The sequence below is a fragment of the Nicotiana tabacum genome, chromosome 24 (genome assembly GCF_000715075.1).
Source record: "Nicotiana tabacum cultivar K326 chromosome 24, ASM71507v2, whole genome shotgun sequence".
Classification (NCBI taxonomy): Eukaryota; Viridiplantae; Streptophyta; class Magnoliopsida; order Solanales; family Solanaceae; genus Nicotiana; species Nicotiana tabacum.
The window spans coordinates 112,245,336-112,317,037 of NC_134103.1; the positions used below are offsets into that span (position 1 = coordinate 112,245,336).

General features: G+C 38.9%; 5 protein-coding genes across 5 annotated transcripts; 2 read left to right on the forward strand and 3 right to left on the reverse strand.

The window, feature by feature from the left end:
- Positions 1–2,208: 2,208 nt before the first annotated feature.
- Positions 2,209–2,943, reverse strand: LOC107786852 (uncharacterized). Its single transcript, XM_016608350.2, has one exon. It carries the CDS (start codon positions 2,941–2,943, stop codon positions 2,209–2,211), a length of 735 nt encoding a protein of 244 aa, XP_016463836.2.
- A 4,081-nt stretch (positions 2,944–7,024) lies between these two features.
- LOC107786853 (apyrase 2-like) lies at positions 7,025–14,321 on the reverse strand. The gene is made up of 9 exons (XM_016608351.2): positions 13,692–14,321; positions 12,229–12,357; positions 12,079–12,135; positions 11,865–11,957; positions 8,662–8,867; positions 8,335–8,426; positions 7,825–8,042; positions 7,506–7,695; positions 7,025–7,413 (listed from the first exon to the last, which is right to left on the reverse strand). The coding sequence occupies exons 1-9, from the start codon at positions 14,007–14,009 to the stop codon at positions 7,298–7,300; spliced, it is 1,419 nt and encodes a 472-aa protein (XP_016463837.1). The 5' UTR covers positions 14,010–14,321; the 3' UTR covers positions 7,025–7,297.
- Positions 14,322–28,643: 14,322 nt separating this feature from the next.
- Positions 28,644–33,099, forward strand: LOC107786854 (protein TIC 55, chloroplastic-like). Its single transcript, XM_016608352.2, has 3 exons — positions 28,644–29,243; positions 31,577–31,679; positions 31,768–33,099. Exons 1-3 carry the CDS (start codon positions 28,795–28,797, stop codon positions 32,899–32,901), a joined length of 1,686 nt encoding a protein of 561 aa, XP_016463838.1. The 5' UTR covers positions 28,644–28,794; the 3' UTR covers positions 32,902–33,099.
- An 18,543-nt stretch (positions 33,100–51,642) lies between these two features.
- LOC107786855 (peroxidase 18) lies at positions 51,643–56,645 on the forward strand. The gene is made up of 4 exons (XM_016608354.2): positions 51,643–52,028; positions 52,791–52,970; positions 53,632–53,797; positions 56,098–56,645. Exons 1-4 carry the CDS (start codon positions 51,819–51,821, stop codon positions 56,508–56,510), a joined length of 969 nt encoding a protein of 322 aa, XP_016463840.1. The 5' UTR covers positions 51,643–51,818; the 3' UTR covers positions 56,511–56,645.
- A 13,191-nt stretch (positions 56,646–69,836) lies between these two features.
- LOC142178413 (uncharacterized) lies at positions 69,837–70,667 on the reverse strand. The gene is made up of 2 exons (XM_075247753.1): positions 70,295–70,667; positions 69,837–70,189 (listed from the first exon to the last, which is right to left on the reverse strand). Exons 1-2 carry the CDS (start codon positions 70,665–70,667, stop codon positions 69,837–69,839), a joined length of 726 nt encoding a protein of 241 aa, XP_075103854.1.
- Between the last annotated feature and the right edge of the window lie 1,035 nt (positions 70,668–71,702).

The following is a 71,702-nucleotide window of genomic DNA, read 5'->3' on the forward strand; positions in this document are numbered from 1 at the left end:
CCCCAAAATTACTAGTATTTTTCTATATATAGTAGTATATTATTTATATAATTATCTTTTATTATTGATAAATTTATTTCTTTATTGTCATATTAATTTTTAATAACTCGATTTCTTCCTCTAATTAATATAACTAAAATAGTTTTCTATCTATTTTATTTTATTTTTTTACTTAATTATATTTCTTTATTCATTAGTTGGTCACGTAACTATATCTAATAATCTAACTTATTATTTATTTTTCTTACATAAATTATACTCTCTCCGTCCCAATTTGTATGAAAGTATTTGACTAGACATGGATTTTATGAAATAAAGGAAGGCTTTTGAAACTTGTAATCTTAAATAAATCATAGAAGTTTTTGGGCTAGAAATCATCTCATTAATGATAAAAAGAAAAATCTAAAGTTGAATTGTTACCAAATATAGAAAGGGACTTACTTAAAAAAAAGGAGTCACTTATGTTTTATAGGTTCTCCCATTTCAGTTGTGATGCAATCAACGTTAAATTCATTTTATTTTCTATATTTTATAAAACTAAGTTCTCATTTTTTTTAATTTCACATCCTCACTTGTCTAATTTTTTTAAAAACGATGTTCATTAAATTTTATATATTTATATATATATATATATATATATATATATATATATATTAAGGCCTCTTATTAAGATTTTGCTTTAGGTCTCCGATGAGGTTGGGCCGCCCCTGGATTGCGGCATGATCCGAATGTACCACCACCTTTGAACCTACAAGTTAAGAACGAAACTTGTCAAAAGCATAAACAATTGCAAGAAGTTCTTTTTTAATTACTATATAGTTTATTTGGGAGGCATTCATTGTTTTGCTAGCATAGTGAATGGGATGGAAAAGCTTGCACACTCTTTGGCTCAACACCGCTCCCACGGTGACATCACTAGCATCACACATCAATTCAAATGCCAACTCCCAATTAGGAGCTTGAATGATAGGAGCGGTTGTTAAACGCCGCTTGAGTTCCTCAAAAGAAACCATACACGCCTCATCAAAGTGAAACTTGGCATCTTTCTCCAACAATTTACATATTGGGTTCACCACTTTTGAGAAGTCCTTGATAAACCTCCGATAGAATCCCGTATGCCCTAGAAAACTTCTTACACCCTTTACGCTATTTGGAGGAAGTAACTTGGCAATAACATCAATCTTTTCCAGATCGACTTCAATACCCTTTTTGGACACATTATGCCCAAGCACAATGCCTTCCTCCACCATAAACTGGTACTTCTCCCAATTCAAAACAAGATTTGTTTCTTCACATCTTCTCAACACCTTGGCCAAGTTAGCCAAACATCCATCAAAAGAGTCTCCCGCAACGGAAAAGTCATCCATGAATACCTCAAGAAAATCCTCTATTATGTCAGTGAAAATAGCCATTATGCAACGTTGGAAGGTCGCCAGAGCATTACACAATCCGAACGGCATTCGAGAGAAAGCGAATGTGCCATAAGGACATGTAAAAATTGTCTTCTCTTGGTCCTCGGGGGCAATTAAAATTTGATTGTACCCTGAGTAACCATCCAAAAAGAAAGCAATAGAAAGACCTTCCCGCTAACCGATCCAACATTTGGTCAATAAAAGAGAGTGGAAAATGATCCTTTCGGGTGACATTGTTCAACTTCCTATAGTCCATGCAAACTCTCCATCCGGTGACGATCCTTGTTGGGATTAGCTCATTCTTATCATTGAGAACCACGGTCATCCCTCTTTTCTTTGGCACACATTGTACCGGACTCACCCAAGTGCTATCCGAGATTGGATACACTACTCCGGTATCTAACCATTTTATGATTTTCTTCTTGACCACTTATTGCATAGGAGGATTGAGCCTTCTTTGGTGTTCCACACATGGCTTGAACCCTTCCTCCAAGTTGATCTTGTGCATATAAAAGGACGGACTTATCCCCCAGATATCCGCAATGGTCCAACCTAATGCCAACTTGTGCTTTTTGAGAACATCAAGCAATAAAGAAACCTACATACTAGACAAAGAGGATGAGATAATAACAGACAAAGATTCATTAGGGCCTAAAAATTCATACCTCAAATGTGAAGGCAAAGGCTTCAACTCAAGCTTTGGTGGCTCAATGATAGACGGTTTAGTGGGAGGAGTAACCCGATTCTCCAAATAAAGGGATAACTTTGCGGGCTTGTAAGAGTAGGAACCAAGTCCCTACAAAGCCATCACGGCTTCAATGTAACCATCCATTGCCTCATTCTCCGAATTGAGTAGAACCGCATGCAAAGATTCATCCATACAAATTTCTTGCGTATCCATATCTACCACTTCATCGACCACATCAATCACGGATATCACTCCATAGTCATGTGGATACTTCATTGATTTTTGGATGTGGAATACCACTTCTTCATCATTCAACCGGAATTTGAGCTCTCCAGCTTTAACATCACATATGGCCCTCCCGGTAGCCAAGAAAGGCCTGCCAAGAATGATCGGGATTTCTACATCCACTTCACAATCAAGAATCACAAAATCCGCGGGGAAGTAGAATCTATCCACTTTGACAAAAATATCATCAATCACACCAAGTGGTCTCTTCAAAGTACGATCTGTCGTTAATAATTTCATTGATGTAGGCCTTGGGTCGCCCAAGCCCAACTTCTTGAAAATGGTATAAGGCATCAAGTTGATACTTGCCCCCAAATCACACAAAACTTTTGCGAAGCTTGTCAACCCAATAGCACAAGGAATAGTGAAAGCCCCGGGATCTTCTATCTTATTAACCCCTGTTTGTGAGATGATTGCACTACATTGGTGAGTGACCTTAATGGTCTCAAAATTAACATTCTTCTTCTTAGTGACCAAGTCCTTCATGAATTTAGCATAACCGGGCATCTTTTCAAGAGCTTCCACAAAAGGTACACTGATGGTGATTTGATTCAACATATCATAGAACTTTTGCAATTGGCCTTCTTGTTGTTGCTTTGAAAATATTTGTGGAAACGGAGGAGGCGGTCTCAGTAATTGCTTGTACAATCTAGGTGCCTCCTTGCTTGCCTCATTGATTGGTTCTTTCTCCTTTGAAGGGACTTCATTTTCATTTTGAGAGGTGCTTGGTGCACCTCTTCAACAACAATTGGACTTACTATTGGCAACGCACACTTGGGAACTTCAATCACCTCGGGCCTCTCATTGACCATGAGAGGTCCATCTTGCTTAGGAACTTCATCAACTTTAGGAGGATCCTTAACCTTGGGAAGAGCCACCTTAGGAAGTTTGGGACTCTTGACCTTAGGAAAAGCATATTTGAGAGGCAACTCCTCTTCGTCATCATCATCCTGAACTACAATGGATCTCTTCTTTATAATTTTGCTCCGCATTGTGAAAATGGCAAACACTCGCTTTATACCCTCATCTCTCTTTGGATTTGGAATTGTGTCACTAGGAAATGATCCTTGTGGTCTCACATTCAATTGAGAAGATATTTGACCCAATTGAGTCTCAATTTGCTTGATTGAAGTGGTATGAGAAGCTACCACTTGATTCATTTCTCGCCTCTCTTTGTCGGATTGCTCTTGATTCTTGAGCATCCTTTCCATAATCCCTAAAAGTTGGTTATCAGTTGAAGAGTCACCTTGGTTGTTGTATGGAAGATGTTGGTAGGATCTTTGTTGATATTGTAGGGAAGATCCACCACCTCGATTACCTTGATTACTGCCACTCCAACCTTGATTTCCTTGATTGTTATTGCCCCAATTGCCTTGGTTATTACTCGACCTCCATTGTCCTTGGCTAGTTCCTTGAAAGTTACCTCGTTGGTTTTGATAGTTACTCACAAATTGAACTTCCTTATTTTGCTTTTGATAAGAATCATCTTGAGTGTAGCGTCCATTATCTTATGAGTACATCTCCTCTTGAGGTTGACATTGATTACCCTTCATATTTTGCTTAGAACCCAAGACATGAACACCCTCCACGACATGTACTTGCCGCAATGCTTGAGTTTGTTGAAGTTGTGCTTTTGCAAGTTGATTCATAGTGGTGGTCAACTCGGCAATGGATTGACCATGATCGTGCAACTCCTTGTTGAGGTGAATCATATTCGGATCTCCTTGAGGCACATTCTCTCGGGATTGCCAAGCGGATGATGTCTCTGCCATCTCATCAAGTATGGCACAAGCCTCCGGGTAAGGCGTGGTCATAAAGTTTTCACCGGCAAGTTGGTTCACTACACATTGATTGGTTGTGTTAATCCCACGGTAGAAGGTTTGTTGCAACATGTTCTCGGTCATATCGTTGTTAGGACATTCCTTCACCATGGTTCTATAGCGTTCCCAAAATTCGTGTAGTGGCTCATTCAGTTCTTGCTTGAATGCCAAGATTTCATCCCTCAATGTAGTCATGTGCCCGGGTGAGAAGAATTTGGCAATAAATTTCTCCGCCAACTCATCCCAAGTATGGATGGTAAGCGCTCCAACCAATCCAAGGCTTTTTCTCTTAGGGAGAAAGGAAATAACCTTAATTTCAAAGCGTCCTCGAACACATTTGTTTGCTTACTTCCCCAACAAGCATCTACGAATCCCTTTAAGTGCTTGTATGCATTTTGATAATGTGCTCCGGTGAAGTAGCCTCTTTGCTCAAGCAAGGTGAGCATGACATTTGTAATTTGAAATTTTCCCGCCCTAATACGAGGGGGCAATTGTACTTGCATAGCCATCATTTAGTGCGGCATGTTGTTGAGCCGGTTAGCTATGTGGAGGTAGTGGTAGTGGATGCGGCGGAGGTTAGTGTTGGTTTTGACCTCGACCACTCCTGTTCCCTTGAACCGGAGCCGCTTCTTCATCTACCATATCTTCATCAATGGCCCCAAGAGGCAAATCACCAAGGTCATTGTTGTTCTCCATTGGTAACCTACAACAAGCACACACGAATCAAAGTATCACGAAGAAAAGATAAGAACTCAAGAAAACACACAATAACAAAGTAACACAAGAACACACTTCTTTGGAGACCCATTGGTGACGTCCATCCTACTCTCTATATAAAAGTAGCATGGTCGTTAGCAATAATAAACCCAACAAAGAATGGGCTCAAATCCCACAAGGAGTAGGTATGTGTTAGAGTGTCCAAATGCGTGCAAACTTGATGATTCTTAATGTAATCTTCAAACAAAGAGTGGTTGTTCAATTATGTCTACAATTACTACTAAAGTTTAACTAAGGAATTCTATCAAACACGTAGAGTGCAAATAAGATGTAGTTATAGCAAAATAAGAGAAAGGCGCTAGGATTGCTTCCCCCTCTTGTAGGCTATGCTTTGGGTATACAAATCGTCAATTCTAGTTAATTAAGCATGTGTTATGACCTCAATTTCTATTCTACCAACTTAATGTCTTCCAACACTTGAGTCGTTTCTACCCCGAGTTGCTCTTCCAAGATAACTAAGGCTCAATGATAAGCAATTGATTAGCCCAAGTAGAAATCACACTATTCCTTGCTATATTTCGTTAATCAAATAATTAACCCACTTAATTTCTTGCTAATTACTTTATACCTAAGCTAAGTTCTACTCTTCCAAGCTAGAACAAGCAAAATAGGCATGGATTTAGTGTTTGCAACCACAAAATCAATCAATAAATCATCAAGTAATTGGATAACATAAAGCTTAATCAAATTTTGAATTTATATTAATAACCCAAAAATATAACCACACTTAGGGTTCACAATCCTAACTTAATAAACTTAGCTAGACATATTAAGAAGGGAGAATACAAAAAGAGATGAAAAACTAAACATATAGCTAAAGAGGAAAGAAAGATTGCGTAGAACAATGGTGAAGTCACCCAAATTCCTCAAGAAAAAATCCCCAACAGCTGCTACACAAGTCTCCTTGCCAAAGAGATACTCTAGAATGACTTAAAATAGCTATTTATACTAAGCCCCACGACTGGACAAAATTACCTTTCAGTCAATTGTGTAGGCTGGATGCATGTGCGTAGGCTAATTGCGTAGTCTACGCAAGTTTGAACGCTTCAGCTTTTTTCCTCTGCGTAGGATATCTACGTAGCCTATGCAGGTTTGCGTAGGAAAAAACAGAATGTCTTCAAATCTTTACTTCTCAGGTCTTCCTTTGCGTAGCCTACGCAAGGCTGCGCAGGGTCTTCAGCTCAAACTTTAACTTTTCTTCCATTTTTCACTTGGACTTGGTCTTTTCTTGATATTTTTGATTATTTTCCATTCTTTAAGCGTACTCAAACCTTCATTACCTGAAATCGAGCCATTCAAAACATAATTAGTTAATTTTTTCCAATAAATGGGACATAAAATCTTATAAAAACACAAGAGACATTGGCTAAAAAGCCAACTTATCATTAGAGTAGGTAGTCTAGAGTGTTCATAACAGTAGTATTGGCACGCAGTCTCGCTTTCTGTTGGTAGTATGTTTTTATGACTAACCGTTGTTTGCTTTCATTGTTGATCACCTTACTATCTTATTATTTTTATTTAGCTTTTATATGGCTTTATGGTACTGTCCCCTCGTGTCTATATTTTTATTAATGTGGTGCTTGTGCTTTCCTAAGCCGAGGGCCTATTGGAAATAACCTCTCTATCCTAACAAGGTAGGGGTAAGGTCTACGCACACACTACCCTCCTCAGACCCCAATGTGGGATAATACTGGGTATGTTGTTGTTGTTGCTATAAACCACCCAGCAAGCCTAGCATACAATCTCTCAAAGCTTAATAGTTGATCACTATGGAAACATTGCCCTCTCAAAATATGTCTTCTCCTTGAGGAATGAAGAACAGGTCCAACCCTTGTAGAATTCGGTAGTGTCCACTGTCCATAGTATTTAGCTGAGAGTTTGAGGAGTGATTGGTAAGAGTAAGCTACCATTAAGGTTGAATCTTTAGGTACAACCCAATCTCCTAGCCGAAACTGTCTATACGTCCTATTCTTGATATCCAGAGCTGTGAGTTAGTGCTGTTAAATTTTGCTCTGTAATCTGTGAGTTTGATGTAATGTAAATTGCATGGGAATAAAAAAATGATCTCATTTATGTAGTGCATAATTCTGATAGTACATGATTACAAACAGATTTATCACTATTCGTAATTCCCTCCAATAAAAGGGAAAGATAAAGAATCTCAACCTGCCTGGACTTTAGCACCCAAGTGGCAATCCTTTTGTTCCAGAACATTAGCCTAATAGGTATATCGACAGCTGCAGGTCAAAAATATAGTTGAAAATCATAAGCTATTTTAAAGCCAAAATTGCATGAATGGATCTTGCATTTCCCAGTTAAGTCAATGATGATGCAACTTCAATGGCACTGCCTAATGGCCACGCTGCTTCAACAAGGGATTTCTTGTATTGAACCTTTTTCACCAATGTGATTTCTTGCTGAGGATCAAGTCCTGCTCAGTAAAGAATAGGAGTAAATCACTCAAAATGCACCGAAATGAAAGTAATGTCTACTTGCTGAAATATGAACCTAATTCTTACTCACCGAATCCATCTACAAGTAGAGTGTACTGATAGACAAGATCCATGCACAAGTATGGCAAGTTATCAGGATCCACACGAGGAAATGCAGATTTGGCACCCTCAAGTCCAGTTTCACAAGCACGCTTAGCTGCACTTTCGTAATCAACTGGGTGAACTTTTGCCACAGCTAAACTTGGATTAATCATACCAGCCTATGCCCACAACATATAAAATTTGTGCCACATTAGAGGAAGGAAAAATTTCCCTCTCAGAACAACATATTAGAGTACATCTCTAACTCATTAAATTTCCATAAGCAGCTTAACTCGAGTGATTCATACCTCAGCAGCCCTGTCAAAGAAAAATGAAGCAACAAACATATTCTTTTGGCCATCTCCCCCTCCACCATTCCACACCCCACCAAAGGTGCATTTCATGTGGGTACATGTTGGTTCATTAACTTTCAGAGCCTTCAGAGAAACCTCCCTACAACTACTCAAGCTTGAACCTTGAGACATGGCCGATGCTGGGTAAACTGCTCCTCCATACTTGTATGACCCTTGAAAGAAAACATTGTTCATCTTCAATTGTATACTTGCTAATACAGGAAAATAAATACATATTTTTCAAATTACAGTAAGACAATGTAAATTAAGGATTCAGTGCTCCTACTTTCTGCACCTTATTAGTGAATAAGGTCAGATATGAAATTCAGGTAAGGGAAGGAGCTTTTTCTCTAGTTAACCTCCTTTTTTACTTCTTAGAGAGAGAAATGATGCTTCCAGAAAGCACTGCATCAGAGAAAAAAAAGTATAGAATGATCATTGCACCAGGAGAAAATTAGTATATACCATGATAGCCTCCCAAGATGCAAGGATTTCCAGATTCATCGGTCGCCTTCAAGATCTCAGCTCGAGCTGCTAGTAAGCCGTAGTGCAAATAGCTGTAAACAATATACATATATCACATTAAGCTCGTACAGGATAAAGATGACAAAACACAAGATAAGCCCACTCCAAATAACAAGTGAAATATGTTCTTGCCCGCAAGTTGGATCAGAGATTCATCCTGATTAAAAAGTTGGATCAAAGATTCAAGAAATTATTTGGAGAGCGCAAATGTGTATCCTGACATTCTCTAAAATCATCACATAATTATGCATAGAGGATGAGATGGACCTGTGAACGTAAAGGTAGTATTTTGTCCCCTTTAAATACATTTCCTGGACGTATGAATCCTCTCCATCTGATATCTTTGGAGCCTTTTGGGCATCTGACTCAGAGATGGCATACGCCATTTGTACAGATCCACCTCCAAGATCAACCACTCCAACTGTATCAGAGTATTTCTTGCCCAATTTGCCTAACAAATAATTGATGGTTACCTGCATTGATAGCAGAAACTAAAAATCAGCTAGTTATACAATTGGTTGACCCATATATCAGACTGTATCAAGAGGTGACAGAAATTATATACTCCATATGGTTAGGTTAGAGATCAAGAAAGAGTAATAAAAGTATATATTTTTATTTGAATATGCAAATAATCCTATATAGTAAAACATTTTTTGTTAAAAAGAAGCCTCCACAACCTTTTCTAATAAATTCTCCAAATTGGGAAAATTAGATTTAGGCATCCAAAGACAACTTGATTTTCAGATTTCAGAAAGTAAATTTTTTTAAAAATATTTCTAAACAAAGGACTCCAAATTTCCGATGCCTCTCCATTGTTCCAAAAGATAAAATCTGAAGGGGAGGTGTTAATTAATTCTGTATCTGTAATGCAGGATTACTACAACAATAACTAAGACTCAATCCCAAACAAGTTGAGATCAACTATATGAATCTTTACTGTCCATGTTGCTCCGTTCAAGCTCATCCCAGACCAAAATTGTACAAAATAAAAATAAATATAGAAGTACTAGAAGTCCTTGTATCTTCTATTGACATCTAAATCTCCGATAGGACCCAAAAGGAAAACATCGGAACTAAAGTAAACATGCTAACATGACTAAAGTATTCCCAAATAATTGGTAGATCGTTTTCTTCCATTGTGCCTATTTTTGCCAACTCTGCAGGGATTCCAAGAGACTGTAGGCGTTTCGAGATAACTTCCTTTCATGTGACTTTAGGTCTCCCTCATCCCCTTTAAACATCCTCACTCACCATGGTTTCATACTTATGAACTGGTGCATCTCATGCAGGATTACTATTATCATCAACATGGCCTAACACAGTGTCCAATTGCAAAAGATTGAATAGGACAATGTATTCGATTTGCTTATTCTATCTTTATTTCAATCACCACCGGTATAAAATAGGATAAACTTAAAAAGCTCTCTACATTATCTCGACCATTTAGGATGGGACTAAACATGCAATTGTCAGTTTTATATAAAACTCTCCTTAATTTGTCACTCAAATAGGAAAAGATTCCCACCTTTCAGAACAGATGATTATTCCACCTGTAATCCTATCTTGCAGTATTAGGAACGCAAAGGTTTTAACGCTTGAACTTGAGGAAGAGGCTAGAGGAGGGTAGCTTATGTTAGCTAAGTTTTTCACGAGTAAGAAGTCGAGGAAAATGTGAACCACTTGCCCGTTCATTGTCATGTAGCACACCGATTATGTGGAGCATTATTTGGAGTATGTTTGGTATTCAGTGGATTGTCAGCTTTTGCCAAGGTTTTGTCATGACATGGGCATTTACAACAACAACAACCCAGTATAATCCCACTAGTGGGGTCTGGGGAGGGTAGTGTGTACATAGACCTTACCCCTACCCTACCCTAGGGTAGAGAGGTTGTTTCCGATAGACCCTCGGCTCCCTCCCTCCAAGAACTCCCCACCTTACTCTTGGGGTGACTCGAACTCACAACCTCTTGGTTGGAAGTAAAGGGTGCTCACCACTAGAGCAACCCACTCTTGTCATGATATGGGCATTTGCAAGGAGAAAAAGAAGTTGGAGCATAGGAAATGGCCCCTTTGGTTCTTGAATCGACAAATTAGAAAGAAGGAATCAAGAAAGAATGAAGGGGTTGAAAATTCTATTTTACATATTAGAGAGTTACTTATGTTTCTTGTAAATATTTGGAGCACCTAGAAGATTCCGGAAAGTGTAGATTACTGAGCGCTTTTTACAGAAAATCGCATTTTTGTCTAGATCCTCTACTTCAGTATATAGCTTGTAAACTAGGTTGATAGAAAATAGCCAAAAAGCTTGTAGTCTACCGTAGTACTTCTACCAGAAATCAAAGGTGGGGAAATGAATGCCACGAGAAGAAAGCATTCAGATGGAGAAAGAAACTTTTAGTAGTATTATGTCAATAAATTGCTTCACTCATCAAATAAATAAATAAACAAAAAAATTCCTTCTTCTCTGGTTCAACAGTTCCACCTTGACATGCTATTCATTAAACTTCTTTTTGATAGGTTGCAATTCATAAAATTCTTCAAAGGCAACTTGAAGATGTTGATTAGTAATTGTTTATATACATAAAGACCCTAGCTCTTCCTTTTGTCAAAAAAGAAAAAGAAATTCTATTTTTTATTATCCTCTTTTTGAACCTGAGCTAAAAATCACTCTTTACCAATGCTAATAATGCTAAATCTTAGGACCCGTTTGGCCATAGATTTTGCCAAAATAAATTTGGGTTTTATTTGGCAAACACATGTTTGGCCATAGATTTTGCCTATATTTTGGCAAAATCCCAAATATAGCTGGTTTTTGGCCAAAATATCACTATTATATTTTTTAAAAATTACCCCAAACTTTTGTATTTTATAAAAGAGCCCACCATTTATTATTTTGTAATAATGTTGCTTCGTCTTCTCGGTCACCTGATAGTGTATCATGTAGTTCATTATAAAAATGATAATTTTGTATCAAATTTATTTATGATCAGGACTATGGTTTGTGATAATATAATGAATGTTATTGATAATGGTATTGTTGGGTATTTGTGATAGTTTTTAGAACTTGTGGGTATAAGTCATGTTTCATGTTTTTCCAAAATAAATTTGGGAAATATATTTTGAAAACTGATGTCCAAACACATTTTCATCTTCAAACCAAGCTTCACCCAAATCAGATTTTTCAGAACAAATTTGGAATCTATGGCCAAACGCTAGCTTAGAAAAAAGATCCACTAACCTTGACTTAACTAATCAACATTACATCAGAAGTAACTATACCCAATAAATAGCAGAAAAATGAATTCAAGACCAGAGATCAGAACAACTCCTTTTTTTCATTCTCAAAATCTTTTCTGCTTTTCTCTAATCTATAAAGAGCTCAAATTTATATTAAGCAAGCAACTCCACTTGAATAATAGTTTTATATACAGAGAAGCTCATAACAGCTTGAAGTTCACATAACATACCCACTGGTAAGCACCTTCTTGATTTCCATCAAGAACAGTGACTGCATCCGCCTTTGCTTTGAAACTACTTTTGCTCTTCAGAAAATCCCTCACCTTCAAAACACATTTACATTTATTATAAGTACAGACAAGCTTAAAGTAGAAAAAGCCACTTAAAATTTGAACATAAGACATGCCCAAATAGATGAAGGTCTAGGATATGAATCAATCTTACTGCTTGAAGAATCCTGTCAGATGCATCACCTTCCAACTGCCTCAAACCTGCAGTTGCCTAGATAGACTGCATATCAATACTGAGCATACAAGGCAGCTAAAATTTTTGAAATTGAATTATATGAAATATTTTAATAAAAAGTACACTAACCCCAACTCTCACTGGCGTATTACTGCGCAAATTTCGTGGAACTACATTCTCTGCTTCCTTTAGAAGTGATAGAAGAGACTCCGCAGCAGCCTCAGGATCACTAGCATATGAACTCAAACCTGGTTTTTTCTGTGGTACCAAAGCCAATTATAGATGAATATCCGCTGCGAATTGAAAGCATTTACACAAACTATAGGAGTTCATATGTAACAAACTAGAAAGAGGGAACAGATAGGTTGTTCGTAGAGAATTACGGACTTCACCGAGATGCATTTCCATCAATCGATCAACTGCATTTGAATCCAGAACGTAATCAATAGAGGCAGAATCAAGATTTAACGCAAGTGGATTCGGAATTCCACCGTCGATCACGGACTCTATGATGCTTTTAAGACCTCTCTAATCAGCTTTGCATTTTTTCGTTCATAAAGAATGAATCCCCCGATAAAGAAAAATTATCCCCTCCCTTTTATTGAACCATGGAGAACCCCAAGTAGTTAGACAAATTTAGTTGTCACATTCCACCAGCCATGTTGATTTACCAAACTAGGTTAGCTATTCATATAGTTTGTTCAGCACAAAATTTTGCTCAGTTTCACAGTAAACTCCAAATTAAACTGACGCAACATCTCCCCTAGCCACTGACCACTGTCACCCTCCATCATTTGAAGCATTATATATGTGTGTATACTTAGTTTAATTGTCAGATGCAGTGGGTTCAGCTTTTCATATACATACATACGTTTTTCTTCCACTTACATTAAAGGTCTGACCCAGACGCAATAGGTGGAGCCAAAGCCATTGTGTCCAAACTATTCTATTGCGATCAACAATATGAATCATCTATAAGCTAGTCATATGGCATATGCTACAGCAAAAAGTTTATCTTGCTTTCTTTATAAACTTTAAATTATACTACTGGGGCATCTCTCATAATACCATTATCCACCCTGTAGCCCAGAGGCAGTAGGTTTGTCAGAGGGTTGATTTTCATATATGATCACTCAACTTTTATTTTATTTCCCCAAAGTCTCTGAACTATTTTTTGTAACATAAAAATCACTCAACTTTGCTCAAGTATCACAGAATGTCACTAAACTATTTTTTGTAACAAAAAAATCATTCGACTTGCCTAAGAATCACAACAAGTCTATAAAAATTTATTTTGCAACCAAAAGGTCATTCAACTTTGCCTAAGTATCATATAGAATGTCTCTTTTGTTTCCTACTAATGACTTGCTGTGATACTAGGCAAAGTTGAGAGATTCTTTGGTTAAAAGGATAGTTAGTATTTTCGTGATACTTAGGTAAAGTTGAGTGATTTTTTCCTACAAGTGAGAGTTGAGTGACCATCTATGAAATCAAGCTCTCTGTTTCCAAACTAGATCCTGCTGGTGTCGACATTATGAATCAACAATAATGCTCGGCGGAAAGATTAGATTACTTCAAAAGAGTAAAATTACCTGCACGAAAAGTTCGAGTTCATTGCCAATGGGAACGAGATCCAAGTTCTCATCGAAGCAGAAAACGTGAACTCTACTACCAGAACTACCAGCATCAAATATAACCGCGTATCTCATAGATCCGAGATTCGGAGAGAATTTCCGATTCAGAGACTCCATAGAATCAGAAGGCGAACGCGTAGGCATTACATAAAGCACGAGAGAAACAAGGAACAGAGGTACGCAGATCACGAGGATCACGCCTTTGTACCTCTGGATCTTATCGGAGAATGATTCTCCACCTCCGTATTGCCTGTTTCGTTTCAATGTCTTCTCCATTTGAAGTGCTGGATCGAGCTGCTGTTGTGCCTCTAATAGCTCGGCTGCCGATGGTGATCGGTATCGGATCTTGCCGTTTCCCGGCGCCGGCGCCTGAGTCTCCTGTACGGCCTCCAGCTCGAATTCTTCTTCTAACTAGTTGTAGTGTCTCTGGATCACACACAATGCGCCGATCCGAGACTACAGGATAAGCAAATGGGCAAATGCACCGGGAAGGAAAGAGAGACGCTTTTTCTATACGGTTTAGGAGTATTATATGTCTGAACTTTACTGAGAGTATAACTGCTAAACCGGGCGGTCTGGCAAAAGTCCTCGCACTTTTTCTATTTTTTCTATTTTCTATTCCCAAACGTGTAAAAATATTTAACTTCATTTTAGAAAGAGAAAAATGGTCAAATTTAAATTAAGTAATTTTACTCTGCATCAAACTTTTAATTAAACATTACTCTATTTTTAGAAGAAAAAAATTATTTTTACACTTGACCACTAGAGGAGTTTCAATAAAAAGATAATGTTAAACTATCGTCAAATGTTGAGGAGTAAATTTTTTTTTTTTTTGAACAGTTTGAATACATGGAGTGCACCAATTTCACACTAAACTTTAGTTAGTGGCAAGAAAAAATACGAGACGGTATATTAACCACAAAGGTATTCAAAAATTTAGTGTTAAAAAAACAAAAAAAAAACATAAAGGTATGAATGGACCAAATTTGGGTTAAAAACATATTATTTCATGAATTTTAAAACATGGATTCTTTAAATTATTAATAATATAAGTTTTACTGTGATGTTTTCTTAATTTTAATTAACTTTTCAAGTTACAAGATAGAACTAATTTCTCAACGATTTAAATTCAATAACCAATTATTTCAATATTTTCTTTTACCAGTGAGTAATACAGTAATTGAACTTATTCGATCAAATAATGTTATATGAAACGAAAAAAGTAGTAATAAGAAAAATATTTCATTTATTTAAGTTGTACCTTAAGTCTACTGAAACTTTTTGTTAAATTTAATTCTACAATCAGAAGCATATGTGGTTACATGGTCATGTGAGAAGTATTACCGAGATATGAGTCCTGAAATGTGATAAAAATGGTTCGTGTGTGTTTATCCGAAAAACGGATAGAGTTGAATTTATACGTAGTTTTAAGGATACGTGGTATAACTTGGTACAAATCAGAAAATTAAGTAGAAATATATCGAATATTAATTGTATAAAGGAATGAAATACAAACCAAATTGAGTAGAGAACGATTTATAAACAGTCAAGATGAATCAATGTCCAAGCTCAAAAAAGGATAATCCCAACTATATATCAATGTAATAATCTTTAAAATGTGAGTGTATCAATATTTTCTTCTCTAGATGTTGAATCTGCCCTCTACAGAAATAATACCCACTCTTCATATAGTGGAAGAATCCTACTTTGGATATAATAAAAAATACATAGTGAGGATCCCATGATAGATTAGTTGATCAGCTTTTTCTTAATTTCCGCCGAGATTCTCTCCCTGGTGCGGCTACAACGGCACTTTGTCTCTTAGCTCGATTTTGATCGGTCTTGTTATCGGTCGATCTTTGGATCTCGAGCTCAATATTGACTCGAGCTCGGTATTAGTTGGTCTCTGACTCTTGAGTTCGATAACGCTACTTCATGTCATAGCTCGATATTGATTCGAGCTTGATATTGACTCGAGCTCGGTATTGAATCGAACTCAGTATCTTAAGCTCGATAACCCGGCTTTACTTCTGATCTCAATGTTACAATGACGACCCTCGGTTCATCACTTTCCAATCTCGACTAATTACACGAAGGGCAAACTCGGATTTGACCGTATATAGATAGTCCCCTCGTTTCTCGAAAAAATGTGGTGAGAACGGATATGATTTTTCAACGACATGACTAGATACACACTGACGTCTGCATCGAGCCCGACCATGACATATGTGATAAATGTCTCGTCGGTTCAGTTACCACGACATTAAATATGCGTCAGGCGATGGTCGGCCACTTCTGGTATTGAACCGTCATCGCCAACTATATAAATAGCTCCACTCTTCACCATTTTCTACTTTTAAATTTCTAATCTCCAAATCTACTAAGTTCTTTTTTTACATCTTCTTAGTTTTTCATTTGCAAATCTGCGATTTTCACTGCTAACCTCTTCTTAGAACACCAAATCTTATCATCTCCCTCTATTTTTAATCTTCAAATCCAAAATGGCGAAAACGTCAAAAATTGTTCCTAAAAAAGAAAGCGCTTCTTCATCACGGCCGGTCGGCGATAGAACATCGGTAGAGCCACGACCTGAGGAGTGCGTTCCCGGGGGGTGCGTTCTCACTTCTGATTTTAAGACTGACAAAGCCTCGCCGATTTCCGGTCGATGTGAGCCAGTATCGAGGTATATGTGCTCGATAAGTGAGGGATACCTTAAACAGGTAAGGAAAGATTGCAACTGGGAGAACAAAGAAGTGATAATCCCGGCTCCCGAAGAAGATATTACTACTCATGTAAAAGGGTATTTAAGTGTTTACACTTACCCTTTCACGTTGGGCTCCTTCGACCCTGTTGTTATCGATTTTTACTGCCAATACCAAATAACCCTAAGCCAAATCCATCCTTCTTTTTGGAGAATCGTTATTCTGAACCACTTCTTCGTGAACAAAGTCGAGGGGATGCCTTTCACCCTTGACCACCTCATCAGGTTGTACAGCCCTCGCCTCTATCGAGGTGGGTTAATAAAACTTCAGCGTCGGGCTACCAAAGTGTTGTTCTTGAGCATAGACGAGGACAAGGACCGAGGCTGGATGGGGGCCGGTTCGTTCGAGTGGGGACTTCTGACCTAACCCCGGCCGAGAAGATGCCATTTCTCGAGCAATGGAACATGAAGCGTAAGTACAATCCCCCAGTTAGTTCGTATTAATTGTTTTGCTCCTTTGCTTTTTCTCATCGATATCCTTTTTCGTGATGTAGCGATCGCTTGGATGCCTGGTGCAATTCCTAACCTCAAGAGCTGGGTTCGAGACCTAGCTTCAACCTTTACGTATGCCGAGCACTCATGGCGCGATCTATCAAATGACCGATGGGAGGCCAAAACTCATGGTAAGCCTATTTTTTGCATCTTTGATGATTTTGTTTGAAGCATTTCTTACTTAATTTCCTTTCATACAAGCCTTGGCAAAGACGCTGTCATGAGGCCCTTATCTAGTGAGGGGGAGACTTTGATCCCGGCACCGAAACCAGCGAAGGACAAAGAGGAAATCAATCTCAACCCCCGAGGATCCCAAACCTAAGAAGAGGGCGGCTCGTAAACCGAGGAAGAATATCATCCTTCTGACCGAAGACTATGTTCGGCGTCTAAGGGATGAAGACGAATGAGAGGAAGAAGACGACTTTGGGCTGGTAGCCCGAGTAGGAATGAGCACCGAGGCCCCAAAAGCCATTGGATCGGTGAAGTCTGCAGAGATTTTGTCTCGAGATGGGGGGTCTCGGGAAGAGATTCGGGCAAAGTCCCCAAGTCATCGAGGATTGAAGATGCCTCCCACCATAATGAGCCACGGTGGGAACGGTTGTAGGGGCTAGTCTCGAAGCCCCTCGAGATAAAAAGAACGCCCCGAGCGATCCACTTGGGGCAATAGAAATTGGAGGCTCCCCGATGCTCCCCTCGTTTTCTGAGGAGATGATTCAAGAGGCTCGGGCCTAGAAGACCCTCTCTATCGAAGGGGTCCACGGAAGGAAGAATCCCTTTCGTGATTACTTTACTGGGGTCGAAGATGCTACCGGCCCGAGTGACTTGGAGGTCTCGAGGAAGGACCCGGGCGAGGCCTTGAGCCTCTTTAATGAAGCGCAACAAGCTCTGAATCGGGTAAGCCTTAAATCTCCATGTTGGTATTACACGTGTGTTCGTTTTTATCTTTGTCTAACTTATTTTCTTCTTTTGCGTAGGCCTCGGCACTTCATCGGGAAGCATTTCCTCGATCTCGAGCTGAGCTGATTCAGTATGAGGCCGACCTTCAAGGGCTCACAGAGGAGAGAAATGCCTTTAAACTTCTATGTGGTCAAAGAGAAGAGGAAATCAAGGACCTCCGAGCCGAGTTGGCCAAGGCTCACCAGGTAATGAAAGTATTTAAAACTCATGGGCTCGATTCGGGAACGGTGGTTAATATTTCAATCTCACAGTTGCAGCAGAAGATCGAGGTGATGGGGCAGCTCCGCGAGGATGTCGATATGATGAAGGCGGAGAGAGACCTTGGGTTGGAATGAAGGCATGGATCGCTTTACCGCAGAAAAAAGACTTCTTTATCCCAATTGTCATCGGCTGAAAGTCAGCTTCGAGGATAGCTCAGCTCGGGAAGGAAAAATAGCGGAGCTCGAATCTCGGTTGGCTTTCGAACTTACGAAGGCCAAATCTGAAGCCGAAAAGGCTAAAGCCGAGGAAGATGTGATCGTGGTCGTCTACCGAGCCGATGCCGAAGCAGCTCAAGTACAAGCGAGAAAAGCATTCGATACCGCTCAAACTGGAGCATATTGGATTGCTAAACTTGCCAAGTGCCAATCTCGGAGGGAAACCCTCGAGGAGATCTACGCTCGAGGTTTCAATCTTGCCGACGAGATAATAAAGGCTAAAGAGTGTGAAACCGAAGCTGCAGTGCTGGCCTCTGATGATGACGACGATGATAATGAGAGAAAAAATGGGTTCGAGAGCGGGGAGGACCTCGATGGAGAAGAAACTGCCCCCGGAGAAAATCAGGAACCTTAGGATTTTTCCTTTTTGATCTTTTGTGTAGGGTCCTGATCGAACCATGTAAATATCTTCATATATATAAAGATCTCTTTCTTTTCGATCTTGCCTTTATTTCATTTTGTGCCTTGTGAAAATTTTGTTTCATTCATGCCTTATGAAAATTTTGTTCATAAGTTCGAGGCTTTAGGTAATTTGATGAGAGACGGACTAGTAGAGTGAGTACTTGCTCGAACTCGGAGTAGGGTGACCTTTAGCGTTTAATTGAGCGAGGACGATTTCTCGAACTCAAAAATAAGATGGCCCTTTAGGCTCTCGAATTAGGTCGATACAACTTTTGTTTGATCGTATAAAATATGTTGTGTCTTAGAGATGAATAAGGGATTTGCTTGATTAGGATTTTCAAGGGTCCATATTATCCACCCTTTGGTTCGAACTCGAAATAAGGTAGCCCTTGGGCTTTGTAGTCGAATGAATATGATTTCTCAAACCCGAATTAATGGCAGCCCTTGGGCTCGATAGATAGTCCCCGAGTGAGAATGGTTGCTCGAACTCAGAATGGTTGCTCGAACTCGAGTTAGGGTAGCCCTTAGGCTTTATAGTCGAGCGAGGATTTGCTCAAACTCGAAATAAGAATACCCCTTAGGCTCAGTGGTCGAGTGAGGACTTGTTCGAACTCGAAATAAGAGTAGCCCTTAGGCTTTGTAGTCGAGTGAGAATGATTTCTTGAACTCGAATTAAGGTAGCCCTTAGGCTTTTCAGTCGAGTGAGAATGATTTCTCAAACTCGAATTAATGGCATCCCTTGGTCTCGATAGATAGTCCCCGAGTGAGAATGGTTGATCGAACTAGAGTTAGGGTAGCACTTAGGCTTTATAGTCGAGTGAGGAGTTTCTCGAAATCAAAATAAGAATAGCCCTTAGGCTCAGTGATCGAGTGAGGACTTACTCGAACTCAAAATAAGAGTAGCCCTTAGGCTTTGTAATCGAGTGAGAATGATTTCTCGAACTCGAAATAAGATAGCCCTTAGGATTTTCAGTCAAGTGAGAAGGATTTCTCGAACTCGAATTAATGGCAGCCCTTGGGCTCTATAGATAGTCCCCGAGTGAGAATGGTTGCTCGAACTCGAGTTAGGATAGCCCTTAGGCTTTATAGTCGAGTGAGGATTTGCTTGAACTCGAAATAAGAATAGCCTTTAGGCTTTAGTGGTTGAGTAAGGACTTGCTCGAACTCGAAATAAGAGTAGCCCTTAGGCTTTGTAGTCGAGTGAGAATGATTTCTCTCGAAATAATATAGCCCTTGGTCTTTGTAGTCGAGTGAGAATAATTTTTTGAACTCGAATTAATGGAAGCCCTTGGCCTCGATGGTCGAGTGAGTGTTTGCTCTTAACTTGAAATAATGTAGCCCTTAGGCTTATGTGGAGCTTGATCTCGTTGATTTTTCAGTTGGCTGTCCCCGATTTATGGGGTAATTTTTCAAACTCCGGTCATGGTCGACCCTTGAGCTTGTTTGCATAATAGATCATATAATAGAAGAATCTTTCTGAGATATGAGATATCGGTAAAGAAGAAATTTCTCTTTACAAGTCATTATACATATGTTCATGTTTTGTGACAGGGCTTGAGCAAACTACCCGGGCATGATTCGTTTTGACCATTTGGCCCTTACAATCTTTCCTATTGAAACCCTGTTGCCATGAAGTAATTTTCTTGTATCAAGCTTAATATATTCGAGGGTAATGCCCTCCCCCCCCCCCCCAATATTCGAGGTTGATTGTAAAGAGGCCTCAGATACTATTGAGTTGTTCTAAGTTAGCACGATCAATGGTTGCCTCATTAAAAACCTTGCAGAAAAACCCATTTGGGAAAAAATCGGTCTAAGGAAAAAAGAGTGCAGCACGTGCTTTCAGACCTAAAGGCTTCAGGTTGAATAATTCATCCCTATTTTTGGTCGAACACCTGCAAGGATTAATTTCAAAATATAAATGAACATGGGAGGGTCGTACCTTAGCATTAATATTGTTTTAGGTGCGAAACGTTCCAATTTCTCGGTAGTTGCTTGCAGTTTATCACGCCTAGCTTGTAGGACCCCTTTCCGACGATTTCGAGGACCAGATATGGTCTTTCCCAGTTCGGACCCAATTTTTCTTCATTTGGATTTCGGGTGTTGAGAGTGACTTTCCTTAGTACCGAGTCCCCGATTTTAAAATATCGAAGATTGGTTCTTCGATTGTAGTATCATTCGATTCGCTATTTTTGGGCGGCCAATCGGACGAGAGCGGCCTCTCGTCTTTCGTCCAATAGTTCTAGGCTCGTGTTCATGGTCTCATTATTCGACTCCTTTATTGCATTATGAAGCCTGATGCTAGGTTCTCCGACCTCAACCGGGATCAAAGCTTCGTTGCCATATACCAACGAGAATGACGTTGCTCCGGTACTTGATTTTGATGTTATGCGATATGCCCATAAGACCTCAGGCAGTATTTCTCTCCATTTTCCTTTGGCGTCGGTCAATCTCTTCTTAAGATTTTGGATGATGGTTTTGTTGGTCGATTCAGCTTGTCCGTTTCCGCTGGGATGGTACGGTATTGATAGGATCCTTTTGATCTTGTAATCCTCGAGAAATTTAGTTACTTTACTGTCGATGAATTATTTTCCATTATCACATACAATCTCGGGTGGCTCCCCAAATCCACGATGTGGTCAAAAATAAAGTCTATCACTTCTTTTTCTCTGAATTTCTCGAAAGCCTATGCTTCAACCCATTTAGAAAAATAATCAATCATAAACAAAATAAACTGAGCTTTACCTAGGGCCGATGGGAGGGGGCCGACGATGTCCATCCCCCATTTCATGAAAGGTCCTGGAGATAGGACCGAATGGAGTAGCTCCCCAGGTTGATGAATCATGGGTGCATGTCTTTGGCATTTGTCGTATTTTCGAATTAACTCCTTCACATCTTTGCTTATATCAGTCCAATAATACCCTGCTTTGATTGCTTTGTGGACCAGCGAATCGGCACCGGAATAGTTTTCACAAGTGCCCTCGTAAATTTCCCGTAGTATGTAATCGGTATTTCCTGGTCCCAGACATATTGCCAATGGTCCATCAAAAGTCCTTCTGAATAGCGTTCCGTCTTCGAATAGGGTGAATCGTGCTGCCTTTGTGCGCAAAGCTCTCAATTCCTTTGGATATGATAGAAGCTTCCCGTTCTTGAAGTACTCTATATATTTGTTTCTCCAATCCCGGGTTAGACTTGTGGAATTTATCTCGGCGTGACCTTCTTCGATCACCGATTTTATGAGTTGTACGACAGTCCCCGAGTTGAGTTCGTCATCTTCGACCGATGAACCTAAGTTCGCAAGAGCGTCAGCCTCCCTGTTCTGTTCCCTGGGTACATGTTGCAAAGTCCATTCTTTAAATTGATGTAGAGTCACCTGTAATTTATCCAAGTACCTTTGCATTCGATTTTCTAGGACTTCAAAAGTCCCGTTAACTTGGTTTACCACGAGAAGGGAATCACACTTAGCTTCTATTATCTCTGCTCCCAAACTTCTAGCTAGTTCGAGACCTGCAATCATGGCCTCATACTCGACCTCATTGTTAGTCAATTTCATAGTTCTGATAGACTATCTAATTATATTACCTGCGTTTGATTTTAGTACAATGCCTAATTTGGACCCCTTCGCGTTCGAGGCACCATCCGTGAAAAGGGTCCAGACCCCCGAAGAGGTTCCCGTCCACTTTAGGGTATGAAGTAGAGACAGGCTCGATAAATACCGCTTTAGTTCTTCCAAAGCGTGTTGGCATTCCGGAGTTCATGCAAAGTTACTTTTCTTCTTAAGTAGTGAGAAAAATCGGTGGCTCCTATCTGAGGATCTCGAAATGAATCGTTCTAAGGTGGCTATTCTCCCCGTTAACCTTTGCACGACCTTTACATTACCTACTATCGTGATGTCCTCGATAGCTTTGATTTTATCGGGGTTTATTTTGATTCCTCGATTGGATACCATGAAACCAAGAAACTTGCCCGAGCCAACCCCGAATTCACATTTTTTGGGGTTGAGTTTCATATTGTACTTCTTTAGCACGCCGAAAGTTTTCTGCAAATGTTTTAAATGGTCCTCTGCTCGCAGAGACTTAACTAACATGTCATCAATATAAACTTCAATTGAATTTCCGATTTGTTTTTCGAACATTCGATTTACTAGGCGTTGATACATTTCACCAGCATTTTTTAGACCGAATGGCATTACGTTATAATAATAGGTGTCGTACTTGGTGACAAACGAGGTCTTTTCTTGATCCTCCGGGTTCATTTGTATCTGGTTGTACCCAGAGTATGCATCGAGAAAACTGAGAGTCTCGTGGCCGGTCATGGCATCGATCATACGATCGATGCTAGGCAAAGGAAAGGAATCCTTAGGGCATGCTTTATTCAAGTCTTTATAATCTATATACATTCTAAGTTTGTTTCCTTTCTTAGGGACCACCACCACATTTTCTAGCCATTTGGGGTATTTAACTTCTCAAATGGATCCTATTTTAAGAAGTTTGGTTACCTCATCCTTGATGAAGGCATGTTTGACCTCGGACTCGGGCCTTCTTTTTTTGCTTTATCGGACAGAATTTTGGATCCAAGCTTAGTCTATGAGTGGCTATCTCTGGTGGGATCCCTGTTATGTCGAGATGGGACCAAGCGAAACAGTTCATGTTAGCTATAAGAATTTGAATAAGCTTTTTCTTGAGCTCGGGATCTAACCCCGTGCCTAGGTATACATTTTGCTCGGGCAGATGTTCGACTAGCGTGATTTGCTCCAGTTCTTCAACTGTTGACTGGGTAGCATCAGTATCATCGGGGACCACAAAGGATTGAGGGATCCCATAGTCATTGTCTTCGTCAGTCTTTTGATTCTCTAGTTGGGTCGAGGCTGACGTTTGTGATTGCTATTTGGTACCCTGTTCCCCATTCGAATCTAATCCCTTTGTCGATGATACTGTAGATATCGGAATCATCTCATCGATGGCAAACATTTCTTTTGCACCCGTTTGCTCTCCGTAGACCGTTTTGACTCCCTCCGATGTTGGGAATTTCAGAACCTGGTGGAGGGTCGAGGGTACAACTCTCATATTTTGGATCCACGACCTTCCAAAAAGAGCGTTATACCTCATGTCATTTTTGATCACGTGGAACTTCGTTTCTTAGATGGTCCAGGCCATGTTTATTGGTAAGATTATCTCCCCCTTAGTAGTTTTGTATGCCATATTGAATCCGTTTAGAACCAGGGTTGTGGGCATGACCTGGTCCTGTAGACCGAGCTGCTCTACGACCTTTGATATAATAATGTTGACCGAACTACCTGGATCAATTAACACACACTTAACTTGAGTTATATTCATAAGTGTAGATATTACCAGTGCATCGTTATGTGGTTGCATGATTCCTTCTACGTCTTCATCACTAAAGGACAAGGTTCCTTTAGGTGTGTAATCCTGAGACCGAGATCGCTTCTCTCTTTCAATCGATATCTTAGTGCGTTTAAGAACCAGCACTAGGGGATATCGATTCCACCGATGATCATGTGGATGATGTGTTGTGGCTCTTCTTATTCGTTTTCTCTTCTGAAATCCCTGTTTTTGAAATGGTTTTGGGCTCAGTCACTTAAATTTCTCGAAGGTGTCCTTTATTGAATAACCGGGATACCTCCTCTCTCAATTGCCTGCAATCTTCCATTCTGTGGCCATGAATGCCATGATATTCGCACATTTGATTGGGATTCCTCTGGGCTGGATCAGTCTGCAGAGATCGAGGCCATTTAGTATCTTTGATGCGTCCGAGAGCCGACACGATGTCGGATGCATCGATGTTGAAGTTATATTCCGATAACCACGGTGCTTCCTAAGGTCCAGTATGCCTGTCAAAACCATTCTTGTTCATCAGCCCTCGAGACCCTTGGCCTCGATCACTTCTTTTATTGCTTTGTACGAGGTTACGTCTTGGTTTGTTACCCCTATAATCTCCACTATACAGTCGGTATCGGTCCTTGCTCAGCTTTTGTTCTCTGTTGATGTCCCTTTTAGTAACAGACCCAGAACCTAATTGGTCGTCTTCGACTCTAATCTTCGATTGATACCAATTATGAACATCGGCCCAAGTAACAACTGGGTACTCGATCAGGTTCTACTTCAATCGTCGTGAAGCTATCGAGCTTTGTTCATTCAGACCTTGAGTGAAAGCTTGAAAAACCCAATCGTCTGTGACTGGTGGTAGGTCCATTCGTTCCATTTGGAAATGAGATACGAATTCTCTCAACATCTCGTTATCCTTTTGTCTTACCTTGAAAAGGTCCGACTTCCTGGTTTCGATCTTTATGGCTCCAGCGTGTGCTTTTACGAAAGAATCTGCAAGCATAGAAAAAGAATCGATAGAGTTAGACGGTAAATTATGGTACCATATCATTGCTCCATTTGACAGGGTTTCACCGAATATTTTCAATAATACAGATTCAATCTCTTCGTCCTCTAGATCGTTCCTTTTAATGGCACATGTGTAAGAGGTGACGTGTTCATTGGGGTCGGTCGTTCCATTATACTTAGGAATTTTGGGCATGCGAAACTTCTTGGGGATTGGTTTCGGAGCTGCGCTCGGGGGGAAAGGATTTTGTATGAATTTTTTTTGGAATCCAAGCCCTTTAATATCGGTGGTGCCCCCGGGATCTGATCAATCCTGGAGTTATACGTTTCCACTTTTTTTGTCATTTGCTTCAATCCTCCTTTTCCCAGACTCTATTCATTTTGTTAGTTCCTCGAGCATCTTAACAATTTCGGGATTAGTCCCCGATACTTGCTTATTTGACCTCACTACAGCTGGCCCCGTTTGTGGGTGACTTCTTGGGGTAGACTGGGCTCGAGCCTGGTCGGTGCCTGGGTTTGGCTCTACAACTGGGCTATTACTACTTGTTGAGCTTGCAACATTTCGAAAATCATACGCAAGCTTATTCCGTTTTCCTCAGCGTTATGGGTATTTCGAGCTGCAGATCGAGTTCCACCATGAACTGGGCTATTGCTATTTTCAGGGTCGGAACATTGGTTTGACTCGATGGCCACATGTGAGTTAACGTCTATTGGTTCTTCAACCCGAGCTCCAACGGGATCGACAAATGGCCTTTTACCCCTGGCGTTAAGTTGTTGTTTTCATCTTGAAGGCCAACTTCGTTGTCGATAGGTAAGGCCATTAATTGAGAATTCGTTGTTTTCAGCCTGAAATCAAAGACACTTCTAAGGGCAAGTGTAAAATAGTGTGTTTCATAGAGATTCGTACCAAATAACTACTATTATCCTTAGCCCCACGGTAGGCGCCAAACTGTTTACCCGAAAAATGGATAGAGTTAAATTTATACGTAGTTCTAAGGATACGTGGTATAACTTGGTACAAATCGGAAAAGTAAGTAGAAATATATCGAATATTGATTGTATAAAGGAATGAAATACAAACCAAATTGAGTAGAGAACGATTTATAAACAGGTAAGATGAATCAATGTCCAAGTTCAAAAAAGGATAATCTCAACTATATATCAATGTAATAATCTTTAGAATGCGAGTGTGTAAATATTTTCTTCTCTAGATGTTGAATATGCCCTCTACAGAAATAATACCCACTCTTCATATAGTGAAAGAACCCTACTTTGGATATAATAAAAATACATAGTGGGGATCCCATGATATATTAGTTGATTAGCTTTTTCTTAATTTCCGCCGAGATTCTCTCCTTGGTGCGGCTACAACGGCTCTTTGTCTCTTAGCTCGATTTTGATCGGTCTTGTTATCGGTCGATCTCTAGATCTCGAGCTCGATATTGACTCGAGCTCGGTATTGGTTGGTCTCTGACTCTTGAGTTCGGTAATGCTACTTCATGTCATAGCTCGATATTGATTCGAGCTTGATATTGACTCGAGCTCGGTATTGAATCGAACTCGGTATCTTGAGCTCGATAACCCGACTTTACTTCTGATCTCGATGTAACAATGGCGACCATCGGTTCATCACGTTCCAATCTCGACTAATTACACGAATGGCAAACTCGGATTTGACCGTATACAATGTGATTAGTTGTGTTGATCCTACAATGATAATCAATGTCAAAGGTAATTGATGAGGTGAATGTGTGGTAAAGTCTAGGGTGGCCTTTTACCACCAAAACAACTATGGCCAGCCACAATAACACCCGGGATTGCTACACAAATAGCCGGTCAGATTCAATGTTTACTTTTTCTAACCGGTATACATACTATTTGGATTAATTATTCATAACAATAACACAACTACCACCCTCATTATCGCCAACTACCTTCACTATTAGCCCCTCATATTCCTAACCACCACCAGTTTCAATTGCATATAAAGGCAGCCCGGTACACTAAGCTCCCGCTATGCGCAGAGTCCGGGAAAAGGGGCAGACCACAAGGGTCTATAGTACGCAGCTTTACCCTGCATTTCTGCCAGATGTTGTTTCCACGGCTTGAACCTGTGACCTCTTGGTCACATGACAATAACTTTACCAGTTAAGCCAAGACTCCCTCTTCCAAATAACCATAAGCAATTATCACAACCAGCCATCACTACCAACCATAACCACCATTGGCCACCAAAATCACAACCATTATAAGCATACCACCACACCACCAGCTCCAATCACTAGGCTTTAAAGTGTCCTTCATTAAACAAATAAATTTTATGACACCGTGTAAATTAAGATCTTCTCTAATACATTGTGATATGATATGTAATTACTATTTTATTTAACATTAATTTTATTATTTTTTTAAATAAAGATAAATTTTGCACTACTTAAAAAGCAAACAATTAAAATTATTCAATGTTCAGATACGTACTAAAGATATATGTATTAAAGCCAGACATCTTCGTCTTAAATGAAGGAGCCAAACTTTCTGCTTAGTAAGATTCTCTCATTTACTAAAATACATTGGTTAATTAATGTACAAGGCATAACCGAGAACATGTGAACATTTTTGTTGTTAACCCACTTTGACCCTTTTTAGCATGATGACTTGACTACTAGAATTATTGACACTTCGCACTCCAGTAAAATCACCATTTTGTATTTGCACCATGTTATTTAGTTTTATCTTTAGAAAATTAAATAAAATATTATAAAGAATGAGAATGGAAATTCCTTGTGGAAATTAAGGGGCCGTTTGGCCATAATTTTTTTTGTTTCACTTTTTTTCAAAAAAAATTACTTTTTTTCGAAATCGGCGTTTGGCCATCAATTTTTCAATTTCAATTTCGGAATTTTTCGAAAATTTGAAAAACTTTAAAAAAATATTTTTCAAATTTTTCACTTCAAATCATTCACAAAAATTCAAAAATAACCCAAAATTGTATTTATGTCCAAATACAACTCTAATTTTCAAATAACATTTTCAGTTAGAATTTTTTTCTCTTTTTTCCGGAATTTTACAATTCTTATGTCCAAACACCCACTAATTGCCTCTTTGGCCAAGCTTCTTCAAGCTAAAAAATATATTTTTGAGTAGAAGCAGAAACAGTTTTGGAGAAACAGAAAAAAGTAGTTTCTTCCGAGAAGCACTTTTGCGAAAAATACGTTTAGAAGCATTTTTTTAAAAGCTCGGCCAAACACTAATTGTTGCTTAGAAGTACTTTTTAAATTAGTTAGCCAAACACAAATTTTTTTTCATAAAAAAATACTTGTAAAAAAAATCGATTTCTCAAAATAAGCTGATTTTTACTGCCAAACCGGCTATATAAGTCACCTTTTGGAAATAGGGGAGACAGAGACATAATTTACTTGCATTTAATTTCTGAAAAATCTTTCTTGTATTTTGTGTGGCTATCATTGGTTCGACTGAAGAAGAAGCAACACTAGTCTTTTACATTTCAAACTACTACTACTACTACTACTACATGTGTCTCTAATGCATCCCACTCCTTTTCTTCTCTGCCACCTACAAATTCTCTCTTCCCCAAACACTCCATTTACATCCAATCACTCATAATTATGGCTTTACAGCAACCATTTCTCTCTGAGTTACTCCACTCAACTTCAAAGAGGTCACTGCCAACTACATTGACCACAAGAAGTACAATTCTTTCTCTACAACAACCTAAAAAACACAATCTTTATCTTCACAATCAGCAGTTCAAGAAACAGGAGAGATTAAGTTGTTATGCAATTGCAGAGAATATTGGAGATGGGATCTCTTCTTCTTCATCTTCAGCTGAAGTTGATGATCAAAGTGTGCTTTTGGAAAATTCAAGCTTAGAGGAATTGAGGGGACAAAGGGAAATTGTTGGTTATGATTGGACAGAAGAGTGGTATCCTCTGTATTTGACCAAGAATGTCCCTGATGATGCACCTTTGGGTCTCACTGTCTTTGATAAACAAGTTGTTTTGTACAGAGATGGCAGTGGTGAACTCAGATGCTTTGAAGATCGATGTCCCCATAGGTAAACATATTTGTATTGAAGTTCCAATTGTATTTACACTGACTTGCAAAGGCCGATTTAGGGTGAGTTTTGTGAGTTTTAACTTTGTTTTAAGCTCGAACTATATATACATAAATATTCAAAATAAATTGGGGTCGGCTAGACTATGTTTTTCCATTTAGATTCGTCTAAGGCCAACATTATACTAATAAAAATGAAAATATCTGATAGGCTAAAAAACTCCTAGAAAGCATAGGAGTATAGGACCTAAATAGATATTTGGTATTGTCTATATAAAGCATAGGCTAAATTTAATTGCACTAACATGACTAAAACATATTCTCAGCTATTTGGTATTGCCTATATAGATATTTTCTTTTTGTTATGTCTTATTTTTCGCTAAATGTGCATGAATTCCAAGAGATTGTAGGTCTTTCGCCACAACTTCCTCACTTGTGGTTTTAGGTATATATCATCCCTTTTAACACCACTAGTTACTGTTTCATACTTATGGGCTATGGACCGGTGCATCTCGAAGTCAACATAGGACATAATCAGGCTCTCTCAAGCAATCTTCTTTCATTTTATCCTCCATGTGTGCGATACAGTAGGAAATTAAGACCACACAACAGAGGTAAATACCTTAACTCCTAAGAGAAATCAACGGGTTTCTTCCTCCTTCACTCTTCACCACCACAAAGTTGTTGGTTCATTCTTGTCTTGGGATAGTGAGCATCTCCGTCAGAACCTCATATTGGAGAATGATGGGTGTGCGAACAAAGTCCCACATTGGTAGCTGAAAAAGTTGGGAGCCTACGTATAAGGTGTATGGATCTCTTAATGGTGTGAAACTTTTTAGGGAAAATCGTGCGGGCTTGGCCCAAAACAGACAATATCACACCATATTAAGAGTATTTTTTGGTGGCACATAGTGAATCTCAAAAATTGGATGAGCCACATGGAACATAGTTCGAGGGGGAGACCCGTGAATTATGTTAATGGGCCACTTGAAACTTAGTTTGAGAGGAAATGGGAGATCCCAAGGTTATATAAACCCCACATCAGCACATTGCAATACTGATATGGGACTCTCAAGTCGCATACCTTGCAATGGACCATAACAAACCACCACGCTCAATATCCATCGTCCCTGATGGCTGTGCGCTAGACCTTTCTAGCCCCGAACGAATACTGCAACACCGACATCACCATCCATGGCATGGTGGGTACACAGGTTTTGCTATTTAGTAGACTTCCTAAGAAGATTTTATTAATCTGCTTGGCTCCTCTCTTCTATAGCATATCGTCAAAAGGTGTTCTCGCCTTCTCAGACATCCAGTGTCTACCACAAAACTGGTTCTTATCAAATTGTTCTGCCTTGTTTTAACCAGTCCACTCCCCTCCGTTGGTTGCATTTCTGCATTATTTTTTCCAGTTGTTGTCTACTTACTACTTAGCTGTGTGCAATTTTCTCTTTCTATATCCGTCATCTGCGAAGATGAATGTAAGAAATACATACACTGAAAATCTTAGAATGCCTATGGTTTTAGATCTTTGAATCAGATGGAGAGAATAAAAGGATGCACGTTTCTCAGATCAGGTAGATATAGCTATTCAGAAAGTCTTCAGATGGATACTAAATTACTAATTTACTTAGAAGAAAGTTATCGCTCATAAATATGAGTTGCAGCAAAAGGAGTGAAAATGAATCGATGCTCTTCCCCTCCTTTTTTGATAGTGCAATAAGAATCCATTTAATGACCAATGAAGTATTGAAGATTGATACGCATCAAATTTGTGGAATGTAGTGTTGAACTTGTGACTGGTACAGTAAAGAAGTATATAAGTCAGTCTTTTATTTTTTAATTCTTCAAAATCTGTATCAAGGGTCGTCTCACGTGTGAAGTTGGTGGAATCATAGGCTTCTCTTTGTAACTTTATCTGTGGATTTCCACAAATCCAACTTTGATAATCCTCTTTCGTTAAGCCATTGACACAGAATTTTATTGTCCACAACGAATACGCTACTGCATCACTGAAGCTGCAGCTATTCTGCCTATTTACATCAACCGATCAACTGTTGCCTTAAAAATATTAAAAAAAAGTTATACAGCCCGAAATTTGTTGACAATGTGGGAAATAATCTCTATATTTGGGCAGAACTCCTGTCTTTCTCCCTCGCCTGGATGTAACTTATGTCTGTCTATTGGTTAAGGATTCAACCAGTGTCTATCTATTAGTCAAGGATTCACCTAAACTGACTTACAGATTGTTGCGAGATCACCTGTTTTGACTTCTATGCTTTTCGAAAAAGTTAACTCTGGAATCCTGACCACAAATTCCTTTTCATTCAGATTAGCCAAACTCTCTGAAGGACAACTGTACGACGGCAAACTGGAATGCTTGTATCATGGTTGGCAGTTTGAAGGAGATGGTAAATGTGTGAAGATACCACAGGTTGGTTTTATGCATCTTCCATTGTGTTTCATGTCGCTAATGTTAAAACTCCATTTTCATTCCCTATCTTTAATTTTGTCCCAACCAGCTACCTGAAAATGCTAGAATTCCTCGATCAGCTTGTGCCAAGAAATATGAAATTAGGGATTCCCAGGGAGTAGTTTGGATATGGATGTCTCAAAGAACACCACCAAATATTAACAAAATCCCCTGGTTTGAAAACTTTGAAAGGGAAGGATTTCGAGACATTTCTACAACTCATGAGCTCCCTTATGACCACTCTATTCTTCTGGAAAACCTCATGGACCCAGCTCATGTCCCGATATCACACGATAGGACAGATTTTACAGCAAAAAGGGAAGATGCTGGTCCACTATTTTTCGAGGTAACAGAAAGGACTAACCGGGGGTTCGCAGGATGGTGGGGCAAGGAAAAAGATCAAGGCAAAGCAAACTATACACCGAACTTCTTACGTTTTGAAGCTCCTTGTGTTCTTCAGAATAACAGAGAAATTGTTGATGAGAATGGGGAGAAGCATTACTTTTCAGGTCTCTTTCTTTGTAGGCCTTCTGGTCAGGGAAAATCCATGCTTATTGTCCGGTTCGGAAACACAAGAAAAAGAACCGGGATACTTAAATTTATCCCAAACTGGTTCTTGCATCAGAATGCAGGCAAGGTCTTTGAGCAAGATATGGGGTTCCTTTCGTCCCAAAACGAAATCTTAATGAAAGAAAAGGTTCCCACCAAAAAATTGTACTTGAATCTAAGGTCGTCGGATACATGGGTAGCTGAGTACAGGAAGTGGATGGACAAAGTTGGGCATGGAATGCCTTATCATTTTGGTCACAGCACCATTTACCTGCCCCAACAACCTGCTGTTGTCGAGCACGCCCCTGCTGGTTTCGTTGCCAATTTTTCGGCTGCTCAGCCAGCTAAGGGAGGAATCGGTGGAATGTATGCTCCGAATCCCGCCAACAGATATTTCAGGCATGTAGTCCATTGCAAGGATTGCAGAAATGTTGTCAAAGCTTTTGAGACTTGGAAAAATGCCCTCTCTGTTGTTGCTCTAGTGTCAACTGCATTGGCAATTCTAGTGTCAGGAAGACAGTGGAAGGCCCTACTTTTGCTTTCGACATCACTATGTTTAGCTGGAATATATGCTTGCTCAACAGCCATTGCAATGAATACAACCAACTTCATAAGGATTCACAGAAGATTGTAAACCTAGAGCTTTGAGTTCCTTTGACTATTCAGTATGTTTTCCTTCCACTTCCCTTTTTGCTGCTGTGATTTTTCTTTTTAGGACTAGAATTTTGTGGACTCTGAAACTCAGTTTCTTCATACTGTTAAAATATGTATATACCTATACTCGAATTGACATTTTTCATGTAGAATAGGACTCGGGTTAATATGCTTCTCATATATATTAGCAAGTAAACTCATCCTTGGTAGACGCTAAGTTGAGCAACATAAAGTTGCACAAAGCATAAACAAACTAGTATTCCATTTATCCATTTCCTATGACAGTTTACAGAGCAAATTAAAGAAAAACTTCCATTGACTATATTTTCTATAACATTTTTAGAAGTTTTATTTTTTTAAATACTGGACACATTTATTTCACTAGACAATTTTTACTATAAAGATTTGGTATTTCAAAGGATAAAGGTTATATTAGAGTATCCCAAAACACCTTTAAATTATACAATTATTTAACCCATACGTACATTAAAAGACATATTTGATTCACATCCTGAGAGTTGTGCATTAATGACACAAGGATGTTAACCATGTTTAGGAAGTAATTACTTGCCGGTATTGGGTGCTTAGGTATACTAATTTATAGTAGTTAAGCGATTTTATTAAATGAAAGTATGTATTAATTAGCCATGATTAAGTGAGATGAGTCTATTTGCAAACACTATCATTCACCTATTGTTTTTGGGGGAGAATAACAAAAATAGGATACTTTTTGTACCACTATTAATTTTTTGATTCAATAACAGAAGTTATGAGAAAAAGAACCCATGTCAGAATTTTAAAATATATTGGGGCATGATTTTCCCGACCGACAGAATTTAAAAGCACGTTGGTATGCATTAAATTCTAAAATGCTGAGTTATTTTTCCAAAACTTTTCTTAGTGCGATCAATATATAAATAAATGGTTTAAAAAAGGTTCATCCAGCTTCATTTTGAGGTATGAGTAAAGCTTAACCGTTAAGAAACGGTTTATCTTCTATACGCCAAGAACACTATTGGATCACCTTTAAGATAATTTATCAAAATTTAGTTATCCATAATAATCAGTAGAACTAATAATTCTACAAAGGGTTAAATTGCAATGTTTGAGTAAAAATATTGTTTGCACAGTGGTAGATACGAGATAAATTAAAAAATAGCTAGTCACGAATGGAAACATTTATTAACTTTGATTATCTAATAAACTTTATATAAAACACACATGTTATTTATATTTTTTGATGGAGATAAGGAGCATGGGTAAGCTGACCTTGATTATGTGTGATAAAATTTTATATAAAAGACATATGCTAATGCATTTATTATCTAAGTTTTTTTTTTCTTCAAAAATGTCAGTTGTCACAACAAACCAAGTATTAGAGAAAACTTTTAAAATGAAAGCCCGATCATAAGAAAAGTAAATTTATCTCTCAATGCGTCCAAACAATATTCAAACAGATAAGTGATAACAAATATTATCGATTGGATACGGTCGTAACTCGTAACATATTGACAATCCAATATTTCCTAAGTTTGATAAATCGAGTCAAATAGTAAATTGCTGAAGGAGCTATTCGGTAACTTTCCAATGCCTTTGACAATAAAAAATGACTTAAGCTCTTTTTTCTGACAAAAAATAATACATAAGTGGCAAAAGTTCCCCATTTATTTTTTCTTTTCTCGATCTATATTGACTAACATACCCATATTGGGGGTAGATGGCTAATAATTTCTTTTTAATTTGTTGAAGTTACATATATGATGTTTTTACTGAAGCCAGAATTTACAGTTGAAAATGTTGCTTAGGTTGGACCGTTGGAAGCAAGCAAGGAAACCTACTTAATTCTAATCTAGTTTGGAGGCAAAAACCCTAAGATATTCAAAGGAAACCTTTCTTTGCCATTAACCCATTGCCGAGTCATATTCTTTTTTTGTTTGTTTGTTTTAGCAATCCCGTTCTTCTTCTTTGTAGTCTGTGATTTTATTCATGAAGAATTTATCCATGGAGGGAGTATCTTCAGAGTTACAGCTTGAAAATGGTAGTTTTCAGTTCTGCAGGCGGAACCAGGATTTCAACCTTACGAGTTTTGAATTTTAGAATGATGAATTCAAGTGCTAATGATTGAGTTGTCGATTTAATAATTGAACATATTTATGTATTTCTTAACACAAAATATACTGTGTGAGCAAAGCTATTGGATTCGGTCAAACCGATAGCTCGGCTTATGCCTCCGCCCTATCCAACTGAAACACAAGTGATGGTGTACCCGCTAGGGTTTTTGGAAAGTTATAGTATAGACTTGAATTACGAAAGGTTCAAGATTATTGGTAATCAATCTCTCTTGAACATAACTGAAAAGGAAAAAATTGGCTAGGGTTTCAAGTGGGAATTGTACAAATTTTTCTAAGAAGGCAGAAAAAAATCATTAAAGGGTACCACACAAGAAGCTTCAAGTCTAAAAACAAGCTCCACATTATGAAAATTTGCCTTGCTAATTCCATTCTTCACCATATTGGGATGAAACATAATTCAGAAGCCGATCTATTGACAAAAGGGAACTCAATGAATAATTGAGAAGATGAAGTAAAAAGTTTTTTTGAGGATGATCATGAACTTGAAAGATTTATCAATGAAGTTTTGAATGCCAAAGCAGAAAGAGTTCTAAAGGAGAATACTATACGTGATCGTAGACGGCATGAGGAATGGTTTATCAGAAAACAATTAGATACTCCCTCCAGTTTTTATGTGTTTAGTTTGATTGACACTAAGTTTAAGAATGTAAAGAGAAAATCTGAATCTTGTGGAAAGCAATTAGACACGTAAATTGAGACGAAGGGAGTAATAAAGTAGCAAAAGTTGGAGGAAAAAGCTTGAGTTTTCCAAGAGCCGAGAGTGAGAGCAATAAGTAAATTGGAATAGATATCTTTTGCTCAAATTGTAGTAATTCTTTAGAAGAGTGAATATGTAAATTATATTTTTGAAGGTATAATAGGAAGCATATTGTACCTGTATCTTGCTTTTGATGCCACTCTTTAATTTGATTTTTGAAATACAAATTGATCAATGATCTTGTGTATACCATTGTTTCTATGTGTTTTTCTAGATGCTTATCATGAATGGAATTTGTGAATATATATGATTGATGACACTTCTTAATTGCATGCATAAATATAGGGGTTGGTACTCTCTTTTATTAATCCGGGGTTTTAGGCCTTCGTGGCCTTTTACAATATTGAATTTAAGAAAATGTCTTTTCTAGATCTCTTACGTTTAAAAGAAAGATCTCTTATGTGTAAAAATAAATCTTTCATGTATAAAAAAAAGAGATGGGGTCATAAAACTAAATACAAGTTTGTAATAAGCCACAAAACCAATTGACCCGTTATTTTGTGTATTTGAAATCTTTATATATATCCTTTGCTTAAATTGTACTCCTCCGTCTCAAATTATTTATCGTGTTTCTCTTTTACACGCACTTTAAAAAAATAATAATTATGAGATATTGTTGACTATTTTACCATTATTTATGTCTTATTAGTATTTGAACAATCATAATATTACCTCATAATTGAAGTGTTTGTAGTCTTCAAGAACAATTACTACTACGGGTAAAATAGAAAGAAATAATTAAATTTGTCTTGAACTTCTAAAATAACAAATAATTTGAAATACTTAAGAAATATGTTACACCCCATACCTAAATAGAGCTTGGTAAGTTTTGCTTCTAGTTGACCAATCTGTCAGCGATGACGTAAGAGGGCAGAAGGTGGCTACACGTTTCAGTGGACTTGCGCCAAATGTCTCACCGGGTGCAGTGACCGGGGCGGGGCAACCCATTTTGCATGTGGAGCGGAGGAATTTCCTATGCACTATGTAGTATAAAGGCAGTAGGGCTCTTTCTCTTTCATTTTAGGAAGCATCACTCACTGTAACTCACCCAAAACGCTCTCAAATCTCCTTTGGAGTTTCTATGTAAACTAGACGGAATCAGAGACGATTCTAGTAGGATTCAATGTGAAGAAGCTTTGGATCTTCATTGTAATACCTGTAGAGGCCGAGTTAATCACCACAAAGGCATAGAAATTCAGGAAAACGTAGCTAGTTCTTCAACAAGGTATGTGCGGCAACTTTCTTTCTTGGCATGATTTGGTGTAAGTCTCTCTCTTTTCCTCTAAAGGATTCCCGTATTGCAAGGACTTGGTTGTTTTGAGTCCTTCCTAATGACGTTGTCCATGTTCTTGCACATTCTTGTCGATAGCATTTCTTTTAAAGTCTAAAATATTTTCAGTTGGTATCCTGAGATCGGTACATATGATGCTTTTTAAATCTAAACTTAATATCTCTTGAAATTGTCTTTGCATTTCACTTATAGGTATATGTATCTATTTTACTTTACCAAGCCGCGTTATAGACTACCGGGTACGACACCTATTGTGCGACCACTGACTAATTGAGTATGAAAAGATACAATGTGAGACACTGTCGAGCCCATGGCCGGGTATGACCGAGCCCTTGTGTGGCCGGGTACAACCGAGATCTCTATGAGTCCGGGTATAAATGAGATAAAATAAGCCTCTATCTAGCCCTCATGTGATCGGGTACGACCGAGACCTCCTAAGGCCGGGTACGATGTAATAAGGAAATAAACTTTACCGAGTCCTCGGTGAGGCCGGGTACGATGTGAAGTAGTATGCCCCATAGAAGGGCTAAATAATATTATGTTGTATTTAATGCATAGTTTCATGAGTGGCTTAACCCTTCATAAAGTTTGCATCGTTATAAGCTTATGGCTTCTACAATTTATGCCCCCAGTGACTTGTCATTGGTATTCAGGTTGAAATCAATTACTCATACTATATTATGCCACTGATTTTACATGATTTCTTAGTTTTACATACTCAGTACATTTTTCGTACTAACGCCCTTCCTTTTTGGGAGTTGTGTTCATGCCCACAAGTACAGATAGATCCGGTGGCACTCCTCCCCAGTAGATGCACATTTCAGCTGTTGGTTATCGCTCTCCACTTTTCTGGAGTAGTTGCTCAAAGTCGATAGGTACTGAAGCATGTGTTCTAATAATTTTGTACGGTGGGGCCCTATCTCGACCAAGTTATATATATGTGTCTTCTTTGGGTACTCTTTGACGCTTGCAGACTAGAGTTTGGTTGTATATCACTGAGTGGGATATAATTTTGTTGGGAACGGTTATAAATATGTATAAAATTTTAATGTTTCTTTTGCAAGTCAGTTGTACACATTTTAAATGTAACGACCCGACCGGTCGTTTCGCTTTCTAGATCCCTGTTCCTCTAAATAAGACTCTCTGTATGTGCTTTTACTATTTTATGACTTACGGGGATAGTTAGTTTGGGATTTGGAAGGGTTCAAGTTGAAATCAGAACACTTGGTTCCTTAAGGTTGGCTAAAAAGGGCTAAGTTTGACTTGAGTCAATATTTTGAGTAAACGACCTCGGAACCGAGATTTAACAGTTCTAATAGGTTCATATGATGATTTTAGACTTGTGCGTATGTTCGGATCGGATTTTGGACGATCCGGGAGCGTTTCGGTGCTTAAGGTTGAAAGTTGGCTTATTGAAGGTTTAAAAGCTCTTTAAATTTGGTTTGGAGTAGGTTTTGGTGTTATCTAGGTCCGTTTGGGATTCCGAGCCTGAAAATAGTTCCGTATGGTGATTTAAGACTTGCACGCAAAATTTGGTATCATTCCGAGTAGTTTAGGTACGAATCGGCGCATTCGGAGCAAGTTGGAAGAACTTAAAGTTCATAAGTTGATTCTATTGATTTTGGGTTGTGATTCTTAGTTTTAATGTTGTTTTCCTCGTTCCGAGAGTGCGAGCGAGTCCGTTTTATGTTTGCAAACTTGTTGGTATATTTAGACAGGGCCTCGGGGAGCCCAGATGCCATTCGGACGATGCGCAGAAGTCCTTTGGCCCTGAGTGATCAGCTGAAGCATCCAGCTTCTGGTGCAATCGCATCTGTGGAGGGCCAGTCGTAGGTGCGAGCTCGCAGAAGTGAGCTAGCAGCCGCAGAAGCGACCCAGCATGGGCAGCCCAGAAATCGCAGATGCTGACAAGGCGACCGCAGAAGCGGCATCTCAGAAGCGAGCCCTCATTCCGCAAATGCGGACCTATGCCAGCCAAGACAGGACCGCATCTGCGATGAACCCCAGGGACCGCAGATGCTAAAGTCCTGGAGGCAGAATGGTCCGTTTAATGCGGGACTTAGGCTATTTTGGCTCATTTTCTTTCATCTCTTGAGCTCTTTTGGAGCTCTTGGAAAGAGGTTTTCACCTAGCACTTTGAGGTAAGTAATTTCTATACAATGTGAGTTAAATACATAGATTATGGGTATATTTTAACATGTAAAATTATGAAAATCATGGGTTTAGATGAAAAATCTAGGTTTTGATAAAAATAGGATTTAACCACGAAAATAGTTATGAAATTGAGTGAAAATTATATATTTGAGTTCGTGAGGTTATGGGTAACAATTTTCTTTGAAAATTTTAGGAATCCGGGCACGTGGGCCCGGGGATGAATTTTAGAAATCCTTCAATTGGGGTTGGGTAATCACTCTAATAGTTAGAATATGAATTTTTGAATATGTATTGGTTAATTTATATGATATTTGACTAGTTTTGGATTGTTCGACACCGAGTTGAGGCTTTAAAACGAATTTGTGACTAGATAGTGAGCCTTGAGATGAGGTAAGTCTCTTGTCTAACCTAGTAAGAGAGAATTTTCCCCATAGATGATTTGAATTAATATTTGCTTCTAATTGTTAGGGCTACGTACGCACGAGGTGACGAGAGTCCGTGCGTAGCTATTATTTATGCTTATGTCCGGGTAGTTTGGGACCCAAATCATGAATTACCTATAATGTTTGCACGCTACTTGTTAATTTAAGTGCCTAAATTATATTTAGAACTTGTTAGAGGATTTGTAAAAGACCGAATTTCACTTACTTGAATCTTTAGCGGATTACTTGACCGTTAATAAAATTTTTATTATATTGTGTATTAGCCTTGTTATAATGTTTAAGTCAAATGCTTATAACGTATCCTCTCTTCTTGTGGAGCGGACCGAATGTCTCGGTAGTAGATAGATGCATCTATAGATCGTACCGCACGTCCCTCGGCAGTGTACAAGTTATTCTGGATCGGACCGTACGATCTCGACATAAATCGTGCTTAATAATACTTGGAGCCTAATCATACTTGATATTATTTTGTGGCTTATGAGGTTACACTTATTAATGATGGAAATTTATTTGGAATTTATTAATTTGTGAAAGAATTATTTGCACCTGCTTGTTAATGAGTTTTTATAATTATTTACATAACTCATGCTTATTTAAAATTTTTGTATTCATATTGTTAGCCCTTAGTAAGTGTCAAAGTCAACCCCTCGTCACTACTTATTCGAGGTTAGATTAGATACTTACTGGGTACGTATTATTTATGTACTCACGCTATACTTCTGTACTAACCATGCAGGATCTAAGGCAGGTGCATTTGGCAGTCCTACCGGCGCGCATCCCAGATATCCCGAGGCCTAGTGGTGAGCTGCTTCCTGAGCCGTTCTGCAGACCCTAGAGTCTCTCTTTTGTATTTATATTCTGTCTACTTTATTTCGAACAGTAGTTAGAGTTTTGTGTATTTTACTAGTTGCTCAAACACTTGTGATACTAGGTCCTGGCATACACACTAGTAGACTTTATGGTTTTGGAGCACTTATATTACTATGATTGCCACTCAGTTGTTTCCGTTTCATTTACTGAATTTTCCACTCTTTAATTCACTATTAAAATGAATTCAATTACTTAAAAACTTATATAAAGAGAAATAACGTGGTTTCAGTCACTGTTGGCTTGTCTAACGGTAACGTTGGGCGCCATCATGACCCATAGTAAAAATTGGGTTGTGACAACATGGTATCAAAGCACTAGGTTCACGTAGGTCTCACAAGTTATGAGCAGGCCTAATAGAGTCTTACGGACCGGTGCAGAGACGTCTGTACTTATCTTCGAGAGGTTATAGGGTGTTAGGAAACTACTCATTCTTCATCTCCTATCATGCAGTTGATGCGGTACTAAGTATCTTTATCTTATTCTCGCACAGATGGTGAGAACGCGCGCAGAGGATGTTCCAAAACATGAAGGAGCTGCTCCCCCTATTGTTAGAGGCCGAGGGAGGGCTCCAGCCCGTGGTAGAGGACGAGGACGTCCCAAGGTTGCTACAGCTATTCTACCAGCGAATCCAGTAGAGGATCTTATCATTGAGGAGCAGGGCGAGGTGCCTGCAGTAGAGTCAGCCCCAGCGAATTTCATGTCCGCGCCAGGTTTCCAGGAGGTCATGGACAATATGCTGCAGTTCATGGATTCTATGACTCAGGCTGGTTTATTTCCGGGAGACCTAGCCACATATCAGGCGGGAAGGGGGAGTACATGCCCCTACCGCTCAGGCTCCAGGGCATGCAGCTGCCGTATATCATACCCCGGGCGCACTACCCATGGGCGGAGCTTAGCCAGTTACAACAGCTATACCTGAGCCCAGACCAGCTGCGGTCGGTGATCTGCAGAAGCTATTGGACAGATGGACTAGGCTTCATCCTCCTGTCTTTGGAGATGAGCGACATGAGGAACCCCATGACTTTATTGATCGGTGCAGGGACAGACTGCACAACATGAGGATATTAGAGTCCCATGAGGTGGATTTTACTACTTTCCAGCTGGAGGGCAGGGCCCATAGGTGGTGGCAGTCATATCTCCTTGACAGACCAGCAGATTCACCTCCCATGACTTGGGACCAGTTCACCCGTATTTTTCTAGATAGGTATATCCCGCCCTCTTAGAGGGAAGAGTTATGGTTTTAGTTTGAGCAGCTCCAGCAGGGTCAGATATCAGTGACCGACTATGGGGCGAGGTTCTCTGAGTTGTCTCGCCATGCACTTATGATCATTCCCACCGATGCAGAGAGAGTGCGGAGGTTTGTTGCAGGTTTGCACACTAGAATTCAGGCCACCATGGCCCGAGAGGTTGAGATGGGGACTTCTTACGAGCTAGTTGTAGAGATAGCTCGGAGGATCGAGGGTGTACGTCAGCGTAGCCAGGAGCAGGCTACGAGGGATAAGCGGTTTCGGTATTTTGGAGAGTTTACAGGTGACCCGGCTGGGGGAAGAGGTCAGTTTATGAGGGTCAGTCTAGCAGGCCTATATACCCATCACCGCCGCCTCCTCGGGGTGCTCCAGTGCGACCTTATTTCAGTGCCATGCCAGATAGTTCTTACCACCCGCCAGCTATTTAGGGATCCTCTAGTGGGTATTCAGGCCATCAGGGTCAGACTTTAGGTCAGCAGTCCACCATACCGAGAGGTTGTTTCGAGTGCGGGGACCTTAGTCATGTGCGGAGGTTCTGCCCCAGGCTTCGGGGCAAAGCAGTGCAGTAGGGTCAGCAGCCTATGATTCCATAACCAGTTGCCCCAGCAGCCGTCCGGCTGCCCAGAGGTGGAGGGCAAGTGGGTAGGGGCCGTCCTAGATGTGGAGGCGAGCCACGAGGCGCTCCAGCCAGATTCTATACCTTCCCATCCAGACCAGATGCAGTAGCCTCAAATGCCATGATTACAGGTACTATTTTTGTCTGCGGTAGGGATGCTTCGGTACTATTTGATCCATGGTCTACATATTCATATGTTTCATCTATGTTTGCTCATTACTTGGGTATTCCTCGTGAGTCCTTGGGTACTCCTGTTTATGTGTCCACACTAGTGGGCGATTCTGTTGTTGTGGATCAGATCTATTGGTCATGTATTGTTACATTTTGTGGTTATGAGATGAGAGTGGATCTTCTGTTTCTTGATATGATCGACTTTGAGGTCATCCTGAGCATGGATTGGTTGTCTCCATATCACGCCATCCTTGATTGTTATGCCAAGACTATTACCTTGGCAATGTAGAGTTACCTAGACTGGAGTGGAGGGGGTCATCTGTTAGTGCATCTAGTCGGGTTATTTCCTTTCTGAAGGCTCGACACATGGTCTAGAAGGGTTGTTTGGCTTATCTAGCTTGTGTTCGGGATACTACTATGAAGACTCCGGCGATTGATTCAGTGCACATAGTCATGGATTTCTCCGATGTGTTTCCTTCAGATCTCCCAGGCATGCCACCAGATCGTGATATTGATTTCTGTATTGATTTGGCTCCAGGTACCCAACTTATATCTATTCCACTGTACCTCATGGCTTCGAAAGAGTTGAAGGAACAACTTGAGGAGTTGCTAGCAAAGGGGTTCATCAGACCGAGTGTGTCGCCTTCGAGTGAACCCGTGTTATTTGTGAAGAAGAAAGATGGGACTATACGGATGTGTGTTGATTACTGCAGTTGAACAAAGTTACCTTTAATAACAAGTACATGTTGCCGCGTATTAATGATTTGTTTGACCAGTTTCAGGGTGCTAGTGTTCTCTAAGATCGACTTGAGATCGGGGTACTATCAGCTGAAGATTTGGGATTCTGATATTCTGAAGACAGCTTTCCGGACTAGATATGGCCATTATAAGTTTCTAGTGATGTCCTTTGGCTTGACTAACACCCTGACAATGTTTATGGATTTGATGAATCGGATGTTCAGTCCTTATATTGATTTGTTTGTCATTGTCTTCATTGATGACATTTTGATCTACTCACATGGCATGGAGGAGCACGAGCATCATTTGAGAGTGATGCTTTAGACCTTGCGGGAACAGAAGCTATATGCTAAGTTCTCAAGTGTGAGTTCGGGTTGGATTCTGTGGCATTCTTAGGGCATGTTGTATTAGGTGAGGGTATTAAGGTAGACCCCAAGAAAATCGAGGCAATTCAGAGTTGGCCTTGTCCTACCACAGTGATTGATATCAGGAGATTCCTGGGGTTATCAGGTTATTATCGTCGGTTTGTGGAGGGCTTCTCATCTATTGCAACACCTTTGACTAGATTGACCCAGAAGGGTGCTCCGTTTCGATGGTCCGATGATTGCGAGATGAGATTTCAGAAGCTCAAGACCGCATTGACATCAGCACCAGTGTTAGTGTTGCCTTCCGATTCAGGGATGTATACAGTGTATTGCGACACTTCACGCATTGTCTTGGATTGTGTATTGATGGAGGAGGGGCGAGTTATTGCATATGCTTCACGTCAGCTAAAGCCCCACAAGAAGAATTACCCTGTACACGATTTGGAGTTGGCTGCGATTGTTCATGCACTTAAGATCTGGAGGCATTATCTTTATGGGGTGTCCTATGAGGTTTACACCGACCATCGCAGATTGGAGCATTTGTTCAAGTAGAGGGATCTCAATTTGAGCAGCGCAGATGGCTTGAGTTACTAAAAGATTATTATATTACCATCCTTTATCATCCCGGCAAGGCGAATATAATTGCAGATACCTTGAGCAGGAAAGCAGAGAGTATGGGTAGTTTGGTATTCATTTCAGCGGAGGAGAGGCCACTAGCTTTGGACATTCAGTCCCTAGCTAACAGACTTGTGAGGTTGGATATTTCAGAGCCCAACAGAGTTCTTGCATGCGTTGTCGCCTAGTCTTCACTATTCGAGCAGATCAAGGTTTGCCAGTTTGATGATCCACACTTGTTGGTTCTCAGAGAGACGGTACTGTAGGGTGGTGCCAAGGAGGTTACTATCGATGAGGATAGTGTTCTACGACTCCAGTATCGTCTATGTGTCCCTAATGTCAATGGATTGAGGGAGAAGATTCTAGAGGAGGCACATAGTTCTCGGTATTCTATTCATCCAGGTGCTACGAAGATGTATTGTGACCTGAGGCAACATTATTGGTGGTGGCATATGAAGGACATAGTGGAATATATAGCGAGGTGCCTAAATTGCCAGCAGGTTAAGTATGAGCATCAAAGGCCAGGTGTCCTACTCCAGGAGATGGTTATACCTGAGTGGAAATGGGAGCGCATTATGATGGACTTCGTAGTTAGGTTGCCACGGACCTTGAGGAATCTTGATGCAGTTTGGGTCATTGTCGACAGGTTGACCAAGTCGGCACACTTCATTCCGGTTGTGACCACGTATTCTTCAAAGAAGTTGGCCCAGATTTACATTCAGGAGATTGCTCGGTTACATGGTGTGTTGTATCCATCATATCAGGTAGAGGCCCTTAGTTTACTTTACATTTCTAGAGCAGTACAGAGTGAGTTGGGGACCCGGGTAGAGCTCAGCACAGCCTTTCATCCGCAGACCGACGGGCAGTTGGAGCGGACAATTTAGATCTTGGAGGATATGCCCAGAGCATGTGTGATTGACCTCGGAGGGCAGTGGGATCGATTCTTTCCTTTGGCTGAGTTTGCTTACAAAAATAGTTATTAGTACAACATTGAGATGGCTCCATTTGAGGCTTTATATGGTCGGCGATGTCGTTCTCTCATCAGATGGTTTGAGCCCGACGAGGCTAAGTTTTATGGTACTGATTTGGTGAAGGATGCCTTGTAAAAGGTAAAGTTGATTCACGAGCGGCTTCGCACAGCACAGTCCAGACAGAAGAGTTATGTGGAGTAGAAGTCACATGATTTATCATTTATAGTGGGCGAGAAGGTTCTCTTGAAAGTCTCGCCGATGAAGGGAATCATGAGGTTCGGGAAAAAGGGCATGTTGAGCCCAAGGTTTACCATTTGAGGTGTTGAGGCGAGTTGGGGAGGTTTCTTATGAGCTTGCTTTGCGTCCCAGCCTATCGTGAGTTCATCCAATTTTCCACGTGTCTATGCTCCGGAGGTATCATGCCGACAAGTCGCATGTGTTAGACTTCAGCACGGTTTAGCTAGATGAGAGCCTAGGTTATGAGGAAGAGCCAGTTGCCATTGTTGATAGGCAGGTTCGCTAGTTGAGGTCCAAGAAGATTTTTGCGGTAAAAGTTCAATGGATGGGCCAATCAGTCGAGGAGGAGACTTGGGAGGACGAGGAGGACATGCGGAGCAGATATTCACACCTATTCAGCACTTCAGGTATGATTCTAGACCCGTTCGAGGACGAACGTTTGTTTAAAAGGTGGAGAATGTAACGACTCGAACGGTCATTTTGCTTTATAGATCCCTGCTCCCCTAAATAAGACTTCTTGTATGTATTTTTACTATTTTATGACTTGCGGTGATGGTTAGTTCGGGATTTAAAAATGTTCGGGTTGAAATCGGAACACTTGGTTCCTTAAGGTTGGCTAAAAAGGGCTAAGTTTGACTTGAGTCAACGTTTTGAGTAAACGACCTCTGAACCAGGATTTGACGGTTCTAATAGGTTCGTATGATGATATTGGACTTGGGCGTATGTTCAGATCGGGTTTTGGATGACCCGGGAGCATTTCGGCGCTTAAGGTTGAAAGTTGGCTTATTGAAGGTTTAAAAGTTCTTTAAATTTGGTTTAGAGTAGGTTTTGGTGTTATCAAATTTTGTTTGGGATTTTGAGCCTAGGAATAGTTCTGTATGATGATTTAAGACTTGCACGCAAAATTTGGTGTCATTCCGAGTAGTTTAGGTACGAATCGACGCATTCAGAATAAGTTAAAAGAACTTGAAGTTCGTAAGTTGATTCTATTGGTTTTGGGTTGTGATTCTTAGTTTTAATGTTGTTTTTTGCATTCCTAAGGTACGAGCAAGTCCGTTTTATGTTTGCAAACTTGTTGGTATATTTGGATGGGGCTTCGGGGGCCCAGGATGCCATTCGGACGATACGCGAAAGTCGTTTGGCCCTGAGTGATCAGCTGAAGTATCCAACTTCTGGTGCAATTGCACCTGTGGAGGGCTAGCCGCAGGTGCGAGCTCGGAGAAGTGAGCCAATAGCCACAGAAATGGCCCAACATGGGCTGCCCAGAAACCGCAGATGCGCGACCGCAGAAGCGTTGAAGGGACTGCAAAAGTGGGGCTTGCGCAGGTTCGGCTCGTCTGCCGCAAGAACGGCATCGCAGAAGCGAGCCCTCATTCCGAAAATGTGGACATAGGCCAGCCAAGAGAGGACCGTATTTGCGATGAACCTTCCACAGATGCGGCCTAGGGACCGCATATGCGAAAGTCCTGGAGGCAGAATGGTCCATTTAATGTAGGACTAGGGCTATTTTGGCTCATTTTCTTTTATCTCTTGGGCGATTTTGGAGCTCTTGGAAAGGGTTTTTACCTAGCACTTTGAGAATAAGTAATTTCTATACAATGTGAGTTAAATACATAGATTATGGATAGATTTTAACATGTAAAATTGTGACAATTATGGGTTTAGATGAAAAATCTAGGTTTTGATAAAAATAGGATTTAACCACGAAAATGGTTATGAAATTGAGTGAAAATTATATATTTGAGTTCGTGAGGTTATGAGTAATAACTTTCTTCGAACATTTCCGGAATCCGGGCACGTGGGCCCTAGGATTAATTTTAGAAATCCTTCAATTGTGGTTGGGTAATCACTCTAATCGTTAGAATATAAACTTTTGAACCTGTATTGATTAATTTATATGACATTTGACTAGTTTTGGATTGTTCGGCACTGAGTTGAGGTTTTAAAACGAAATTGTGACCAAAAAGTGAGTCTTGAGATGAGGTAAGTCTCTTGTCTAATCTTATAAGAGAAAATTTGCCCCATAGGTAATTTAAATTAATATTTGCTTTTAATTGTGGGGGCTACGCACGCACGAGTTGACGAAAGTCCGTGCGTAGATACTATTTATGCTTATGTCCAGGTAATTTAGGACCCAAATCATGAATTACCTATAATATTTGCACCCTACTTGTTAATTTAAGTACCTTAATTATATTAGAACTTGTTAAAGAAATTGTAAAAGACCGAATTTCACTTACTTGAATCTTTAGCGGATTACTTGACCGTTAATAAAAATTTTATTATATTATGTATTAGCTTTGTTATAACATTTAAGTCAAATGCTTATAAAGTATCCTCTCTTCTTGTGGAGCGGGCCGAACGCTTCGGCAGTAGATAAATGCATCTATGGATCGTACCGCAAGTCCCTCGGCAGTGTACACGTTATTCTAGATCGGGCCGTACGACATCAGCATAAAATCGTGCTTAATAATACTTGGAGCTTAATCATACTTGATATTATTTTGTGGCTTATGAGGTTACACTTATTAATGACAGGAGTTTATTTGGAATTTATTAATTTGTGAAAGAATTATTTGCACCTGCTTGTTGATGAGTTATTATAATTATTTACATAACTTATGCTTATTTAGAATTTCTGTATTCATATTGTTAGCCCTTAGTAAGTGTCGAGGTCGACCCCTCGCCACTACTTCTTCGAGGTTAGATTAGATACTTGATGGGTACGTGTTGTTTATGTACTCACGCTACACTTCTACACTAACCATGCTGGATTTGAGGCAGGTGCATCTGGCGGTCCTACCGGCGCGCATCCCAGATATCCCGAGGCCTCGTGGTGAGCTGCTTCCTGAGCCGTTCTGCAGCCCCTAGAGTCTCTCTTTTGTATTTATATTCTGTCTACTTTATTTTGGACAATAGTTAGAGTTTTGTATATTCTACTAATTGCTCATACACTTGTGACACCAGGTCCTGACACCCATATTAGTAGACTTTATGGTTTTGGAGCACTTATATTACTATGATTTCCACTCAATTGTTTCCGTTTCATTTATTTAATTTTCCACTCTTAAATTCCCTATTAAAATGAATTTAATTACTTGAAAACTTATATAAAGAGAAATAACGTGGTTTAAGTCACTGTTGGCTTACCTGGCAGTAACGTTGGACGCCATCACGACCCATAGTAGAAATTGGGTCGTGACATTAAACTTCCAGTATTATTACTTGGAGGCCTTGTTGGCCCAGATTTTATGATTAAGAAAAGATGTAAGAACGGGCGTCGGTTTGCAGGGGCCTTCGGGAGATGTGTGCCGGTCGCACCTTCCAAGGTTGGGGTGTGACAAAATACTCCCTCTATTTTACTTTGTTTATCATAGTTTGACCTGACATAAAATTTAATAAAGAAAGATTGACTTTTGTAAGTCTTAAATATGTTAGTATAATATTTGTGAGACTATAGAACTTTTGAACTTATGATCTCAATGTATTATAGCATTTGTGTGTCTACAATAACTTTTTATTATGTGTCATTCTTTTTATATTGAATTAATAGACAAATAGTGTCACATAAAATGCAACAGGGAGTAAACTTTTGATGGTATAGGAAGCATATCCTGGATCTTGCTTTTGTTAGCCTCTATTTTGACTTTGGAATGCAGATTGATCAATATTTATGACAACTATTACTAGTGTATACCTTCTTTTCTGATTGTTATGAATGGAATTTTGTTATAGATGTGGTTGATGGTACCTTGCAATTGCATGCATAAACGTAACATAAGTATATGATAATTTTTTATAGACCGAGGGGTTAATCTTTATTTTCAAATCGCTGTTTTGTGAATTGAAATCTTAATATTGTAGTTCATATTTATATTTTTTCAATTTGCTATTTTTAATACCTGTTTCTTTTAGGGAAAATGGCCAAATATACCCCTCTATTTTGATATATTATTCATATTTACCATCTGTTATACTATTGAGTCAAATCTACCCTCAACGTTAGCAAAGTTTTCAAATTTGCCCTCTAACCTAACGAAAAGCCCCAAATCCCTTCTATTTACTGTAATTCTTCTCACAAATCAGTCATCTCCTTCGTGTGATCCACCAGAGAAGAAAAACGGTCCATATTATAGAAATAGGAGTGTGGAGTTACAGCATAATTATTCCCCTTGTCTTTGGTTATGCTTAAACCATAAATGAAACGCAGAATTCACAGTTTATGGGTATGTCTCCAATGGAATGAGGATGAGTGAAATACCGTAGATAATTTGAAAGAGATTTATTTGATTCTTCAGGTGGTCAAAATGCATTCGCTTATAAAGTTGTTAGTAATATTTACTATTTTTTATGGAGGCATAACAAGGCCGTAGTTATCCATGTAAATGCATTCCCTTTCGGATTTGGATTTAGTATGTCATTTGATGCAAATTTTGCTTGCGCAAGCACTTCTGCATGAAATTTGTGACATATGATTCTTTAGTATTGTTTGAGAAATCCTAAATTAAATGATCTGTTTAAATTATGTCCTGCTTCAGAATATTCTTTCAAAGGAATATTTACTAGTGTTCTCATGCCCGAAGGTGGCGAGTTTGTTAAGTATTCCTGCTCTAAATAATCAAGTGGAATAAGAAATCAACTTGTCGAGGATATTTTCTTATCTGGTAGAGCACACGCAGGGATAAGTAATTTGTGAGAAAATATTGTAGTAAATAAAAGGAATTTGGGATTTGGGGGCTTTCCGCTAGATTAGAGGGCAAATTTGAAAACTTTGCTAACGGCGATGGTAGATTTGACCCGATAATATAACGGAGGATAAATGTGAACAATATATCAAAGAAGAGGGGTATATTTGGCCCTACTGAAAATAGCAAATTGAAAAAAATATAAATATGAACCACAATATTAAGATTCCAATTCACAAAACAGCGATTTGAAAATAAAGATTAACCCCTCTGGCTAAAGAGTTTCACATGAACCCTTTGCGTTCCTCTAACTCTGCTGCTCTGCCCCTGACAAGAGTACTACTGCTCAATGCCGCTTAAAGTCATCATCCCAAACTTTGGCAGAAAGATAATGTGGATATGAATAGCAGTTAATCAATGATTTGTGTGCAGTGGTCATGTATATATACCAGTAGGTATGGGTTAATTTCTCCCTGCAATTGAGAAATAAAATTGCACATGCACAAGTTGTGCTAGCTGTTACACTCCCACCCCCTCCCCCCACCCCCCACCCCCCCAAAAAAAGAGAAAATAAAAATTCAGGATTAATTAAGATTTATATACAAAATAAATCACCTTAGATAAAACCAATCGTCAGTACGGGCTAAAGCTATATATAGCAAACTATACCATCTATTTGAAATGGCGGTTTTGTTTGACGTTGAAACACAACTTATTAGACATCAAAATTTAGAATTATTCAACTGTTTGCTAACATAAGTTAAGATAGAAATGTGCCAAAAGGTAATAAAGAAATACTATGTTATTACTTGTCACAATATGGGGAACTTTTAAAGGGCTCGACAGTTATACTTTGAAAAGCATGGAGACAATAATAGTAGCTACTAAATGCGAGGAAAAAATTTATGCGCACAAATTGGTCCAGCACCAAAAGTTGTAAATTTTCAATAAAAAAAAAAAAGCAAGGAAAGAGTTTAGAAAGCATAAAAGAAAATACTCAAGGTGGAATTTAAGTGTTAATGAGATGGGTATGAAGAATTAGGGAAAATAACATTGTATAGTCGTTTTCAAAATAATAGTTAAAAAAAAAATATATTTTTGTATATATATATATTTATGTATATTATACATAAAAATTACACAAATTTTATATATTTTTTTGACTACCGATATAAATAGTTTCTGATATGGCTAAAAAGATCAAGAATAGGAGTTTAATTTAGTAGAAAAATATTAGGTGATTCTTCCATCTAACCTTGTAGGACTGAGTTATCCAATACAAGACGAAGTAGCGGGTATTCAATATTGGAATAGTCAAGACACGTACAAGTAATTATCTCGAACCCGCATTGTTAAAAAAAAATATGAAAAAAGGACACCGTTCACTAGCATTTAGAACTCATCTGTTTTCTACCTTGTCAGAAATGAGTAAATCATTGATATCCTGCCATGACCAGACCAAATAAATGTAGCTTTAAATAATTCTTCTTCCTTCTCCATCTTTATTCAAACCGGTCCAACCTCCACTCCTTTTTCTTCTTTTTCTTTTATTCCTTCATTGTGTTAACAGAGAACAAAGAAAGTTTTCTGCAACAACGATAATATATGGAGAAGCACAAAGTTTTCTTTCTTGGTTTCTTTTGTTTAACGCTATTTCCAGCTTATTCATATTCTAGCCTTTCCTTTGAGTTCTATGCACTTTCTTGCCCAACAGCTGAATTCATGGTTAAAAATACAGTGAGATCAGCTTCTTCTATGGACCCAACACTCCCTGGAAAACTTCTTCGTCTCCTTTTCCATGACTGCTTTGTTGAGGTAATTTTGTAATTTGCTACTACTCATTATATTGAGTCAACAGCATAATTACTTTACAAAAAATTGGAACTTTCCTACTTATATCCTCTTGTTTTTTTTTTTTAAACGATATAGTCTAAAAGATCTTATAATTTCAGGTAATTATCCATAATAAAATGCATTTTACGCCTTTGCACTTCATTTCAAAAATCAGTTTTTGTATTAGTACTATCGTGTTTTTCTCATACTGGAAAACGAAAAAAGATGGTAATATTATAGAAGCAATAGCAATTTTTGGATAGATTGTTTAGCATACAGCAATATTAAGTTTTATTTTGCTAAATTATAAAAAGTAAAAATTAGTGTCGGTTATTGACTCATAGAAGTGTAATTCAATGAATCGTCCAACTATTTAAACTTGTGTTGAGGGAGTGAGTTTCTTTTATACCATTAATTAAGTGTAGCGCTACAGTTAAAATATGCAGTTTCTATTCTCATCAACTTTCAATTTGGAATATTGCTCGCACGCCTAACAGAATTAACCAAATTAAACGTGATGAAGACAGTGGCGGAGCCACCTTATAGGAGGGGTGTCAAATGACACCCCTTCGCGAGAAAAATATACTGTGTAGGTAGGTAAAAAAAAATATATGTATATTTACTATGTATTGATTTCCCTTAATCTCCTGGTATGTTTACTTTTATATATTTTGACACCTCTTAACGAAAATTTTGACTCCGCCACTGAATATGAAGATTTAATTCCTGTTTTTATATCATCAGGGTTGTGATGCATCTATACTTTTAGAAGGGAATGGAACAGAGAGAAGTGATCCAGCAAACAAATCACTTGGAGGATTTTCAGTAATAGAATCTGCAAAAAGAGTATTGGAAATCTTTTGCCCAGGAACTGTTTCTTGTGCTGATATTATTGCATTGGCTGCTAGAGATGCTGTTGAATTCGTAAGTTTCAATGTGCACATTTTTCTACATTCTATTCTTTCCCTTTTCGGTTTATTTTACATTTGTTGAGCTTGGAAATGTTGGGTCTTAGCTCATTTTACCTCATTTTTCAATCCTAGACTCCATAAAAGGTGATTTCTTGAGAGATATGGAGTAACCAAAATTGTTGAATAGATATATAGATGGTAAAATGATGCTTTTTATATCTAAATAAAGCAATCTTTTATCTTCTACATTGAGGTAAAATGGAAAAGGAAGTTGAGGACCCAAGAAATAAAATTGTATTATGACTTTTTCTGTCAATTGTTGGACAAAATTTTATTACATATTGGACAGAAACAGATATAATAGAAAACATGAACAATTATAAAAATCCATATAAATGATGTACTTGATGTTACATAGTAATATAGTAGTAATTGTTGTTTTCATAATAACATTATAAATTGCAAATTGAGGCGGAGCTAGCATGTAAGATACGAGCTCACGTGAACTCTGTAGCTTTTGTTCATATTTTGTATATGTATTAAAAATTATACTAAATATTCATAAATATTTGACTCTAAACTTAATTATTATTGTATATTATTATTTGAGGTAGCTGTAAATATCCATAAACTTTAAATCTTAGATCCGTCGTATATACATTGTTCTTGAACAGGCAGGAGGGCCAAATGTTCAAATTCCAACTGGGAGAAGAGATGGGAAACTTAGTTTGGTTTCAAACGTGAGATCAAATATAGTGGACACGAGTTTCTCAATAGATCAAATGATTAATATATTTTCTGCAAAGGGATTGTCTTTGGATGACCTTGTTATTTTATCAGGTACATATATATACTTCTCTCTCTAAATCCTTTATTTCATAGAATCATTTAATATGATTAACTTTTAAGCATGAGAGGCATCTGTTTATACTATATATCAAGTTGGTTTATAATAGTCTCGTAGTATTCAGGGGCGATTCCCAAAAGCAGGTAAAACAACTGCACCATTTTTTGTTACACCTAATATGATGTATATAAGTTTGAAAAAAAGTTATGTGAAGTGAAAATGTTTGATTTCTCTCTTTAACAAATATAGAGAAAGAGGATTTGCAACTGCTAAGATTTCTGCTAAGCAAATTGCATTTGAAATGAATATCGAACTAGAATTTCGTAAGAAATGTGTGGTATATAGGAAGAAACAATTTGATAAGAATGTTGATAATGAAATCTCAAAATTTCTTGAAAAGTCCTTTAGAGTTAATTACTTTTGATACACGTAAACAAGGCTATTTTCATTTCAAAATAGATTTGAACAATTCGAAGCATATAAAATTATTTTTGATTTTCTATTTAGCGGTAAAAAACTAAGATCACTAGATGATGAAAATTTAAAAAAATATTGTCTTAATCTTGAATGTTTCTTAAAGCATAATAATCAATCTGATATTGATGGTTTAGATTTATTTTCTGAATCAAAAGTGTTAAGGAGAATAGTACAATTAGAAGATAATAATTTAATTAATATACTAAATCAATTAAAATGATTTGATTCTTTTCTAAATGCTTATATTGCTTATAGAATAATATTAATAACTCTCGTTACCGCTGCTTCAGCGAAAAGAAGTTTTTTAAAATTAAAAGATGATAAAATCTTACCTTAGATCAACAATGTTTCAAAAGATATTAAATATATTATCAATTGAGAAAGATTTATTAGGAAAATTAATTATAAAATAATTATTAATAATTTTGCATCTTAAAAACTTGTTGGGCCGCCCCTGGCAGTAGTATCGATAACCTCCGCATTATGTACATGCAAGTTTGTCGAACTCCTCCTTCCCTTACTTTTTACTATGTACAAAAAAATATAAAGAAAAATTGCAATATTAGATATGTTAATTTGAGCAATAATAAGAGGCGGCTTCCTATATAATACTACCAAATTAAAAAGATGCCAATAATTTCGAAGTTGTGAAGACTAGTAATAATACGTGGTCAAAGTTTTCAATATTAGGATCCCACAACTTTATGAGTTAATAGTAGTTTATCAAGTAGGGTCACAAGAATTTAAAGCCATTTATTCTTCACACCCGACTAAATATTTATCTTTGCATCCCTTAGGTAGTTCCAGACAATTATTGTTCATTATTTGCTTAATATCATAAGAGATACAAGGATAACAAGTATCCCTTTTTTTTTAAATGTTGTTTAGTTTAATTTTAAAAAAAAAACTTATATTAAGATATAGAGCCTCCTAATACATTTGTGGACGTAAAGTTTAGTTCCATTATTTTTCCCCAAAGGAACGTGTACCTAGAGTTCGTTCTGGATTTACTATGGACGCGTATATGGATGTCTGAATTTAAGGAGAGCTTCTTATTAAGTCTTACATTAATATATTCTACATGTAGGGGAATCAATAGTTTGTAGGGGTTTATTTGTTAAAAAAATCGAAATTTAAGTCTTGTAATTAGTGTATTCTATAAATGAAACGAAAAAAAAGAATTGATACTCATAGAGGGTTAAACATGAGTTTAACTCGTATACAGTGACAAATAATAAAATTTTACAACATTGTATCACATTTACCTGTTGACAAGTCGTCTTATCTTTAAGATTGTAAATCTCATTTATAGAAAGTATATATTTTTTGGATAACCTGATAATGTAAAAATTTATGTACACCGTGTGTGTATATAAGTTAAACTAGGGAAAAAGTTCAAGTTTTTTGTTATACTATCTTTTGCCCTTTATTGCACTTTTAGTCCATTCATATCTTTGCATTTTAGCAAATTATCTTGTATTTGTTATTATCATTAACGAAGCTCTAGGGTGAAACCAGTGGACTCCACGTGTCCAAATTATTCACTAAGAAAAAAAAATTCAAAATTTACCCTCAACTTTTAAATATGATTTAAAATTACCCTCAGGCACTCTATTACAATAAGGGGCATAAACAAGACTTTTCCACCAACGACAAGGGTAATACTAGACTAAAATTTTAACGTACATCAAAGTTGCTCAATGTCGAGCCGTACGTCATCAAATTTGATCATTTTCCCGTTAAACTATGCTCATATGTATATGTGTGAGAGAGAGATGTTGGGAATGTGATACATTGTTGTATGCCAAAATTGTAGGAGCACACACCATAGGATCAGCACATTGCAATGCATTTAGTGATCGTTTTCAAGTGGATTCAAAGGGCAATATCAGTGTCATTGACACATCTTTAGACAGAGAATATGCAGCTGAGCTAACAAAGCAGTGTCCAGCAGGAGCAAATCCCTCAATTACTGTCAAGAATGATCCTCAAACCCCTCAACTTTTTGACAATCAGTATTACAAAGATTTGTCAGCACATAAGGGGCTTTTTCAATCTGATTCTGTTTTGTTTAGTGATGGTAGAACAAGGAAAAGAGTGATGGATTTTGCAGATGATCAGAACAGTTTTTTTCAGAGTTGGAGTCAGTCTTTTGTGAGACTTGCTGGTCTTGGAATTAAGTCTGTGGATGAAGGAGAGATTAGAGCTTCTTGTTCAGTCACTAATTAATTAATGTGTGATATATGAGACAGAATGAAACAGATTATATTGTTGTAATTAGCTTTCTGATTTGATAACCTATAAATGATGGTAAGTGATCTGTTATTGACGTTAAAACTAATAGTAATATTTAAATTCTTCTCACTTTTCTTCGTTTTGTCGAAGGAATCTATCTATATCTATATATCTATATAATCATTAGAAAGTAGAGTTGATATGGCACTTCTCAAAGATGAGGATTACTATTTATCTTTTTTTCTGTTTTTTTTTGGCCTTTTTTCCTATTTTCTCCAATTAATTGTGAAGCAGTAAAATCTGAAGAGGTGTATCACATTTATTACACCCTCTTAACTCTCTCGAAGAGTTACGTTTTTGAAGCTCTCTGAAACGGTACAACCGAAAGAGTTGTGCCTAATTTACTGTACCTCTCTAAAGAATTATGGTGCCTTCCCTTTAAATTTTGGCACACATAATCACATTCTTTTAAGCTGCTTAGCCCTTTATTTTTCTCAAAGTTTTTCGTTTTCCTTTTGCTTCTTTTTTATTCATTACTTCTGTTTCCAACCTCCATACTTTGCTTTATTAGACTATTTGTTTTGCTTGGTGTACTTCTTAAATTCTCCGATCTACTCAAGTTCTTCATTCATTTTCCGTTTTGATAATATTCATGTTTAGCAATAAAATCATGAATGTTCCTTCAAGATTTTGATTTGTATTTTTTTTCGTGTGTGTATTGTATTTGTATTCATGTTTTTTTCGTTTTGATTTGTATTTAACAATACTTAGAGTCATTATCTTGAAGAGATGTTAAGAACAAAGTAGCGGCATGGTTACAAAATATTACAGTAGTAAGTACGTATTTTTCATCTATTAGCTTTCTGATTCTCTTTCTTTCGTATTAATTCGATTTATGATAAGTTTGTGTTATTTTTCGTGGATAGTTTGGTGAAATGTTATTGAGCATAATCTGAGATGCTTGCCTTTTTCTCTCAATTAGTTATTTTTTTTATCTTGCCAGTTATTGTTTATTTATGATGCAATTAGATAGGGTAATGAAAAGTTGTAACTTCTGTCAATTGTTTTTTGCCCAATGTCTACAGAGATGAAACCGTTGTCAATAACTTATTATAATTAATCGGTTAAAATTTCTGACTTCTCATTTTAAAGTGCAACGTATCCACAGAGGTATAAAGAAAGATGGCAACACCACCAGCACTCCGACAAAAGGAGGGTGATACGGTTCAAATCTTAACCAACTGCAGGGGAATTGTTTCTACTACTTCTGTCATTCTTGAAAGCTTAAATTACGTAAGGTTCATCTTATACATATTTATTTTGAGAGCAATAAATAGATATACCGTGGAAACGAGTCTGTCTTCTTTAAAAGAAAATTATAAAGAAACCTATTTCTTCTTTTCGTGACAATGATTAAAATATATACGTCTTGAACTGAGGATGTGGTTGCAATATTATTTCAGTGTGTGTGTTACCAGCAAAGGGATCGAAATCCATAGGCATCTATTATGTTCTTTTGCTTTCTTATTATTTATTACTCCTGAAACTAACATTAATTAATTAATATAAAGGAGGGATAAATAGTGTTGACCCTGGTACCTCTTTTTGGCAAGAAAACCTATTTATCTTTTTTCTCCTTTTTTTTGGTTGCCTTTTCTCTGATTATAAATTAAATGAAAAATATAGTTGCTGAATTTAAGTTATTGTGCTTACTAAATAATACAAATGGAGAAATAAAAGGCAACCTATCGAACTGATAAGGCGCCTGTTCTGTTACATTATCTCAAGCACCCGACTTTTAAATTTGGAACCCAAATAGAAATTTAACATCTTTCTCTCTAAAAGAGTAATGGCAAAATTAAAAATAGTAGACCACTATCTGGAGCACTATTTCAATATGTATAACTTGTGAGTATGGAGAAAAGAAACGACGCATCTTTAAACAGATCTTTTAATTGTTATAACCTCATTAAATATTTGGCTGGGGTTATGGAGAATTGTGTCTTATGGAGGTGGGATACATACTTTATACATAACGATACTGGACTGATACAACAACTTGCCTTTTGCATTTATTCGATTTGCTTTATTTATCATTCTGTTTGTAGTTTCTTTACTTTTTATATTTTTCTTGATCTTTTCTTTTCATTTCATGTTTATTTTATTCAAATAGAAGAAAATTTAGAATTAAAAAGGTTTCACTATCTAATGAGTCAAGTACCTATATAAATATATGTAATATAAAATTAGGTTGAGAGAACCATGCAGACATACAAAATTTTATCTTTTCTATAGTGATTGAACATATAAAAGATTATTTCTAAATTCATTGATGTCTTTTATAACCGCGTCAACCGCGGATAAATATATTAGTATCTATATAAAACAGGGACATTGAAATCTGAGTAGCACCTCTTATAAACAGAATACACATTTTTCTTTTTTCTTAAATATCTGATTTTTACTCCTATTTTTCCTATTTATTTTATATATTAAAAAACTCAAAAGTCACGCCCTCTCTCAAGAGTCACTCCCTTCCATTACGCAATTAATCCCTCTATGTCTCTAAACCCACGTTTCTTTTCTCATTAAATTTCATTACTTCATTTCATCAACTTATTCCCCTGTTTTTATATATGCATGTGTCTTCTTCTATTCTCACAATGGTTCAAACAATGTCAACAAATTAGGTTTGTTTATCTTTTTCCCGTCACTGCGATACGAATGTGTTTTATGAGTACCTTTTTGGTGTTTTATGAGTACCTTTTTGGTTCTAATAGAATGAATATTACTCGAAATTCCATCTTCGGATATGATTTTGTACGTTATTGATTTCCTCTAGTGCATGTGCCTGTATGGTGGCGCTCCCACTGTTTTCGTTTTCTCTTTGTTCATGCCCTCTCTATTTATAAGGAAAGTGATGGATGTACTGAAATGGGAGGAGGAGTAATCAAGGAAAAGGTGTTTTCTGGTAATGTCAAACTTTAAGAGAGAAGATGATAATTTGCAGAAGAATTTAGAGGAGTAAGGGGTCGTTTGGTTGGAATATTTCACCTTTCCATGGGGATAAAAAATACTATAATCCCGAGATAACTAATTTTGAGATTAATTATACCGTAATTTTCTACCAACCAAACATGGGATAAACTCTTCTTAAATTTAAACATAGAATAAACTCTTCTTAAATTTAGTCCCGAAATTAATTATTCCTTGGGTGTAATTTGAAAAGGCGAATAATTTTCTGTTTTTCCCTTTTTGTACTTGCTGAAATATTGCTGAAGGAAATAGAAAAGAATGTGTTGAATAGTAGAGGAAAAAATAAAAAGAAAAACGTAAGAAGATTTCCAATGAATAGGCAAAGGGAATGGACTTGGTGCAATTTATATCTCATTCTTCATTTTGGTTCTTCAAGTGACAATAGTCCGAGCAAAATGGTCATGTAGCCCATTTTTCTTTTTCTTCCTGTAATTTCTTGGCTTACAAACTACAGATTCTTGCTTCTTAATCTTGGTTTATATTGGAGTCATAGCAGTGGCCAAGGTTTTCATTTTTTAGTTCTTATAAATTCAAGAATAAAGGTTTAAAGAATGGGTGTGCGTGTTTCTTTTGCAGTTATCTATGAGTTATTAGGGCAATTCGACTTTGACTAGTCACCAAATTTGTACCGTGCTTTAAAAGGTTTTCTCCCTTCTCTCTTTAGTATTTTTCTTGGTACATTATTTTTAGTATTTTTTATCCTGAATTTGAATTTCTTTTTAATTAGGATGTGCAATGGAGAGATCAATCTCTACTCCCTATTACTTATACCATACTTATTCCATTTAAAGTGTGAGGAAGATATCAATGAAGTTGAATTCGATCTTTCTGGTATTCTTTGGTTTATAGAAACTATTTTGGCTTTCCGTTGTATCTTTGTCGTTTTGCGCCTTTGCCTTTACATTTTTTTCCCCTTCTTGTGTGTTAGTACTATAGCTAATGACAGGGAGATTTAGAAACTTTCTTTCTTCTATGGGAATTTATCTCCCATTAATAAATTTTTTGGTGTTAAGTTGATTATCATTTGGGCAAATATACTCCAATTTTTATGTTAGAAAACTGGTATAAGTGTATGCATATTGCATACTTTGTAGAGTACACTAAAAAAACATTATTGTCTTCTAAAATTCCCCTCTTGACCATGCAGAGACCACAACTGACAACGAGACTGGATGTTAACATGAATAAAATAGTCATAATACAAAAAATTAAAAAATAAAGAAGAAATTATGAAAAAAGGTCCTTAATATGTGAATTTTCTAAATTTTCAGAAATTGGTAGAAGCTTAAGAGTCATGACATTAATTCATACATGGTGAGGAGAAGCAAAGAAAAAATAGAAAACAAGAAATGAAAAAAAGGAGGAGGGGAAAAATAAGAACTAACTGTTGTAGAAATTAATGAATGTTAATTTTTATACTCTTTTATAGGAATTTCTTCAAATATTACAATTGTTAAAGAATATGTTTAACTTCTCATATATAAGAGTGATAAGTTGATAAAATGTTTATTTTATATATTTACTAATGTTTTTAAAGATCGCGCTTAGTGTAGTATAAGTTTGGCAACAGCTGGAATTGCTTAGAAATTAGAGACCACTTATGCGTATTTTTCTGCGTTCCTTTAGTAGTACCCCTTTGTTTCATTTTATATAAGCTGTTTGTTTGAATGGATATAGTGTTTGAGAAAGAAAGAAAAATAGACTTTTGGCATGTACCGATATACTATAAGTACTCTTAGAATTTATGATCTTAAATTAATATGTCAAAGTGAAATTTCTATGACTTTAAGAGAATGTCATTAACCGTGACATAAAAAATTACAAGAATTTTCAAATATAGAAAGGTACCTTTTTTTTTTGAAACATAGTAATAAAATAAAAGAGTGCATATAAGATAAACAGAGAAAATACAAAACAACAGTTATAATTGATACCCTAAGAATTATGCTCGAAACTCAAATTAAGAAGAATCGCAAAGCAAGAGACGAATATAGTAGAGTGACTCATGAACTGGGAATCCAGAAGATCAAACATAATATCCAAAAGTTCCTTGAAACTCTAGTATAGCACATTAAAGGAGTTAATGAAACAAACAAATAAAGATGAGATCATTAAACAATTCCTTGATCTTTGTTTACCCAAAAAACGGATAGAGTTGAATTTATACGTAGTTCTAAGGATACGTGGCATAGCTTGGCACAAATCGAAAAAGTATGTAGAAGAATATCAAATATTGACTGTAAAAAAGGAACGAAATACAAACCAAACTAAGTAGAAAATGATTTACGGATAAGTAAGATGAATCAATGTACAAGGCTCACAAAAGGATAATTTCTCCTGTATCTATATGTGAATATCAATAATCTTTTCAGTAAGAGAGTGTGTAGATGCCTTAATGTTTAATTTTTTGAATACAGAAATGATAGTCACTCTCTTATAGTGGAAGGACTCTACTTTGGATATAATAAAAAATACATAGTGGGGATCCCATGATAGATTAGTTTATTTAGCTTTTCCTGAATTCCTGCCGAGATTCTCTCTCCAAGTGCGGCTACAACGACTCTTGTCTCTTAGCTCGATCTTGGTCAGACTTTGATATTGGTCGATTTTCAGATTTCGAGCTCGATACTAACTCGAGCTCGATGTTGACTCGGGCTCGGTATTGACTCGAGCTCGGGTCTTGAGTTCGATGACGCCATCTCACATCATAGTTCGATTTGGATTCGAGCTCGATAATGATTTCGAGCTCGGTATTGATCGGTCCCTAAATCTTGAGCTTGGTAACCTGGCTTTGGATCTAATATCAGTATTATGAAAATTAAGTTCTTTTTCGCATCTTCTGAGTTCATCTGTAAACCTGCGATTTTCACTGCAAATTTCTTTCTCGAAACACCAAAATACTTCTGATCTTTGTTCATAGAAATTTAGATGGCCAAAACGTCAAAAATTGTTCCTCAAAAAGAGAACGCCTCTTTATCACGGCCTGCCGGCGACAAAACACCGGTGAAGCCAAGACCTAAGGAGTGTGTTCCAGGGGGAGGGGGTTGTTCTCACTTCTGATATTAAGACCGATAAAGCCTCATCGGTTCCCGGTCGATGCGAGCCAGTATCGAGGTATACATGCTCGATAACTGAGGGATATCTCAAGTAGGTAAAGAAAGATTGCAACTGTGAGACCAAAGAAGTGATAATCCCAGCTCCTGAATAAGATATTACTACTCATGTGAAAGGGTTTTTAAGTGTTTATACTTACCCTTTTACGTTGGGGCCCCCTCGGCCCTGTTGTCATCGATTTTTGCCGCCAATACTGCATAACCCTAGGCCAAATCCATCCTTCTTTTTGGCGAATCGTTATTCTTATCTTCTTTTTTGTAAACAAAATCGAGGAAATGCCTTTCACCCTCGACCACCTCATCAGGTTGTATAGCCCCCGCCTCTATCGAGGTGGGTTAATAAAACTCCAGTGTCGGGCCACTAAGGTGCTGTTCTTGAGCATAGACGAGGACAAGGACCGAGGCTGGATGGGCCGGTTCGTCCGAGTGAAGACTTCCGACCTAATCCCGGCCGAGAAGATGTCATTTCCCGAGAAATGGAATATGAAGCGTAAGTACAACCCTACTGTTAGCTCCTATTGTTTTGCTCCTTTGTTTCTTTCTCACCGATATCCTTTTCCGTGATGTAGCGGTTGCTTGGATGCCCGGTGCTATTCCTAACCTTAAGAGTTGTGTACGGGACCTGACTTCAACTTTACATATGCCGAGCGCTCGTGGTGCGATTTATCAAAGGGCCGATGGGAAGCCAAAATACATGATAAGCTTCTTTCCCCCATCTTTGTTGACTTCGTAAAGCATTTCTTATTTTCTTTTTTATACAGGCCTTGGCAAAGATGCCATTTTGAGGCCCTTATCTGGTGAAGAGAAGACTTCGATCTTGTACCCGAAACCGGCGAAGGACAAAAAGAGGAAAAAGATCTTGACATTCGAGGATCCGGAAACTAAGAAGAAGGTGACTCGTAAGCCGAGGAAGAATATCATCCTTCTGACCGAAGACTCTGTTCGGCGTCTTAGGGATGGAGATGAAGAAGAGGAAGGTGATGACTCTGGGCTGGTGGCCCGAGTGAAAATGAGCACCGAGGCCCCGAAGTCTACTGAATCGGTGAAGGCTGCAGAGATTCCTTCTCGTGATGAGGGAGTCTCGGGAAGAGAATTGGTCGAAGTCCCCGAATTATCGAGGATCGAGGCTACCCCCCACCATAATGAGCCAATAGTGGGTACGGTTGTAGGGGCTGATCTCGAGGCCCCCCGAGATGGAGTGAATGCCCTAAGTGATTTACTTGGGGCAATAGAAATTGGAGGCTCCCCGATGCTTCCCTTGTTTTCCGAGGAGATGATTCAAAAAGCTCGGGCCTTGAAGACCATTTCCATTAAAGGAGGCCATGGAAAGGAGGATCCCTTCCATGATTATTTTACTGGGGTCGATGATGCTACCGGTATGAGTGACTTGGAGATCCCGAGGAAGGACTCGAGTGAGGCATCGAGCCTTTTTAACGAAGTGCAGCGAGCTCCGAATCGGGTAAGACTTAGCTCCCTTTGTTGGTATTACCCTTGAGATTGTTTTTCTCTTTTAACTTCTTCTTTCTGCGTAGGGCTCAGCGCTTTATCGGGAAGCATGTTCTCGGTCTAGAGCTAAGCTGAGTCGGTATGAGACCGACCTTCGAGGGGTCACGGAGGAGAGAAATGCCTTTAAAGTTCTCTATGGGAAAAGAGAAGAGGAAATCAAGGACCTCTGAGCCGAGTTAGATAAGGCTCACCAAGATCAGTCCGACCTGATCGAGCAGGTAATGAAAATCTTAAAAACTCATGGGCTCGATTCGGGAACGGTGGCTAATATTTCAATCTCACAGTTGCAGCAGAAGATCGAGATGATCGGGCGGCTCCGTGAGGAGGTCGACATGATAAAAGCGGAGACCTTGGGGTGGAAATAAGGAATGGACCGCTTCACTGCAGAAAAAGAGATTGCTTTATCCCAATTGTCATCGGCCGAAAATCAGCTTCAAGGCATGAAGGAAAAAAGCTCGATTCAGGCGAAGAAAATAGGGGTACTTGAGGCATGGTTGGCTTCCGAGCTTGCAAAGTCCAAGTCTAAAGCCGAAAAGGCAAAGGCCGAGGCAGAGAAGATCGTGGTCGTCTACCAGGATGATGCCGAAGCTGCTCAAGTCCAAGCGAGAGAGGCAGTCGAGACCGCTAAAACTTGAGCATATTGGATTGCTGAAATTTCCAAATGTCAATCTCGGAGGAAAACCCTCGAGGAGATCCATGCTCGAGGTTTCAATCTTACCGAAGAGATAATAAAGGCTAAAGAGCTTGAAGCCGAAGCTGGAGCCCTGGCTTTCGATGATGATGATGACGACGAGAGAAAGAGCGGGTCCGAGAGTAGGGAGGACCTCAATGGTGAAGAAGCTGCTCCCAGAAAAAATCAGGAACAACCTTAGGGTTTTTCATTTTTGATCTTTTTGTGTAGGATCCTGATCGGATCTTGTAAATATTCATATATATATAAAGATCTTTTTCTTTTCCGACTTCTCTTTATTTTATTTTCTGCCTTGTGAAATTTTTGATCGAAGTCAGACCTTGTAGTCTTTATGATCGAGTGAGCATTTTCCCGAACTCTCATTAAGAGTAGCCTTTGGGTTTAATAGTCGAGTGAGCATTTTCTCGAACTCGAAGTAAAGTAGCCCTTAGGCTTTATAGTCGAGTGAGTGTTTGCTCAAACTCGAAGTGATAGTAGCCCTTAGGTTTAATAGTTGAGTGAGTGTTTGCTCGAACTCGAAGTAATATAGCCCGTAGGCTTTATGGTCGAGTGAGTGTTTGCTCGAACTCAAATTAATGTGACCATTAGGCTCTATGAGAGTGTTTACTCGAACTCGTAGTAAGAATATCCCATAGGCTTAGTGGTCGAGTGAGTGTTCTCTCGAACTCGAAATAAGGTAGCTCTTAGGCTTTGTAGTCAAGTGAGAATGATTTCTCGAACTCGAATTAATGTAGCCCGTAGGCTTTATGGTCGAGTGAGTGTTGCTTGAACTCAAAGTAATGTAGCCCTTAGGCCTTATAGTCGAGTGAGTGTTGCTCGAACTCAAAGTAATGTAGCCCGTAGGCTTTATGGTCGAGTGAGTGTTGCTCGAACTCGAAGTAATGTAGCCCTTAGGCCTTATGGTCGAGTGAGTGTTTTCTCGAACTCGAATTAATGTGGCCCTTAGGTTGTATGAGTGAGTGTTTACTCGAACTCGAAGTAAGAATAGCCTGTAGGCTTAGTGGTCGAGTGAGTGTTCGAAAGAACTCGAAATAAGGTAGCCTTTGGGCTTTGTAGTCAAGTGAGAATGATTTCTCGAACTCGAATTAATGTAGCCCGTAGGCTTAGTGGTCGAGTGAGGACTTGCTCGAACTCGAAGTAATGTAGATCTTAGGCTTATTGGTCGAGTGATTGTTTGCTCGAACTCAAAGTAATGTAGCCCTTAGGCCTTATGGTCGAGTGAGTGTTGCTCGAACTCAAAGTAATGTAGCCCGTAGACTTTATGGTCGAGTGAGTGTTGCTCGAACTCGAAGTAATGTAGCCCGTAGACTTTATGGTCTAGTGAGTGTTTGCTCGAACTCGAATTAATGTAGCCCGTAGGATTTATGGTCGAGTGAGTGATGCTCGAACTCGAAGTAATGTAGCTCATAGGCTTTATGGTCGAGTGAGTGTTTGCTCGAACTCGAAGTAAGAATATCCCGTAGGCTTAGTGGTCGAGTGAGTGTTCGAAAGAACTCGAAATAAGGTAGCCTTTGGGCTTTGTAGTCAAGTGAGAATGATTTCTCGAACTCGAATTAATGTAGCCCGTAGGCTTAGTGGTCGAGTGAGGACTTGCTCGAACTTGAAGTAATATAGCCCTTAGGCCTTAAAGTCGAGTGAGTGTTGCTCGAACTCGAAGTAATGTAGCCCGTAGGATTTATGGTCGAGTGAGTGCTGCTCAAACTCGAAGTAATGTAACCCTTAGGACTTATGGTAGAGTGAGTGTTTGCTCGAACTCGAATTAATGTGGCCCTTAGTGTCACAAAACCATTTTTTCTGAGGGTTTAGTGAGGGCAGTGAAGTTAGCTTGACTGCTACTTAGCTTCAGCCCTTAGACAATAAACAACACAATCATGCTAAAGCGATGGCAATCACACGAAACAAGCAAGAAAGCTATGAAAGAAAGAGACCAAGATTTGGGAGGCAAGTGCCCTTTTATGTTGTATTATCAAATATCTGATGATTACAAAGAATGAGTCTAAAGCCTATTTATAGAAATTAAAATGGCTATACAAATGGGGATGTTGGCAGGGCTGGTAAGGCTGTCCAACAGCCTGGTGCATTCCAGCTTGGAAAGCTGCCTGGTGCATTCCAGCATGGTAAAGCTGGAAAGGCAGACTTAGAGGGATCTTGCTGTCAACCATGGCCTAGAATGTCAAAAATGCCTTCCCACTTTTGGATTCTTGTCCCTTGGTCTGCTGACTTTCTACCAAAGGTGCCTTTTGATGGCATCTCATGATTTCTGTGAGGCCCCAAGTGTTTTCCCACTGATGGATGTCCGAGATTTGGGCTCGGACAAGCCACGTCATCGTTGGAATTGCGGAAAATTAATATGTGTGAAGGCGAGGTGGTGCACTCTCCCCCACTTGAAATGGTGACTACCCCGGCGCCGCACAACTGAAGATAATTGTGGACTTGTTCCCTGAACAGCCACAAATCTTTGTACTTCTCCCATGATGCCTCCTCTAGCGAAAGTTCCTTTTCAGTGAACAAGGAACTGTGCGCTTGAATTGCCCCATCATTTCCCACGGACCAACTGATGATCTATGATGGCCTCCACTTGCTTGTCTGTTGCTGGTGGAGTAGTAAAAATTTGACTTCAGCTGGACTGCGCCCGATCCTTGTCTTCCATGTCTTCGAAATATGGTTTCAATTGGCTAGCATGGAAGATGATAGATTTTTCAGATGACGTGGCATGTCCAGTCGGTAAGAGATTATACCCACCTTGGCAACAACCTCGAATGGGCCCTCATATCGGCGAATCAGACTGTGATGTACGCTTCGCAGTGATTTGAACTGATGTGGATTCAATTTCACCATGATCTTGTCTCCAATCCTATAGTTGACTGGACGACGCTTCCGATCCGTAAATTTATTCATTTTGCGGGCAGCTTTGTCAAGATACGACCTGGCTAGATCAGCTTGTTCCTCCCAAAATTTGGCCATGTGATAAGAGCCCGGATTCTTCAATCCGACGTTGACGGGCAATGATTGAGGAGTGTTGGGTTGTTGCCCAGTTGCAAGCTCAAAGGGACTCTTCCTGATCGCCTCACTGCGTTGCAAATTGTAAGAGAATTGGGCTATATCCAGTAGCTTAGCCCAGTCTCTTTGATTAGCGCTGACATAATGCCTCATATAGCATTCGAGTAAGGCATTATTTCCTTCTGTCCATCGGTTTGCGGATGGAAACTTGTTGAGAAGTGTAGTTCAGTTCCCAACAAGCTGAATAATTCCTTTCAGAATGCGCCGGTAAATCGAGGGTCTCGATCGCTTATGATTGGCTTAGGCACACCCCAATATTTTACGATGTCCCTCAAGAATATACGTGCTGCCTCTTTAGCTTTGCAACCGGCAGTGGTGGACGAAAAGGTTGCATACTTGGTGAATCTATTGACAACCACCATAATGGTGCTGAATCCTTCTAAATTTGGCAGACACATAATGAAGTCCATGGTTATGCTATCCCATGGCTTCTCCGCAACTGGAAGCGGCTCAAGTAAACCCCAGGGAGTTTAGATTCCACCTTGTCTTGTTGACAAACTAGACAAGTGCGCACGTATACCTCGATGTCGTCTCGCATCCAAGGCCAGTGGTAAGAAGACTCAATCAGGGCCAATGTCCATTTTTGCCCTGGATGACCTGCCCATGCAGTGTCATGACCTTCTTTCAGCAGAGTACGCTTGAGATTTGCCCATTTGGGCACATATATTCTTTTTCCAGTGGTGTATAAGAGACCATCTTCTTCCCAAAATCTCTGAGTTTTGCCTTGACTGGCCAAGGAAAGAAGTTGTTTTGCCACGGGGTCATATTGCATGCCCTCTTTGATGGTCTTGATGATGCCACTGTTTGCTTAGCTAACAATGGTTTCCAGTACTGTCTTGCGACTTAAAGCATCGGCAACTACGTTAGCTTTCCCCGGTTTGTATTCCAGGGTGTAGTCGAATTCGGCTAGGAAATCTTGCCAACGGTCCTGCTTGGCAAATAGCTTCTTCTGGGTCTGGAAGTAGCTTGTTGCAACATTGTCAGTCTTGACAACAAAATGAGCCCCCAACAAGTAGTGACGCCAAGTCCTTAGGCAGTGGACTACGGTCATCATTTCCTTCTCCTGAATAGTGTAACGCCTCTCGGCGTCATTCAGCGTTCGACTCTCAAACGCTATAGGATGGCCCTCTTGCATTAGTACTCCTCCTATAGCAAAGTCAAACGCATCGGTCTGAACTTCAAAAACTTTGGAGAAATCAGGCAGGGCCAATACAGGTTCCTTGGTGATTGCTTCCTTGAGTTTCTCAAATGCCTCCTGGCAGATGTCGCTCCATTTCCACTCCCTGTCCTTCTTCAACAAGTCGGTGAGTGGGGATGCAATAGCCGAGTAACCAAAGTTGAATCTCCAATAATAGTTGGCTAAGCCTAGGAAGGACCGAAGTTCCGGTACCTTCGTTGGAGCTTCCCAGTCCTGGATAGCTTCCACCTTGTCCCTATCCATCCGAATTTCCCCATTGCTGATTGTATGCCCGAGGAACTGTACTATGGGCTGTGTGAAGCTACATTTTTCACGTTTTACGCACAGATCATTTTCCCTTAGTACCTTGAATACCTTGCGAATGTGCTCCGCATGGTCATCCATGTTGTTGCTGTAAACCGTAATATCATCTAAATATATGACAACGAACTGATCCAAGAAAGGATGGAACAATTTGTTCATCAAAGTGCAGAATATTGCGGGAGCGTTGGTCAACCCAAATGGCATTACCAACCATTCAAAAGCCCCATAGCATGTAACACAAGTTGTTTTGGGCACATCTCCACGGCAATCCGCACTTGATAGTAGCCTTTTCTTAAGTCCATCTTGGTGAATACCTTGGCCTACCCTAAGCGGTCAAATAAATCCACAATGAGAGGGATGGGGTACTTGTTCTTCACAGTTACCTTGTTAAGGGCCCGATAATCAATATATAATCACATGGTACCCTCCTTCTTCTTCTGAAATAAGATATGTGCTCCGTAAGGTGCCTTGGATGGTCGTATATGGCCAGGCTCTAGCAACTCCTTGAGTTGCTTCCTCAATTCCTCTAATTCTGGGGGCGCCATGCGATAAGGCAACATGGCAAGTGGCTTCACCCCTGGAACAAGCTCAATCTGATGATCAATTTCCCTTCGTGGTGGAAATTGTTTGGGAAGTTCTTGCGGTATCACATCCTTATTATCTTCAAGGACTTGCTCAATGCAGGGAGGCAATGCTACTGCCTCAAGGGAATTCTCAACGATTCCCGTCAAGGTTGCAAGAAATGTTGGTTCCCCTTTCTTGAAACCTTTCACAAGTTGCATCACGGACAGATGCATTCCATTTTGTGGCACCCGAACAAGGGGCACAATGCACGAGCCTCCGGGATCGCTTATGTGAAGTTAGTTGATACGCGGCGCGATTAGTGCATTGATCTCGAACCAGAAATCCAATCCCAGTATGATGTCAAAGACGTCCATGGGGGCAACGGTGAAGTCTGCCAATCCCTGCCAGCCTCCTAAATCAATGTGCATGTTAGGAGCAAAGCCATGAACGGTAGTAGGAAGGGAATTGACGGTCTTTGTCAGCGTGTCCCTAGATAGAAAGACAAGTCCAAGCTCCCTAGCTCGTTCCTCTGTCACAAAATTATGTGTCGTACTTGTGTCTACCATGATGCGCACGTCTTTTCCGTTTAACTTGGCATCGATAAATAATGATTCACGGGGCCTCACACGAGGCAGTTGGGCAATAACAGCGGCAAAGGTCATGTGGTTTATCAAGGCCATATGATTGAACAAGCCTACAACCTTGTTCTTCCCTTATCCTGCACCATCAGTTGGTGCTCCACGCTCTTCGGGTTGCTTTTCGGTAGGCGCAGCAGTTTGTCCTTGCTGCTGGTGGGCTGCAACAATTGCTTCTAGTTTGTTTAGTGTAGGGAAAAATTGAGTAGCATGAGAAGGGTCTCCACAAAGGTAGCAAACGTCCCGTTGGGCATCCCGTTGAGCACCTCCTTTCCTCTTCTCATCATAACTCTTGTGGTAGTTAGAATGGTTGCGGTTGCCTCTGTTATAGTTATTCCGGTTGGGAACAAATTTGCCTTTGCCTCGGTGGGTGTCCATCTTTGGAGCAGCAGCAGCTTGGCTCCGGTTGTTATTTCCCTTAAACGCTCCGGTCCGGAAATCTGACAATGATTCGGCTATTACAATAGCCTCATCGACAGTCTCGATCTGTCGCCTTTGCAATTCTTATTTGGCCCAATACTGCAGGCCATCCAAGAAACTGAACAATAGATCCTCACCGGTCAAGTTGGGGATCTGAAGTATGAGTGTGGTGAACTCTTTCACGTACTCACGGATGGAGGATGTTCGCCTGAGCTCCCTTAACTTTTGGCGAGCCTCATGCACAACATTTTGAGGGTAAAACTATCGTTTTAGCTCCTCTTTGATCTGCTTCCATGTGTCATTGGAGCACATTCCTTTCTCCATATATGCCTTTTTCCTGCGCCACCAAAGTATGGTGGTTTCAACTAGGTACATGGCTGTCGTTTGAACTTTAGCAGCATCGCTGGTTATGCTCATATGTTCAAAATAAACATCTAGTTGCCACAAGAAGTTTTCCACATCTTGAGCGCTTCTTTCACCCCGAAATTCTTTGGGTTTAGGAGCCTCAATACGTGTTTCTCGGATAGTGATGGGACTTCTCCCGCTGGTTCCTGTTGTCTCCTCTAGATGTAGTTTTAAAGTTTCAACTTCTGCCTGTAAGGCAAACAAAGCCTCAGTGAACTTGAGTTCAAGGTTGGTTAGCCCTTCGTCTTGCTCCTG

What these genes read in the sequence shown, in the direction of transcription:
- LOC107786855 (XM_016608354.2), top strand. Translation starts at nt 51,819, where the DNA reads ATGGAGAAGCACAAAGTTTTCTTTCTTGGTTTCTTTTGTTTAACGCTA. An exon ending in CTAGAGATGCTGTTGAATTC is followed by an intron (nt 52,971 to 53,631) that starts GTAAGTTTCAAT and finishes GTTCTTGAACAG; the next exon opens with GCAGGAGGGCCAAATGTTCA. An exon ending in TGACCTTGTTATTTTATCAG is followed by an intron (nt 53,798 to 56,097) that starts GTACATATATAT and finishes CCAAAATTGTAG; the next exon opens with GAGCACACACCATAGGATCA.
- LOC142178413 (XM_075247753.1), bottom strand. Translation starts at nt 70,667, where the DNA reads ATGGCCTTGATAAACCACATGACCTTTGCCGCTGTTATTGCCCAACTG. An exon ending in CAATGCACTAATCGCGCCGC is followed by an intron (nt 70,190 to 70,294) that starts GTATCAACTAAC and finishes AACTTGTGAAAG; the next exon opens with GTTTCAAGAAAGGGGAACCA.
- LOC107786854 (XM_016608352.2), top strand. Translation starts at nt 28,795, where the DNA reads ATGGCTTTACAGCAACCATTTCTCTCTGAGTTACTCCACTCAACTTCA. An exon ending in GAAGATCGATGTCCCCATAG is followed by an intron (nt 29,244 to 31,576) that starts GTAAACATATTT and finishes CTTTTCATTCAG; the next exon opens with ATTAGCCAAACTCTCTGAAG. An exon ending in AATGTGTGAAGATACCACAG is followed by an intron (nt 31,680 to 31,767) that starts GTTGGTTTTATG and finishes TGTCCCAACCAG; the next exon opens with CTACCTGAAAATGCTAGAAT.
- LOC107786853 (XM_016608351.2), bottom strand. Translation starts at nt 14,009, where the DNA reads ATGGAGAAGACATTGAAACGAAACAGGCAATACGGAGGTGGAGAATCA. An exon ending in AAGAAGGTGCTTACCAGTGG is followed by an intron (nt 8,868 to 11,864) that starts GTATGTTATGTG and finishes CTATCAATGCAG; the next exon opens with GTAACCATCAATTATTTGTT. An exon ending in TCTTTGACAGGGCTGCTGAG is followed by an intron (nt 7,696 to 7,824) that starts GTATGAATCACT and finishes TTGTGGGCATAG; the next exon opens with GCTGGTATGATTAATCCAAG.
- LOC107786852 (XM_016608350.2), bottom strand. Translation starts at nt 2,943, where the DNA reads ATGTTGAATCAAATCACCATCAGTGTACCTTTTGTGGAAGCTCTTGAA.